The sequence below is a fragment of the Neltuma alba genome, unplaced genomic scaffold (assembly GCF_004799145.2).
Source record: "Neltuma alba isolate B1F8T4 unplaced genomic scaffold, ASM479914v2 tig00000307_pilon, whole genome shotgun sequence".
NCBI lineage: Eukaryota > Viridiplantae > Streptophyta > Magnoliopsida > Fabales > Fabaceae > Neltuma > Neltuma alba.
Genome location: NW_021632001.1, coordinates 98,015 through 170,103, shown reverse-complemented (window position 1 = coordinate 170,103; position 72,089 = coordinate 98,015). Strand labels below are relative to the sequence as shown.

At 32.9% G+C, this 72,089-nt stretch overlaps 5 protein-coding genes across 5 annotated transcripts; 3 read left to right on the top strand and 2 right to left on the bottom strand.

Moving 5' to 3' along the window:
• Positions 1 to 31,244: 31,244 nt before the first annotated feature.
• LOC114719955 (uncharacterized) lies at positions 31,245 to 31,841 on the top strand. Its single transcript, XM_028905568.1, has one exon. It carries the CDS (start codon positions 31,245 to 31,247, stop codon positions 31,839 to 31,841), a length of 597 nt encoding a protein of 198 aa, XP_028761401.1.
• Positions 31,842 to 35,298: 3,457 nt separating this feature from the next.
• Positions 35,299 to 35,758, top strand: LOC114719867 (protein NDR1-like). The gene is made up of 2 exons (XM_028905466.1): positions 35,299 to 35,365; positions 35,394 to 35,758. Exons 1-2 carry the CDS (start codon positions 35,299 to 35,301, stop codon positions 35,756 to 35,758), a joined length of 432 nt encoding a protein of 143 aa, XP_028761299.1.
• A 1,326-nt stretch (positions 35,759 to 37,084) lies between these two features.
• On the bottom strand, positions 37,085 to 40,190 carry LOC114719788 (UPF0481 protein At3g47200-like). Its single transcript, XM_028905353.1, has 3 exons — positions 39,976 to 40,190; positions 38,147 to 38,279; positions 37,085 to 38,026 (listed from the first exon to the last, which is right to left on the bottom strand). The coding sequence occupies exons 1-3, from the start codon at positions 40,188 to 40,190 to the stop codon at positions 37,085 to 37,087; spliced, it is 1,290 nt and encodes a 429-aa protein (XP_028761186.1).
• A 7,525-nt stretch (positions 40,191 to 47,715) lies between these two features.
• On the bottom strand, positions 47,716 to 49,026 carry LOC114719703 (UPF0481 protein At3g47200-like). The gene has a single exon (XM_028905249.1). The coding sequence runs from the start codon at positions 49,024 to 49,026 to the stop codon at positions 47,716 to 47,718; it is 1,311 nt and encodes a 436-aa protein (XP_028761082.1).
• Positions 49,027 to 55,262: 6,236 nt separating this feature from the next.
• On the top strand, positions 55,263 to 57,102 carry LOC114719607 (UPF0481 protein At3g47200-like). Its single transcript, XM_028905152.1, has 2 exons — positions 55,263 to 55,424; positions 55,849 to 57,102. Exons 1-2 carry the CDS (start codon positions 55,263 to 55,265, stop codon positions 57,100 to 57,102), a joined length of 1,416 nt encoding a protein of 471 aa, XP_028760985.1.
• Positions 57,103 to 72,089: the final 14,987 nt, after the last annotated feature.

The window sequence follows — 72,089 nt, the reverse complement described above, 5'->3', positions numbered from 1 at the left end:
TATGTTAATAGCTTTATCATTTAATATCACTAGCCTCTTGTCTTCTTCATTGAACTCCCTCAGACTCTTACGAACTTGTTCACCATCTTAGGTTTTTATTGGAACGTAGTTGCTGTGTTTGATCACATCCCATAAACCATACTCGTTAGCTTTGATGAAAATCTTCATCCTCATCTTCCAGAAGGTGTAGTTTTCTCCATTGAAACTAGGAGGCTTTGATATTGAACATCCTTCGGGTAGTATACTGTCTTCGAAACCTGCCATGGATCTCTCTTCAGACTGTTAAGTCTTTTTCGAAGAGACTTGCTTTGATACCAAATATTAGTGGCAGTCTCACCCAAGAGGGGGTGAATTGGGTGAGTTATAAAAATTTTAACCAAATTGAAACAATGAAATTAATTAAAACAAAGAGCTTAGATTTAGAAAGATTTCATTGCAAATCAAAGACACCGGATTTATATTGGTTCGGTCTTAACCACTTGACCTACGTCTAGTCCTCAGAACACCTTTGAGATTTTCACTATAGTCCAAGATTAACCAGGCTCTTGGTGCCTTAGTATAGGAATTGATTTTCTCAATCACTCCCCCTTACTACCCCTAAAGTTACAATCCTACTTAAGAGTCCATACTCTTGAGTTACACTCAGAAAGTGATTAAAGATGATGTATCAGTCTCTCTTATAGAGTAAATGAATGTGAAACACTGAAGCTCAGTAAAGAGAAAAATAGAGTATTGAATGTAATAGTATGAGTTTTTGCATAAGGTAGTTCACGTATTCAATTCTGCATTCAATGCTTCTTCATGCCTTTTATAGTTGGAGAAGTTTAATAACCGTTAGACGGAAGAGCTTTTAGCTGTTGAGAGTTTGGTTGCGTGTTTTCCCAACTGCAACAGTATTCGCCATTAATGCTTCTGACATGGTAGGTTACTGGCTGCTTAAATAACTGTTGAGCTTGCTTCGTATTCTGTATCAATACTTCAATCTAATAAGTTTTTCATTCAGAATGAAACTCAGGAAGATAACTGATCAAATGATAATAATATTCATATGGTAGATGAGAAGGGAATTAATCAAACATCAGATCCAATAACTATGAACTGAACATCCTTGATCGAAGTCATGATCGATAACTGGTTTATTGATTGCGTTCTCGATTAATTAAGATGAAAGATTTTGGAACAGATAACTATGTTTATCGATCAAGTTATGGATTAACTCATGATCGATCAAGTAATCGATAAATGAAAAGAGTGACATGAGAAAGATCATCTAGAGAAAAGGCTTAAGGTCACTTATTATTTTGAATCCCTTAAAATAGACAATTAAGATAAATAGTAGGGTTGAGAAAAGCTCAAAGAGAAATATTTAGAAGATTTTTGAATTTCATCGTAGCTTCTTGTTATTGAAAGAACTGGATCATTGATTGAATAAGTGATCGAAAAATGTTTGATCGATCAGGTTATCGACAAAGATAAGCAAGAGAGAATTTGATTTTCAAGATACATTGATCAAATACTTTATTGATAAATGGATGATAGAAAATTTGATCAATAAAAGGAGGTTTAACAAAGATTTTCACAAAGAGCATAAGTCCTATGATGATTGAGTAAGTGATCGATTAAAGATTGATCAATTAAGTAATCGATAAAAATATAGTTGAGAAACTTAGTTTTGAAATGCTAGGAAAATGTTTGATCGATCACGTTATGTGAAAAAGAACATTTAGAAGAATGGATAATCTATCATTTTATCGATAAATTAATGATCGATCAAGTGATCGAAGAAGTGCTTAACACAGTTTAAACCAGTAAAAGGGTAATGGCCGATCATTTGATTGTTAAATCGTTGATTGATCAAGTGATCGATAAAGTATTTTTCAAAACACTTAAACAGAAGAAAAATATCGATAAACAAGTAAGTTATTATGCAATGACAGAACAAGTTATCGATAAAGCTGTGATCGATAAATGGTGATTGAGACAAAGTATAACGAGAGTAGGAAGCTTTACCATTTTTCTATCTTCTCATTGATGACTTATTTATCAATCATGTGATCAATAAATACTTACCAAAAATTGTATCCCATTATCTGTCAGTTGTTTGATTATTGGATTATCGATCAATTGATCGATAATTTTCTATAGACTTCTATACAAAACAGTGTTAACAATGATCGATCAATTGATCAATCAACACGTACAAATTGATTTATCTATCAAGTTATCAATTAACAATTCTGCTAAGTTATTTGTTTACACAGGAACTTTATCTGTCATATGATCGATAATCCTTGATCGATCAGGTGATCGATCAGCTGACTAAGACACAAATTTCTTAATTTTTTATCATCAACACCTTAAATCTAACAGTTGCCACCAAATATTCTGCAAGAAATTTCTTCCACCGAAATTGCCTAGACCCCTTGTGCCCCTTCTTGTTATTAGAACCTCACACCAACTAGAGATTTCACAACAAAATCAGCCTATCAAGCCGTCGAGTGTCTTAATTGGAATGTTGCTGACATAAACTGGACTCACATATGGAAGCTCCCCATGGCGCAAAAAATATGGACCTTTACTTGGCTGCTCATTAAAAGAAAGCTGCTCACTAATTCTGAACACCATAGAAGAGGAATGAGTATGGAAAGCCACTACACCCTTTGTAATGCAAATGCAGAAGATATTAATCATGTCTTTAAGAATTGCCCGTTAGCATCCTCAGTTTGAAAGAAAGTTCTCCCACAAGACATGTGCATCGACTTTTCTCAGGAATGATGTGGTGCCTTGGCTCAACAAAAAATTAGGTGACTCAAGCCTGGATATTTCTTGGAAGATTGGGTTTTGTATAACTTACTGGAAATTATGGGAAGTCAGGAACCATCACATTTTTTGCTCTGAGACTTACATGACAGAAACTATACTTGCTGACATTAGAATTAAAGTTGACCACACTGTAAAGAATTTTCTTGTAAAATCTTTCTCTTGTGCAGTGTTTTTTGAAGAATTGAAATCTTCTCTTTTTATTCCCAAAAAAAAAAAAGAAGAAGCATTCGTCAAACCTTATCTATGTATTGGGCTCTTAAGTGTAGTTTTGACGTCCTTCATTCCCTTTAGTGCTGCAAATTGTGTTTCTTTAACTTCAATCATTTTCTCCAAGGTTACAAGCCGATTTGAAATTGTATTACTTGGTATTGTCGAAGGACAATAATAACTCTATATTATATTACCTTTATTTCTATATTGTATTGCCTTTGTAGCATGGAAAGATGTACCAATTATTAGAATGTTAAAGAGCTTACAAATGTGGCAATTTTGAAGAAACTATCTTCAGCTCTGAGTTATCAAACTCTCAAGTTTAATGTCAACTCAAACTGTAAACTTGTATGGGCTTATTGATTTATCTTTATCAATAAATAGTTAATAAAAGCATAAGATTAAGTGATTAAAATGTGAAAAGTGAAATAATTTTATTTAAATACATTTCAAATTCAAATCATTTGAATTTTTTTAACAAAAAAAAATATTACGAAGTAAAAGCTAAAATCCTCAAAATGCAAATTTAAAATTAAAATAAAAATATCATGAACAGATATTAAATCATTAGAATTAGAGCCAGCCATCAATATTCATAATTATTACGTTCAACATAGAAATTTCTATGAAGTTTCTGCCTTTTGGTTTTTATTTTTATTTGGACATCCTCCTAAATATATGTAAGCCGAGTTATATCAAATATATGTTTGACTTGCTGAACTTGGTAAAATGGTAAGTGAACTCATGAGTTCAACCAAGTTTACTATTAGTATGAGTTTCAAAACAAGTTAATATGATTTTGTAAGCTAAAAACATAAAAATAGTAAACTCGAAAAATTAGCTTGTGGTTTGGACAACAGTACTTCAAGTTGTTGAATAAGTAACTAAAATCAAAATTTGAAATCATGGAGGGATTTAATGCTTTCAAATTACGAAAGCACTTAATGTTTTAAAATGAAATTTCAGATGTAAGGATTTATCTCTTTTTTAGCGTATTTATCTAAGATTTTTAAAAAAATAAGTGTTTAATTACGTTTATTTTTTTAATATAGAATATTTCTTAAATTTTTTAAAAACTCATATCATAAGTACATAAATATTTAGATATCTGAATTTGTCTAGGGGCAAAGGTTCATCTAGCAAACTAATCTTATTTTTCAGGTACATCCAATACTATGATCTTATTTATAGTGCCTCACGCATCATGATTTTATTTTCTGAATGTATTTAGCACCTTATTGTTTTTTTTTTTTTTAGTTACATCCAATGCTCTAAAGATTATAATGTTGCATGAACTATAAATCAAATCAGAGTGCTGGATGCACCAAAAAAAAGATCAAAATGCTAGATGTACCATAAATAATATCATAGTGTTAGATGCATTTGAGAAATAAAATCAGAATACTAGATACACTTTTACCATTTTTTTTTTAAAAAACATATTGTATAAATATTTTATCATCATCTCGTTTAATTGAAAAAATTGTTTAAATTTTATACCTAATATATTTTTAAAGTCTTTTTTATAACATTTTATAGAAGTCACTTGTTTGGGTTTCTAGTAATTTTCAGTTAGCAAATGATAATTCTCTTTCTGGGTGATGGCTAATCCTCTTACCGTACAAAGTAAAACACCGATTTTGTTTAAAAAAATACACACACCCTATCAATGCTAAAATCTATTTTTGAGGCAAAACCGTGGTGTCTGTGATGAATTGCAAAAAGTTTAACAGATTGGTAACAGATTTTTCAACAGAAAATTATCCGCAGTAGAGAGAGAGAATAGGAGGATGCATACTTCTTGTTCCAAAGGATTGAATGAAGAAATCTCAATCTAATTAAGTCAAGAAAATGTCCGATCAATCTCAGTAAGATGAGTTCTTGCCAAAACTGTTTGTTGTTCTGAACATGAAAAAGGGAAAAGAATGAGAAAAGGAATAAAGAAGAAGAATGTGTGTTTGCACCAATTATAGTATTAACAGAAGGGAAATGGTTGATATGAAAGCAAAAATAAATAAGATCGTAGATGATTCATTAATACCTTATTCTTCCAAATGATGGAATACAGTTTTTTTTTTTTTTTGAATTGAAACTGGATACTATAAAAAATCATAAATACAAAACGGGGTCAAAAGACCCAAAAAAGAAAAAGCAAAAAGGCCTAACTAAAATCTCTCATCAACGACCGCCTGTTGCACAAAAGGTGGTGGCTGATCAAAGATACAAAAATTTCCTTGTAAGGTCTAAGCTGCACTAGCTAACTGGTCTGCGACAAAGTTGTCTTCCCTTCTAATGTGGTGGAAATCAACTTGCCAATCCCTAAGAATTAGCATTCTAGCACCGTCAATGATGTCTTTAAAGGGATGATCATAACCACATCCATGAATTAGCAAGCTAATTGGTATTACACTGTCCGTGAACACTGCTACCTTCCTAAAGCCTGTCTCCCAACAGATATGTATGCCATTAATAATTCCCAAGATCTCTACAATGACTGGCGGGACTGAGATGAGCCTTCCAATGAAACCACAGATCCATCGATGAGAACTATCTATGATTGTACCACCGCACCCGCTGCTTCCATCCTCACGAACCGATCCGTTTGTTGCTACTCTCACTGTCTCCCTATCCAGATGCTCCTTTAAGTCACCGAATCTCTGTTCCCAGATGGAATACAGTTTGAATCTATAAAATGAGGACTTACGAGAGGTTATATATATATATATATATATATATATATATATTGCGTCTTGTGTTTCTATATATGGCATGAAAAATTCAAGCCCACCATACAAGCTGAAAGCGCTTTATGCTCTCTCTCTCTTTTTGGACAAAAAAGTTGTTATCGCGTTGGAAGGAAGAAGAAATATTATTCTTGACAAAGAATATTTTCAGGGTATTTTGAAAAGTTTAGTGGCATAAAATCTTTTGAATTTGAGTGAAAAAGTCTAATAATTAAATTGTATATAATTGTAGTTTCTTCTTGCGCTCGACAAAACAGAAATACTAAGTATCACGGTGCCTTAGTCAAAAGCCCCGTTTTGAGAAGGTTCCCCCCCCCCCCCCCAAATCTCCGCCCAAAAGTGAGTTAAATTAGGCAGTCGTCTGAAAGTGCTCACTGTGCTTCATAGCCCATATACTTAACACAGGGAATCCGGCTGCGTTATTGGGGGAAGAATCGAATTTACGCATCCCCCCTAATTAAGGAGTATGGTAAGTGCCCCGACAGGGTCAATGCCATGCAGCCTAAACTCGTAAAACTTTAACACCATTTATTTTTGTAATTCTAATTATTGTCTTTAAATATGTAAAACAGCATCGTCATCAAACGTCAATTTCAACTTCTAAGGGGGGCAGGCTACCATGACAGCCATAGCAAAAAGCTTTATCCAACAGCTCTTCAATAACAAAGAAAGGAAGTTGGTTTTCAAGTAAAATTAAATCTTGAAGTATAGACATATGTAAAAGCAACTAGGAACTACGTACACAAGCAATATAAGTATATATGTGTACAAGAGTTCCCCTATTCTCCGAAAGGAAAAAGTCAGAAGAAACAAAGAAAATGGTTTTAAAAAAAATGTTAAAATGGGATATTATTAAAAACGAGCAATCTAACAAAGGTGAGAGCAAATTAAATGGAATGCAACAAAATTAAGATAAGCCATAACGAGTAGACCAAAATAAAAAAGATAAGCCGCGCATACTTGCAATCTGACAAGTGTCTTTGAAAGTGAAACAAAATAAGTGAGGAATGAAACAGAAGCAACCTTAAAAACTGTAATGAAGAAAGAAAGTAAAGAAAATAAGGAAAGCCTTCACAATTGAAGAAATAGTAGTAAAGGATGATGCATACGTATGTGGTCGTTAAGCACTCTCGTCAGAAGCCAACTCTGTTGATTCGAGTTATCATTAGGCACTAAAGATTGAAGAAGGCTTATAATTCGTACACCCATTGAAAATTAAAAAAGAAAGCCCCGAAAAACAAAAAATAAAGGGAATCTTCTATAGTCCCACTTGTTATCTGTGTTACACTATTCCACTTCTTTGGAAAGTACCAAAGAGGAAAGAATCCTGCCATCTATTATTTGGAATTTTAAAATGATAAGCATGGTATTCAATGGATTGACATTTTTGTGATTTGTCTATTTAATCATATGTTCCTAAACACGCATTGGTTGTTAAGAAGAAGCCTAGAAGATACAGTATATATAATAGCTTACCTATACATAGTTTGCAAAATATTTATGAATTTGGATTGACATTAAATAAATAAAAAATGTATCGTTTTCATGACTGCAAGATATTACTTTCAGTTCCCAATATAAGACTCAGTCAATTAATTTGAAGAGATTCAAAAAATTACTAAATTATTTAAAGTATTTATATTTATCATTTTTTCCTTCAAACCAATTTGCTTACTTATAAGTTGTCATATAATCTAATGATATATATATATATGTATAAGTATTTTAGAGGGATTATATAATATATATTACAACTAAGTAATTTAATAATTTTTTTAATATTTCCAAATTAGTCAACTGGTGACCGGAGGTAATATTGGAGATAAGTCTTGCATCCTTTTCACTATTGCATGGACAACCACTTATACAAGATTCGCTGACCAGAAAGACACATAACATACAGGTCGAACCTAACTGCAAATCTCAAGGACCCAAGTTCAAGTTGAGAATTTTAATTTATTGAGAAAATGAGTTTTAGATACAAATAATTCATAGTACTAACAGATAAAATTCTCAGAACTTAATATTTCAAATTATAAAATTAGTTTTTGATCATTATTGACTTTTTAAGATACAACTATATCACTAATTTATTCACGTGGCCTTCATTTGTTCCGATTCCTTCTATGGGGAATAAAATAATCCAAGTTACCCAAACGGTGTCCTCCAAACATTATCAAATTGAGCTTTCCCATGAGCCATCTAAATCATTATCAATATTTTTTTGAACATAACTTTACAAAAAACAATCTTGGTTCTTAAATACACACGCGCACACACACGTAGACACACACAGGCGACACACACATAATAAGAAAAAGAAACAGCAAAAAACTGTTTTGATTTATAAGTAATTATGTGCCAACATCATATAAGAGGCTTCGTTTCTGAAAATCCAAGTAGAAAATACAAAAAAATGAATATTACTTCCTTCCAACGTAAAAAGTAAAATATAAAATTATTTGAATTTTGTGGCCTAAAAAATTCTTTCAATTTGAGTGAAAAGCTCTAATAAATTATATGTAACTGAAATTTCACTCCGTGATTCCTGCGTTGTAACATTTAACGAAATTTATTTTTTCTTAATTCTGTTTGTTGGACTCGGGTGATCCACCCTTCGACTATTAGACCCTATATTGCGTGTCCTAGAACGGGACCGCATCCGTGCTCAGCACTCAAAACGCCAGCATTTTGAGTGCTGAGCAGTGTGGGATTTTTTTTTTTGCTTTTTTTTCCTTCCTTGTTCATCACCCAAAAAAAAAAACTATTTTCGGTTCTTAATATAAAAATTTCTTTACTTTTAATTTGATCATGAATATAAGATCTTAATTCATTTTATTTCTTATATTTATCTATTTTTTCTCAAAGTATTTATTGTAATAATAGTAGTTTTAGCTAATACATTTTATTAGTACAGATACAACACCTATTTATTACAAATAACTAATTTAACTAGTTTTTTTAATTTACTCAAATTAGCCAACTAACCCTTATATTAAGGGCTGGAGGTGGTATATATTAAAATTATTTTTGAATTAAGTTTCATCTAATACTCTTAAAATATTTTTTTCATGTGTATTTAGTAAATATACTGGATGTATCTGAAAAATATTTAAAAGCGTTGGATGAATCGCAAAATATTTTAGGATACTAGATACATTTTGACAAAATATTTCAGAGTGATGGATGAATCAAAAAATACATCTGGGATGCTGAACTTGTGTGAAAAATAATTTAGAGAGTTGGATAATTGCATCAGAAAATACTTTAAGATGTAGGACACATCTAAAAAAAATATTTCAGCATGCTTGATGGAACACAATATTTGAGAATAACAAATATACCTGAAAAAAAATTTAGAGTGCTAGATGAAACTTAAACCAAAAATAATTTTCATGCATATATTTTTCTAATGAGAACGGTTAAAAAGGGGAAAAAGCCCAAAAAAAAAATCTAAGGTCTCACACTGCTCAGCAGTCAGCACTCAACGTGCTCTAAGTGTAGAGCACGCCGCGCTCATTAGCCTCATGAGCACGGAACGCGGACGCCTAGTATAACTTCCTTGGGCTCTGCTCTCTGCTCTCTGCTCTTTGTTGGATTTTGTATTTTCTTGGGTCTTACGCTTTATTACGCACAGGGATTACATTGGAATAACCAAAGGATTTCTTTGAGTGTGCAGTGTGTAATTATTTTCACTAATATTTTATTTTTTTAAGGAAATATGACTTATGACTTCTACTGTCCGATACAACAGAAGCCCAAGCCCTAATTCATGACTTATGGTGTTTATTGCTTTATAACAGATGTCGTAAGTACTAGTTTCCGCTTATGTTCATTCTACTACAATTAATATACATTATCAAAAATTCATTTTTTTAACAAACCGTCAAAAGTAGTATTTTGCACTAATGCCAAGTCCATTATTCATTGGGGGTGCCAATGGAAATAGCACAACAAAATATGGGGCTAGAGATTGTGACTTTGTTGAAACTGCATTATTGGAAGTTGATTCTCAACTAAAATCAAATCTCTAAACATAGAAGCCTGTAACCATGGCTACGACAATTTAGCATCTTCCCATAACTCACTTCTTTCGTAGAGCATGATGAAGAGTTGAATTATGAAGCGATCTATTAATGTTAGTTTCTCAAGCTCTCGCTTAGTCGGGTTAATGGTCTCTAAACAAGAAGCATGGATTCTTGTGGCTCTATATTTTTCACAAAGTCAGCCAAATCGTCTAAGCTCGACATAGCTCTTTGAGTAAATTTTTTGAACAATATTTGCTTATGTCTTTTCATGTCTCGTAGCCTCTTATTACCGCTATGAAAGGGGCCACTTGAAACAACTTGTGGAGTGTAAGCCTTTTCTTTTTCTTTATGATGACAGAGTATAATGGGCACCCTGTAGATACAACAATCTGGTAACAAAATACCATCTCCACAATTTTGAATCCTTTTTTGGATGTTTATAGTGATCGCATATTCCACCTATCTATGTTTGATTTAGATTGCAACCAAGGATTACACAAGCAGAAAATAGGTGCGTGTGCGTGGGTTGCCTATTCCAAGGGGGAAAAAAAGAAAGAAAAATACTATTATAAAAATGGAATTTTTTTTTTACACTTAAAAGTTGATATTTGAAGAGAAAAGCACAATAAAAATTTGAGGCAGTGTTTGGGAGAGTACTTAATTGACCCTTATTAATTTGATTGTCAAATTTGTTCACAAAATATTTGAAATTTAAATAAATAATTTTCAAATAGGTTTAATTTTTTTTGCTTATGAATAACCGTCAAACCTTAACTATTTGATATATTTTTTTATATTTAACCAACAATTACACGCATTTAAAATCTATAGTTTCAGAACTCATTTTCATTTCTGAACTTTGCCTCCAATTCGCAAATTCGCTGTTTTATCTATTGGACATAATGACCCATGACATTATATTTGTTATAGGTTTTAATAATAAAAAATGTTCGCTAGAGAAGTTAATTATAAAACTAAGCTTTGCTGTTTTCATATATATATATATATATATATATATTAATAGTTAACTAAAACTATGGAACAAATGTTTTAAAGTGATACTCATCCTGTTCAATGTTATAAAAATATAAGCGTGTCCTAAAGTATTGCTTTTTATTAATATCCTCCCTTCCTCTCTTACATATTACATTTAAGAACAAGATCAGCTTCACAATTAGATTCTGCAACAAGGGCGGAGGAGTATCATAAAAATATTACACGACCTTCAAATCTAGCGCAATGCTTGAAGGATAGAGAATATGGTCTGAACAAGAGTGAGAATGTTGTTGAGTAGAAATCCAGTGATAGAAACAAGAAGTTGGCGTTTCAAATCTCACTTCGCCTGGCGCAAGGGATCACTACCAATGGAATTTAACTGTCGGCAAATCCCAGAGTATTGATAGTTGAAACTCCGTAGAGCAACATTAGTCGATAGAGCATCAAATGTTCTAACAACATTAAGCGAATCACCCAGAGAATTGTGGATAGTACCATTACTAATAAGGACATTCACATCTTCCTGTGAGCCGATCAGGCAATCCAATAAAAGCGCATACTCGCCAAGGTAATGATCGTAAGGATAATGACACTACTCAAAAGCTATCATATTGTGAAAATTTGCAGCAGTGTCATTGCCTACCAAAATCCTTGGAACCTCAAGAATATTTTTGTGTGAAAATTTGAGTTCCAGTGGGCAATCTGACAAGGTTGGCATGAACCTTAAGCCAACTTCTGCTAACTGTTTCGCACTATATAAAAGAACGTTATTAAGCCCTCCCAATGATAATTTTCTTCTTCGAGGTAACGATGCTGGTAAGTGAAACAATCTAAGAAGATCCGTGAAGTGCATAATAGTAGAATTAGGCTTCAAGTTTTGGGTGTTTAAAGAGTCATAGAATCTATATGAGAGCCCAATAAAGGAGGGCCGTGATCTCGACTAGTAGGAAATGCTGTTTTGTATAAATCTTCGAGGAAAAAAGAACGGAAGTTAATTTTCAAGTAAAAGCAAATCCTTCGATATAGCATTTACTTGAGGGCTATCGTCAATAATCCAATTATAAACTCTCAGGAAGAGTTCAATGATGAAAGCACCATCCAGTAGCACAAGTTTTTGAAATTCATTTCCGTTTAAGTTGATGTCGTCTGAGTAAGAAGCAGGGACCTTTGGTTCTGAGCGCCTTACAAAGCTGATCAAATCGTCCAAGCTTGTCATGGCCCTTTGTATGAATCTCTTGAACATTATCACTTTATACATTTCCATGTTTTCAACCTCCCATCATTGTAGTGAAAGGGGCCAATCGAAATAGTTGTTGGAGCGTACAAGTGTTCATTTTTCTCGCGGATTGAACGGGGCGCCTTGTAGATACAACACGGACGTGACAAGGGATCATCTTCCGCGTTTTGGATCAGTGCTTTAATGTCAATCATCAGCTGATCAACTTCCATCTATCAATTCACAGAGCAACCAGCAATTACATGAGCTCCTGAAATCTATATTCTTTTTTTCCCATCAGGAAATTAAAACAAAAAAAAGCTGATATATATATATATATATATATATCAATGGGCTTGTGATAGAGGGGACAGAGGGATAGAACATGAGGATGCATATATACTTCTTGTTCCAAAGGATTGGATGAAGAAATCTCAATCTGATTTAATTCATCAGCCATCGTCCAATGGTTCTCAGTACAAGAAAGGAATTAAAAAAAAAACAGAGAGAATAATAATGAGAAGGAAAAAAAAGAAGAAGAATTTGTTTGCACCAATTATGGTGTTAGCAAAAGGAGAAAGGTCGATTGAAAGTAAAAAATAAATTAAATGGTAGTTGATAGATGATTCAATACCTAATTCTTGCAAATGAGAATAGCTTGAATCTATAAAATGAGGACTTGCGAGAGGTTATATACGTTGGATCTATTGTTTCTCTCTCTATACTTGAAAAACAACTTCACAAAAGCAACACTAACTATTTCTGATTGTTCTATTACTGAGCTGATCTACTTATATAATAATATGGCATGAAAAGTTCATCCCATACAAAATAGAAGCGCTTTACTTTTTAATTTCCTCTTCTTTTAGGGAGCTTCGTATAGGCTTTAAAAATAGAAGTTATATACCCCTTTGGTCCTACTTATAGGGTAGAGGGAGAAAATTTTACTATGAACACAGAATTTTACTTTTTACTTAATATTGTGTTGACTCCACTCTAATAGAGTACTCCCTCTATCCCTTATTATAATATCTAATTTTTTTGAATAGATTTGTCCCTTTTTATAAGATTCTTTTTGAGTCTGTCTAAATATTTAATGTATTATTACCTATTTTACCCCCAGTTTAATGGATTCAATGCATTCTTTTTCTTTATTTATCTCACTATTAATCTCTCACATTTACCCATTTATATATAGGGGTATATTTGGAAGAAAATTACATTGCTACATATTAATTACTTTTAACTAATTTTAACTCTTTTCTTAAACTGCGCAATTTAGTTAAAAAGATCCTATAATAAATGACAGAGTAGTATAATGTATATTAAATAGAAATAAAGTTAAAAAGTTATTAAATTCTAAATGAAAGTTAATAAAGTTTTTTTTTTGTTTATGTGAAACATGTTAGAAATGATTAGAGTATAATTAAAGTAACATAGACAGTAATCAATGTACTCCCTCTATCCCTTCTTATAAGATTCAATTTTTTGAATAGGTTTGTCCGTTTTTATAAGATCCCTTTTGAGTGTGTCTGAACATTTAATATATTCTTACCTATTTGCCCCTAGTTTAATGTATTTAATGCATTCTTGTTCTTTATTTACCTCACTATTACTTTCTCACATCTACCCATTCATATATAGGGGTATATTTAGAAAAAAATTTGTATTTGCTACATATTAATTGCTTTTAACTAATTTTAACTGTTTTCTTAAACCATGCAATTTAGTTAAAAAGATTTTATAATAAGACACAGAATAGTAATTTTTTCCTCGAACACACACACATATATATGTTAAAAAATGAGGTTGAATGCGCGGTTACCATGTCCGACATTTTATAAAATTGCTCACCAACTCACAGCAACTCATTTAATATCTCCTCATCTTCATTGATTTACTATGGTTTTTGTAATATGGTCCTCACATATCTGCATCATCTTCTCATTCTTGTTGTCCTTTTTCTTTCTCATCCCATTTTTATCGTTGAATGAATTGACAAAAAAAAAAGAATAGTTAAGATCTAATATCTTATAAAATTATGATTATAATTATATATGAAAATAAATGAATGAATTCAAAATACTGAAATTTATTCTAGACAATTTACAGCTGTAGACGACCTAAAACAACAATGATTTTATAAAATATTAAATCTCAATTATTCAATTTGTTTTTTATCAAATGGTGATATGAAATGAGAAGAATAAAATGATGATAAAAAGGATTCATATATATATATATATATATATATCCGTATCTCACTGGCGGCTTGCCATTAAATGGGGATCAAAGTCTTTGTGTGCATCCGGAACTACAACCTGTGTCAAAATAAATAGAGAATGGATCAGAAACGTACCAGGTCGGATCTCGGGTCGGGTCGGTTGGATCTTCTTAGCTCGCACTTAAGCTAGACTATAAAAGGCTAAGCTTTTGAGTGCACAGCAGAGCATCTCTTTACAAGAAATAAATAAGAGAGAGAGAGAGAGAGATAGTAGGAAAGCTCAACTACTAGAGTGATTTGAACTGATGGGGGTAGCCTCTATTTATAGCTTTTGTCAGGGGTATTTTGGGTAGCCAAAAGTATCCACTAAGCCCATCAGATAAAATCTGAGATAGGATATATAAATATATCTTTATTTCATAATATTATGATATTTGAATTTAATATCCAGAATTAATCACAATTAATTCTAAATATATATACTTAATATATATTTAATCTATACAATATAAATTAATTAATTTATTATAAACTAATCAGATTTATATCGTAACCAATTGGATATGATTCAGGGTGTTTGACCAAGTCAAACATATCATAATATTACTTAGATATTTGACTGGTATATTCTCTTTATACCCAGTCAAATAATCCGGCCCATCAAGGGTTGATCCAAGCCTAAAATCTAACATCTCCCACTCGCACTTGATGGGCTGTCCATCGTGTGATAGCTAAATCTTTCATTGCTTCATACTAGGTGTCTTCCGTGACTGCATGGGCATGACGTTATCGATTCGGGTGCTTGTGCACTAGGAATCCTTTATATAGGACCAGCACACAAGAACACCTTTAATGTACCTGCAAATTGTATGCTTGTTGCCTCGAATGCCCTAGTTTTATCCATACACTTTACTTATGGCATATCTAATCCCTCTCGAGTTATTTTGTTTACTCAGATTACCTTCCTATATGTATGGTATCCACACTTGCTTAGCTGTTCTATTCAACCTGCAAGGAACATGTCACAGACACCAACGTAGATGTGTACTTCAGGATAAATCTTCCTTCTGACTATTCATCATTTAGATTAGCATAGTTGCTTTCCCAGTCTTGACCTGTTAGATTGCATCATTCTTGACCATGGGGTTTAGGATAGAGTAGCTATCACTAAACGAAACCCTTGTGATGCTGTCTAAGTCTTAAGGGCATTATAAAAGGATTATTTCCTTTCTGGGACTCACACTGTAATGGATCAGGGATCTTCCATCTACGCCCCATGTTACGGATTTGAGTGAGCTCATGTAGTATGAATTGCATGCTACGGTGCTCGATCCACTAAGTGGAGTATGTTGCTTTTGGTTTTAGTAGCACTGTACAGACTTAAGTTCCAAATGCACTCCAACTTTTGAACCAGGAGCTCTTTCATCACAACTATATATGATGTCTTACAAGTGAAGAGTTCCTTGTCTGGCTACAGGTCTCATGGATTACACATTATCCATGATTCGGCCTAGACTCTTATAGGTCTCATCTCAGTCTAGCTGAGGTGACATTTGTGCAGTGATTCTTTTCTACCATCTCATGGTGATCATCTGCTATCAAGCCTTCTATGTCCCATGAGAACACAGCGAGGCGATTGCTCATGTGAGTGAACCAACCTTGTGACTATTAGTGTTGCATACCTCGTGCCTATGCATGTATAAATACACAAATGTATATACAAGAAAATTTCCTTGAACTAGATAAAATGCATTAAATTACTAAGTAAGAGGAAACGAACAAGTTCAGTACAACATGCCTTGTGCCTGCGTAATTGAACAAGAAAAAGGATTAAAAAGAAAAAGAAATTCAATACATCATGCTCTACGCATGCCCAAGGCCTTTACATACTTGACCAAAGGATCTCTAGCTATAGTCTTGGTTAGGGGATCTGCCAACATCTTATGAGTGGACAAGTATTGAACTGTCACTTATTTCTTGACAATCATATCCCTTACAAAGTGATATTTTATGTCTATATGCTTAGTACAATTGTGGTACTTAAAGTCCTTTGCATAGGCTATTGCTGCTTGATTATCGCAGTGAATTAGAGTTGGTTCCTCACTACCACTATGGATTCCCAATCATACTAAGAATCTTTTGAGCCATACAGCTTCTTGGACAGCTGCAGAACATGCTATGTATTCTGCTTCCATGGATGAAAGAGACATACACCTTTGTTTCTTGTTGCTCCAAGAGATTGCTCCGTTATTCAGTAGGAAAGCATAGCCTGATGTCCAGTGTCACTTTTCCAGGTCTCTTGCCCAATCAGCATCGGAATAACCCTCCGCACGAAGGCTATTTCCTTGATAGCACAACTCATAGTACATGGTTCCTTTTAGATATCTCATAATCGTCTTTATACCTTCCCAGTGTTTTACTGCTGGATTGGATTGGAATCAGCTCACAAGTCCAATTGCGAAGCATATGTCCGGCCTGGTACACAACATGACGTACATTAGGCTGCCAATGGCACTTGAGTATGAGACTCTCTTCATGTGTTCTATATCTTATTGTTTCATAGGGCGTATTTCCTTGCTTAGGTTATGTCCCTTAACCATAGGGATATCTATAGGCTTACAGTCTCTCATATTGAAACGCTCAAGAATCTTTGTTATGTATGCCTTTTGTGACAAGGACAGCAATTTTCTAGAATGATCTCTTCTTATCTTAGCGCCTAAGATATATTCTGCTTTGCCCATGTCTTTCATCTTGAAGTTCAAGGATAAACACTCTTTGGTCATCTTTATTAGTTTAAGATTGGTACTAGCTAGGAGTATGTCATCGACATAGAGGGATAGAATGACAACGTTGTCTCCAAACCGCTTGATATAAATGCAGTGATCTTCCTAGATCATTTCGAAGTCACAGGAGCTTATAGCTTTGTGGAACCTTAAGTACCACACCTAGATGATTGCTTAAGTCCATAAATGGATCTCAAGAGTTTACAAACCTTTTGTTCGTTCCCTTTCTATATAAAGCCCTCAAGTTGTTTCATACAGATTTTTTTCATCTAGTTCTCTATTTAGGATAGCAGTTTTACATCCATCTGATGTAACTCTAAGTCTAAACTTGCTACTAGAGCCAGTACCAGTTGTATCCAGTTGAAACGTACAACAGGTGAGAAGGTGTCTTCGTTATCCACTCCTTCTCGTTGTGTATACCCTTTGGCAACTAACCTTGCTTTGAGTTTATCAATTGATCCATCAGCCTTACGTTTGTACTTGAGAACCAACTTGCTCCCAATTGCCTTTCGGCCAGGTGGTAGATTAACTAATTCCCATACTTAGTTGGACTCAATGGAATCCATTTCCTCTTGTAAGGCCTTTTTCCATTTTTCCTTAGCGGGCCCTGATAGTGCTTCTTCAATACTTACGGGGTCTTCTTCATCATTTTCTAGACTAACGATGAAGGTTGCTCCTTCAATTGAGAAGCATCTCCTAGGAGTTTTGTCTCTGTTACTTCTCGTAAGTGGAGTTGCTGCAGGACTTTCTTCCTGTGGCTAAGTTAGACCTTGTTGTGAAAATGGTTCAACCCTCCCACTCAAATCAGTAGACTAAGGAACACTTTATTGTACCTCATTGCTATCAGCGTCATAAAGACAGCTTGTTTGATTAGTACTCCCTTTGCTAGGAAACTCGGTTTCTATGAATATTGAGTCCCTTGACTCTATCTCAGTCACTGAGCCGTCATCATTTTCACCAATAAAGACATACCCCTTAGAGTTCTCAGAGTATATTATGAAGATACACTTTTTGCCTCTCGGTTCTAGCTTGTCATACTTATGGGAAGAATCACAAATAAAGGCTGCTGACCCCCATAGTCTTGGAATGCCTAGATCCGGTTTGCGGTTTGTCCATGATTCACAAGGGGTTATGGTGACTGATTTAGAAGGCACTCGGTTAAGTATGAATGTGGCAGTTAAAAGAGCATCTCCCCCATATGAGGTTGGAAGCTCAGCTCGTGCCATCATTGATCTAACCATATCGAGGAGAGTTATGTTTCTCATATTAGCAACTCCGTTTTGTTGAGGAGTACCAGGGATTGTTAGTTGCCTAACAATACCCCTTTCTTCAGAAAGCTCCTTCAACTAATCAAAGAGGTATTCTCGACCTGGGTCAGTTCTTAAGGCTTTGATTCTTGAACCTAGCTGATTTTCCACTAGATTGAGATATTTTTTAAAGCACTCTAATGCCTCAGATTTGTGGGAAATCAAGCAAGTATAGCCATATCGAGAAGAATCATTGATGAAGGTAATAAAATACCATACTCCGTGACATGCCCTAACATTCATTGGTCCACAAATATTAGAGTGTACCAGTTCAAGAGGGTGGTTAGCCCTAGTTGCCTTTCTGAAAGGTTTCCTTATTCTCTTGCCAGCGAGGCAATATTCACACATAGGCATTTTCTTTTTGGACATGTTTCCTAGCAAACCCTCTTTTGCCGGTTTGGTCATGTGTTCTTGACCAATATGTCCTAATCTAGCGTGCCATATATCGTAATTGACATCGAAAGAAAGTGCATAGCAAGAACAAGAAAAATTGTCATTGAAATTCTCTAAAACAAAGAAACCATAAAAAACATAACTACAAACTGAAAAATTGGTCCAATACGAAATGTCTACTATGAAATCATGAAAAAAGACATTGAAATGAAATTTAACTAAGGAAATAACAGACACAAGATTTTGTTAGATTTTTGGAGCGTAGAGGACATTTTGTAGGACTAGGGTTTTTCCTCCATGCAGGGTCAGCTCATAAGTACAGATCCCTTTGACTTCTACTCTCACATTGTTCCCAACATAAAGCCATCTGCTTCTTGCTGGTAACCGATAAAATTCTATGAAGTTGCCACGATCCTTGCTCACGTGGTCTGTGGCCCCTAAGTTTATAACCCAAACAGGATTAGTTTCAGCAATAAACGCAGTGCTACAAACATAAGAGAAATGTATCGAATCTAAATCTAATACCTTTTTCTGCTCAGGGTAGTCCTTGGCATAATGCCCCTTCTGTTGGCAAGCATAGCATTTCATGGTTGCTATGTTCTACTTCTTTGCAGGTTTCTTGCCTTTCTTGAAGGAATTCTTTCCCTTCTTCACTTTAGGGCTGCCTTTCTTATTTTGAGAGCCTTTGCTTCTCTTGGACTGGTTTTGGGAGGTTTCCCCTCCCTTTCCTTCAGTTAAATATGCCTTGCTGACAGGTTTCACAGTTTCCATTTGGTCATCCTCTAGTTGGAGGTGGCGAGTTATATCAGCAAAGGTTTTTATACTCTTGTTATGAGTAATAGTATGCTTCATGGTGTCCCAACTTGCTGGGAGAGATCTCATGATAGCTTGAATCTGTTGCTCATCAGATAAGGCACCTCCGGCTTCCTTAAGCTCCCTGATCAAGTTTTGCATTGCCCTTAGGTGATGCCTTATGGGAGTATTAAGACCCAACTTGAAATTATCAAGTTTGACGGTGAGTCTCCTAAGCCTTGCAGCAGAGGTACCATCAAATTCGGATTTTAGCACTGCCCACATGGCAGAGGCGGAAGGGTATGTTTCAAATTGCACCAACACATCATCAGTTATGGCACTTAGCATAGTAATTCTAGTGATAGTATCCCTTCTTTTCCAGGCCGTATAGCCGTCCTAGTCCCTTCGTAATGCATTCGCCTCAGGCTCTGGAAGAAAAGTTGTCAACACATTAGTGACTTCTTGTTCTTCGAGGACATATGATGTCTTACGATGCCACATGCTGTAACTGTCTTTATTCAGCTTGTCACCTCCTACGAGGTCAGCTATGATAGACTTGATTTCTCTTTGAGACATTGTGCTATCACATAGACAACAATGCATTTTAGTATAGTATGTAACATACACGTTATTCAAGTAAGTCATAGATTGTCTGGGTAAGAGTCTTGCCATTTTCATGATTAGGAGACAACTAGGTTGGCTCCCATCCCATTACTCCTGGTTAGCCTCTTACCTTTCTTATCTTTGACTTTCCTTGAACATATCCCCAATTTGAGTTTTTCTCATGAAACTACCACTCAAATAAAGCATTTATAATAATAATAAAAACTTTATTAACAAAGCATAAATGTTTACAAAGATTTGGATAGTCCAAAAATGAAGTCTCAAAGAGTAAACATAAAACGAAAAGGGAAAAATAAACACGAACAAAAACTCATTCATTCATGATGTATTTTATCATGGGTTTTCTCAAACTCTCTTTAACGTCTTTCCAGCATCTACAAAGACTTTGTTTAAAAAATCCTTCACTAAATATGTGTCCCCTTCTTGCCAGTTCCTATCTGCATTGGATTACAATGTTTGAGAAAAAGAGTACGTCTTGCTCATTGATAATTTGTTTAGCATAATAGCTCAATTTTGAAAATAGACATTTTTTATGCTTGTATTCATTAGCATGCTTTTCTGCTATTTGTTCAATTAAATTTATGTCCTTAGGTCTGCAAACTTCTTCTTCTTGTTGGTCAGGAACATATTTCCTTTTACCACTGCTCCTCTCAGGTACATTAGAGCTCACTCGTGATGCGTTTTTCTTTTATTTGTACTTTCTTCAATATAATTATTTGAAGACTTTGGAGCATCAGAAAGAGGAGAATAACTTGGATATATTTCAAAAGAGTGGTTAGAATTTGCAATTGCCATTTCCTAAACCAAAAAAAAAAAGTTTAAGTTAAGAAAAATATAAAAATAAATATTTAAAACATTTATTTGCTATTTTTCCTACCCAAAAAGTCATAAAAAATAAGCACATAATATATCAATTTGTAGCTCATGATTTTAGAAATATTTCAGGTCAAACGGGGTCCAAAAATAAGCCCTCACGTGCCCCTAGAAGCATTCCCCAAAAGAAATTTAAAAAACAAATGAAGGGGGAAGGGTCGCCCACTCTCGGGATCAACACGTGTCATACACGTGCTGCCTTTCTGGCCTCTCGCCATAACCGAACCCATTCCATTTGATTCCTCACGTCTTAAGAAGTCTATATATGTGCTTTTTATGACCAAAGAGACCCTGGGTGGACCCCATGTGCCCCCTTGGTGCGTCGGTGAAATTTTTTTAAAAAATTTATTATTATTATTTTTTTTTTGGGTCGAGTTGGTCCACCAACTCGACTCCATGGTGGATCCGAGTCCAGTAGATTCGAAATGCTGCATTTCGTTTAAAGTGAAGCGCAGCGTTTGACCGCAGCCCAAAACGACGTCGTTTTGGGCGGGTTAGTCATCCCTGACCTCCAACCGGGTCGATCTGAAGCCGGCTGGAGCTTTGGTGGGTCCATCACGACCTGCCAGCTTCGAACCTCCATATCTTTCACCTCTGAGCTCTGTTTTACGCATTTTAGGTGTCTATAAACTCGTATTTTCGTGTTCTACAACTCTATAGGTTCATTTTCTTTAAAAAACATCATTTTTAAAGACCCAAAAACTGGTTTGTATGGCTGATGTTAGAGCTTTTGAAAAATGGATTTCGATCACATTTTTGAATCTCACGGCATTACAGGTAATGTTTTCAAGTTTCAATGATATAGGCAGAGTGTGTATTCAAGTTTAAATCACAAGCATTTCAAATTCGAATGATATACAAGCATATCAACAGCAGCGGAAAAAAATGAATAATATATGCATGCATATATATTGAAAGCCTTAAGATCATCGTGGCTCTGATACCAATGTTAGAATAAATAGAGGATGGATCAGAAACGTACCGGGTCGGATCTCGAGTCGGGTCGGTCGGATCCTCTTAGCTCTCGCTTAAGCTAGATTATAAAAGTCTAAGCTTTTGAGTGCACAGCAAAGCACCTCTTTGCAAGAAAGAAATAAGAGAGAAAGAGAGATAGTAGGAAAGCTCAAACTACTGGAGTGATTTGAACTGATGAGGGGAAGCCTCTATTTATAACTTTTGTCAGGGGTATTTTGGGTAGCCAAAAATATCATTGAGCCCATCAAATAAAATCTAAGATAGGATATATAAATATATCTTTATCTCATAATATCATGATATTTGAATTTAATATCCAGAATTAATCACAATTAATTCTAAATATATATACTTAATATATATTTAATCTATACAATATAAATTAATTAATTTATTATAAACTAATTAGATTTATATCGTAACCGATTGGATATGATTTAGGGTGTTTGACCAAGTCAAACATATCGCAATATCGCTTGTATATTTGACAGGTATATTCTCTTTATACCCGGTCAAATAATCCGACCCATCGAAAGCGGATCCAAGCCCAAAATCCAACAACCCGTATTCACAATTTTAAAGTCGTGATGAGGGCCATGATTATTTAGGTTGGCATCCCTATTTACTATGAATAATAATGTAATTTTTTTATAGATTTAATGTGATATACTGTATACATGTTTATGTAGAATGAATATACAAACAGTTAACAATTCGCGTTGGTTTTGGTTGTTTAACTGCGAGATGTTGAGTTTGAGTTTATGTGTGGATGCAAAAATACTACTTTCAGAAAAGTTACTTTCAATTTATCACAGCAATACTCAAGTCCAACCCCTCAAATGGTCATTAAAAAAAATAGATATACACACATTTACATGAATAAGTAGGAGACTACCAATATAGGTGTCTCCATTTCATTGGCTAATGTGTTTTACGTCATCTTATGGCAACATCATCTCTTCCGTCAACAATTTTTTTGTTAGCTTTGTGGTTATTTCTTTTTTCCTGCTAAAGCATAGGTATCCTCCTAGTAGAAGCAATCCCATTCGAAGTACTGTCAGGCACTAAATGTGGGCATCTCTCCCAACAGAGATTCGAACCTTGGTTATTGAATGCGTAGGAACCACCTGCAACTTGGTTACGGATATCTAACATAATACCCCTCGTCCTCTGAGAAGTCCTTATTTTATTTTGATTTTCTATATCTTATTTGAGGATTTTATCATATTTATTGAGCTTAATTGCATTTATTATGATTAATTTGAATTAAATGTAATTTGATGAAAATACTGCTAAAAAGAGCAAAAATATCATATTTTTATGATTTATTTTAACTGATTGATTTTTAAGAATATTTGATATTATATTATCTTGGATTTTATTGTAGAATGAGAAGCTGAAAGTGGAGAGAAAAAAAAAAACAAGAAAGGACCAAACGAAGTTCACCGTTTTGGGGGAGAAACCTAGGGCATCTAATTGAATCTTCATCCTCCGTGAGTGGGGAGCTGGAAACAAGATGGCGTCAAGAGCATCTTTTATTATATATGACCATAGAGATGCGACCAGATATCACGCACTCATGGACCATCCTTCATCATCTTCCTCACTCACCGCACAACTCATCTTCACACCCAACCACCATCTAGCATTCCCATCAATCACCTTCATCATCAGCGCCAACTTCCTTCCATCCATGGCTGCCGTGAGAGTAAAACCTGTGTTAGCGGTCTTCAAACTCATGTGTAGCTAATCTAACCGCGCTTCTTGGGATGGAGATAATGGTTTGAGTTCCAGAGCTACTATAGGGGAGTTAATTTTATTCCATTCATTTTCTCTTATCTATATTTTGATTCTCTGGTTGTAGAATGGTGCTTTGTAATATTAGAGACTGAGATTTTGAGTTGATTATCTCTGTTGAATTGGACAAATGCAACCGTGATTGGATTTAATAGTTTGAAAGTTATGTATTCCTATATTTACTTTTGTGAGTTTATTGATATTGTATTGTTTGGCATGGTAGTGTGGATACTACAGTTGAGCGCTTTATTAGTGTCTCGATTGAGCGCTCTATTAATGTCTCGGTTGAGCATTAATCTTTAAGAGGAACGAACCGTTTGATTTAATCACAGTTGCACACTAAGTGGTTTTAAATAGCAATTTAAGAGGTGCTTATTAACTATGGTAGTAGGAATAATCACTACTCCTCTGGTTCTAAATATAAAACCCAATTATTAAGTTGGTTTTAGTCTTAAATATAAGACCTATTTCTCATTTTTATCAATTTTCTCTAAATTATCCCTATGGATACTCCTTTAACCATAATCAAGTAGAAGAAAGAGAAGGGTATTAAGAAAGATGTTTATGGTGTTTTAGGAAAAATATGTCACATTTTTATAATTAACTAACTTACCTAACTTCCTTAATCTAATCAAATTAATTAAATAGGTATTATATTAAGGACCAGAGGAGTAATTAGGATTGCTAGACCCAAACGGTGTTTTGGGGTTTTCCATTTCCAAAATATTTTGAACATGGAAGGTCATTAATCCATTTCCAAGGAGCATTCATCTCATACATTTTATCATATCCATTCCCATTCACTTTTATAAAAGAAAATATAAAAAAATAGTACTTTAGATTTATTCCACTGCATCTTTAATAGTTAGTAAAGTAAAATTAATTTTCAAAACCTAAACCCCTTTGGCCTTGTCAATTTATTATTTTTGATACTTAGTTTGCTTATGATTTCAAATAAAAGCTCCTCAAAGTGAAATGGGCCGAGTTTTGCACTATATTGCTTTGTTTGGATTTATTTTTAATTGGGAACCCTAAAGCGAATGACAAAGGCTCTCATCATCCTAATTATAAAAATTTATTTATCTATAAATAATGTCTTATAATTAGGATCAAAAGTAGTATGAACCTATTTTAAATATGGAGGCAAACATAGGGTCTATTTAAAATTTAAAATAAATCAACATATCATATTGTTTTTTTTTAAGATCAAATAATATTAATAAAAATGAGTCATATTATAAGTACATTGCAGAGAGTACAAAAGTAGAAAGAAATTTAGAAAATACTGAATGAAAAGCAGGAATTATTACTATATCTCTAAACAAGAAAAAAATTGGCAAAGGGAGAGGATGTCCTTCAAGATAACATGATTCGTTCCTTGGCTAGACCTGGCAACCTTTCTAGTAGACACTTGAAGTGATTGAGTAGAGGAAGAAAAGACGGGAAAATTAGAGATCCAACAGAGAGATGATCACAAATATTTGTAGCTAAAACTTTGATCCCCATGAAATCTCTTGAGCCACTAAAAATACAGTAAAAGTTGAGCCTAAAAAGCAATCCATGAAAGGCAGATTGAAGACTTATTTCTTGCTTCGACTCTTCACTACCCAATCAGCATTGTTGAGAGAAAAATGGAGCCAAGCAAGACCATTAGATTCCAAAAACAAGCAATTTGACCGTTGAGAAAAAGCAAGATCAGAAAAACTGGTAGCATTTTCTAATCTCAACCCAATTTGAGTGTTGACACAACAACAGTGGAAAGAGCTTTTGTAATATTTTGAAGATCATATTATTCTCTGTTGAGCTTAACCGTAAGCGCACAGGTTGCAAGTGGTATAAAAAGTATTGCTCTTTCAAAGACTAAGACTAGACAAGTTAAAAATCGCAATTGTGTTCATGATTAGGTTAAGTAAAATTAATCTGTAAATGAACTTATTTAAGAAAGGTATTTTGAAAACAAAGGTTAAATTCAAAGTTAAAAACTTGACTTTGAGACAAATAAGGACCTAGAATTAGTTCTCACTATTGTACTTCACATAACTTGATTAGAAACATCTTATTTAGTGTTTCTATGATAAGATACGTCAGTTTAAGGTTCACAAATATTGATTAAGCTTTCTCAAGTCCAAACCAAGCTTTGTAATCTTAATAAACCTTTACAATCTCTTGATCTTGTTGACAAGAGTACACTTTGAAAACCAAAGCCTTTTTTAGACAATGCTAGGTCAATAGGTACATCTCTATTCTATCAACAAACCATCTATTTAATAGAATAAACTTTCGGTATAGCATGATTTTACCCAAATTCATAGATAATATATATATTTATATATATAAATATATTACTTTATTACTGAGCTGATCTACTTATATAATAATATGGCATGAAAAGTTCATCCCATACAAACTAGAAGCGCCTTACTTTTTAATTTCTTTTCCTTTTAGGGAGCTTCGTATAGGTTTTTAAAATAGAAGATATATATATAATTAAAGTAATATAGAGAGTAGTCAATGTATTTTTTCACTCAAATATATGTGTTAAAAAATGAGATTCAATGCGCGGTAACCACGTCCGACATTTTATAAAATTGCTCACCAACTCACTGCAACTTATTTAATATCTCCTCATTATCATTGATACTGTGAGCGACTATTTTGCAATAGTTGTTGTAATATCTTCCTCACGTATTTGTATCATCTTCTCATTCTTGTTGTCGTTTTCTTTTTTCGTCTCATCCCATTTTTATCGTTGAATGAATTGACAAAAAAAATGAATGGTTAAGATTTAGTATCTTATAAAATTATGATTATAATTATATATGAAAATAAATGAATGAATTTAAAATATTAAAATTTGTTCTAGAAAATTTACAACTGCAGAAATCCAAATTATTCAAATTTTTTTAATCAAATAGTGATATGAAATGAGAAGAAGAAAATATGATGAAAAGATTCTTATCCGTATCTCACAGTGGCTTTCCACTAAATGGGGATCAAAGTCCGTCATCACAAGCCGGCTGCATCCAGAACTACAACCTATTTTCACAACTTTAAAGGGGGGGGGGCATGATTATTAAGATTGGTATCCCTGTTTATTATGAATAATAATGCAATTTTTTTTATAAATTTAATGTGATGTTGTCGCACCCGAATCCCGTTCATCCCATAAAAGAAAAGAAAGAGAAGTTGCCACCAAAATTTTAAAAGGTTAATTTTAGAAACTTTAAAAGTGTGGTCTACGAAAACCGAATAAGGTTCGGGAGTTGATTGCGTGTAGGAAAAGTGTTAGGCACCCCACTACACCTGTTCAAGAGAACGGTTGCCCTAAGTTAACTACTCAAAATTAATATAGCCCTTTTAATTATATTTTAATTACCCTAAAAAAAGAAAGAAACAAAGAAAAAAAATTTTACGTACAGAAACAAAAACAAAAATATTTATAAAATTGGATTTGACCTAAGATAAAAATTTGGAGCCTACGTATCCTTTAGAGGGATCAAAACTCACATAAGTTGGGGGTAGAAATGCATGTCATTTAATTGATATCTTTTTAAAAATATTTGTTTGATTATTTAAAAAGGATTTTTTGTGGGTTGTCGTTTTTTAATTCAAGAAAACAATTTTTTATCTTTATTTGAAAATATTTATTATTTTTTTAAAGAAAAATCTTGGGTTACACTTCCTGCGGGGATTCCCATAATTTTACACAAAAGAATAATCATTCCAACCTGTGAAGATTTTAAAAACCTCACACGGCTCTAGAAAACATTTTATTTTAAAATATTTTATTTTTAAGAAAAAAGCTTAGGGTTGCACTTTCTGCGGAAACTCCTATAATCTCACACGAAAGAGCAATCGTGTGAGCCTGCGGGGGTTCTAAAAATCTCATACGGCTCTAGAAAATATTTTTATTTATTAATTTTGATGAACATATTTTTCTTAGTTCAATTAGTAAAACAATGTTTACATCAAAATTTAAGAAAAATGAGTGAAAGCAAGAAATGATCAACACACATTGCCCATAAACTGAGAGCCTCTATATTCACAATAAAACAAGAAAGAGATAGCAAGAAGTATACATGCGTGAAAATAATGCGCATAGTGAGGCAGTACGTACATTTAAAACTTAAAGGGAAAATCAAACAATTAAAACAAGATAAATCACTTGTCATTAGAAAAAAATGAGAATAGGTGGAAGCATGTACCCTTAAGGCTTGCTGCATGAAAAGAATAAAGAACAAGACTTTTTTCTCTTGCCTCTCTTCTACTCTAGAATTGTGCTCTCCTTTCCTCCAACCCTCACTCTCCTATTTATAGGCTCCAATTAGGGTTTTCCAATTTTTCTTTAATTTTTGTTTTTTAATTTTCCTTCATTATGATTCACAATATAACTTCCTATTTAAGAACCAAATCATCATCAAACTGTGGTTTTTTATTTTAATTTTTGTTTTCTTATTTTTCTACTATTATGACTCCAAAATATGTTTCTATTGAGGAGCCAATCAACTTAAATGAGAAATTTTTATTTTTATTTTCTGATTTTTCTTATTTCCCTATTTAATGTGTTTACCTCATATTTTCTAAATTAGAGACCAATCAGCATTTAATTTTATCTTTTGCTTTATTACCATTTATTGTGAGAAAAATATTCTTATTTAATTTTCCTTTTTTCATTTACCACATGGTGGACTTTTCAAATTTAGCCTCCAAGAAAGAATCAAAAAGGATATTAATCTTTTATTAATCATTTTTTTTCCTTTGCTTTAATTTCATTTACATTTAATATTTTTGTGGGGCCCGAACAAAATTAGTTTTTCACAGATATATACCTGTTTATTTAGAATGGATATACAAATATTTAACGATTCACGTTGGCTTTGGTTGTTTAACTGCGAGATGTTGAGTTTGAGTTTTATGTGTGGATGTGTAACATCCATATTTTTATATATAGAATTTAATTAAATTTATAAATAAATTTATTTTAGTATTACGTTAATAAAAATTGAGATATAGGCAAATTATTATTATTATTATTTTATTATTTTTAATCATGTTATTTTGTGTGTGTGTGTGTGTGAATGTGTGTGTGTGAGTGATATTCTAGAAGATTATAGCATGATATAGAAGTCCCACATCGAATAATGACCAGAGTAAAGGAGCTTGAAGAGGCTATATATAGGAGGTAGTGGACGGAGTTTAGAGGGAGTAAACAATTTTCGTACATATCTGAGATAGTCTTAAAAAAGTACTAGTTTTGAGTTTATCAATCGTTGGATCGGCCTAAAATTTGGTCAGCCCATTTGGGACATCCAAGTCGTTAATTTCAACTGGTGGATTGTCATTTTGATCTCCGAGTTACAAGTTATTAGATATAAACTCTATTGTGGTATTTTTGAGGTCAGACTTTGGTTGTATTTGACTGCTAGCTAGGAGACGAGGTAACTAAATTTCTATCTGTTGCATGCTCTAGTATGAAGTTGGTGAGTGGTTTTATAACTAATTCTATAAAAGTATATTTTGTTTTGTATGAAATGTCTTTGTGGGATGCTATTTTAAAAAGGATTAATATCGTTTGTATTGTGAGAAATTAGTACTCATGATTATGATGTGTTATTATGAAATTCGATTGATTATGCATATAAATGTGTCATTCTGAATCCTATGTATCTCGTTGGGTGGGGGCAAGGAGATAATTGGAGTTATTAAGATTTATACACTTGTCACGTGGTATGGGCTTCCATATAGAGCTCTATGGTTGGCCGCTATTATTGTCCCACTAGTTCTTTGAGGGACTGCGACACCACACTAGTTCTTCAAGGGGGACCCATGATCCACCAAGTGCTCTGTGTTCTTTGGCCAATCCACATTACTCGTGTGGTGAGCTTGTCAGAGTTACCAGTCAAATGGGAAGAACTTAGCCAATAGGTCCAATCGGCAGAAATAAGGAGGATATAAGGGTGGATTTGGGTTCAGGAATTACATATGACATGGGATATTCATTAATATTTATAGCTTTTAAATAAATAAAAAGTATGTTATCTCTTTTGAAATGTATAAACTATATGAGATTGGTGGAAATATTTGTTTTATATGATTATTGTGAGTTTAAATGTTAAATGAATGTCTATCAACTATTATTAACTCTTTGTATCCCACCTGACACCTCGCTAGCCCATGCTAGGGTGTGTGACAGGTAGGGTTTAGTTACGGAGATGTTGTCTCACTCCCATTATTTTACCATTTTCAGGAAACCATACGTTAGCGGGACCTTTAGGGAGGACTCCTGAGGCTCAATAGCTGCAGCTAACAGTGTAGAGCTTCTGGACCTTATTTTATGTAATATTTTCATATATTGCCACACATCAGGATTGCATTCATTTGGGACTTATTTTGCCTTCTGATATTTGTATGTCGTTTATTTTAATGAACATATTATACCTTCTATCTTTGTTTTATTTTTCTAGACACTAGATTGGAGTGATAGTAGTGGGCCTGAGGGCCTTAGGTTGCATGTGATTGAATTATTATGGATCCATGATGTGATTATGGCAATTTCTACAAGTTTAGTTATTGTTAGTATTGACAGAAATGGTCAAATCTGAACGGCTATTATAATTTATCATTTGAGGATGTGTTGTTTTATAACTATATTAGCTATGACTAATTCCTCCTAACAATGTTTGCATTTAAATGTGCTATATGATAGTGTATGTTGATTACATATACATGTTATTTCTTTTCTGACCATGATAGCCTTAATTGAGGCTAAATGCCTTTCTATTATGGTTAGCCCCTTAGTGATGTGATTGTTTCTAAATAACCATGATAGGGTATGTTTACTAGTTTTAGTCCTTTCTATCATGGTTAGTTCTAGTTAGTAAGTTGTGAGTTTACATTTTTGTAGTCAGAGCTAGGGGCTTTTCCTTTTTTTGATTTTGAATTGCTTCCTGCATGCATATAGTGGCAATATACGTGATTGCATAAACTTTCCTAAAATGTCCTTACTTTTCTCGTGTTTTCTTTCGTTTGGTTGTATTCATGGGTTCCATCCTTAGGTGGGGAGAATGGCAAGACCATGAAGAACTGAACCCATAGTGGAGGAGGCTTCTTCTTCTCTAGAGCAACCTCTTAATCAACCTAATGATCAACTACCTGAGTAACCTCAACAGCAGAATAACGAGGTTTTACTAACACAGTTACGACAAGTAGTGGCTGAAGTCGTAGAAGAAAGGCTTAGAAAGCTGGAGGAGGAGATTATTGGAAAAAGGAATTTTGAGATCAAAGCAGAGAGAAACCTACTGGAGAGTAAGAGTGTAGGTGACTTGCAGTCTAGAGAGAGAGGTGCTCCAAGTGCTGAGGGCGGGAAAAAAACTGTCCAACGAACTCCTCTAGTGGATCTTTCAATGAAAACAGTATGGAAAGATGTGAGCCATCGTAATCCCCCGAGATTTAAGGGTGAATGAATCCAATTGAGGCTGAAGGTTGGATTGATAAACTGGAGACCATCTTCAGAGCTGCCCTTTGCACTACTCAAAATAAGGTGCAAGTAGCTATTATGCTGTTAGAGGGACAAGCTAAGCGCTGGTGGGAAAGTGTGAGCCCAGCTGATAACTCACAAATTACTTGGGATGAATTCAAAAGGATGTTCTTTGATCACTACTTCCCGTCTGCCCTACGTCAAGACAAGGAATCAGAGTTCTTTGCCTTGCAACAAGACAATATTCATGAAGATGACTTCATCGCTAAGTTTATAGACCTATCCAAATATGTGACATTGTTGTGGAGGGATGAGCACTTAGGTTGGATGGCTAGGCAATTACAAGAAAGGGCTAGACCAAACTTGAAGCAACAACTAGCCCTAGTTCCAATGACCGATTTTGGAGACATATGTATCAACCTTCGAGTTACAGCTAGGCGAACTGGTGAGGCTGATGAAGCTCGTAGAAGGGATTCTCAAGGGCGATTTTCCTTATACCCTGGACCAACTGGAGGGGTTAGTAAGAGAAATATTATGGGCACAGGAAGTGTAGGTCCATATGGAAGAATCAAAACTTAAGCCATAAAAAACCTGTACAGAAGAGCTCAGCCCAGAAGAGCATAATCTCAAGATCTCAATCTAATAGAAACCTGATCACTTATCATGAATCAGTGATGTCAACCCCTACTATCTATGGACCTTGCTTATAGTGTGGAAGGAACCATCCTGGAAAATATTAGGAATACTACAAGTGTCACAAGATGGGGCACATTGCTTGTTATTGTTCTGAGAATTAGCATAACACTCAAAACTCCCAGGATACTCGATCACTAATGTCAGGCGGTGTCTTTGCTATCACTTAGGAAGAAGTAGGTGCTGCCCCTAATGCCATCAAAGGTATGATATCCCTCGAGGGACATAACGTCAAAGCACTATTCGATTCTAGTGCTACCCATTCCTTTGTTTCTTATAAATATGTCTTGCATTATAATTTGCATATCTCTAATATGCCTGCTATTTTTAGTGTATCAACTCCTACGGGTTTTTCTGTTAGAACTACTCAAGCTTGTTTAAACCTTATGTTAGATTTTAAAGTCTGTAGAATAACAATAGATCTAATTTGTTTGCCATTACAAGGGATGGATGTAATTATTGGGATGGATTAGTTATCACGTAATAATGCTGTGTTAGATTGTAGAAAAAGAGTAGTTGTCTTCCCTGGAGATGTGATGCCTGCAGGACCATTTAGTGGGTCAGTATTCTTGTCTGCTGCTCAAGTAGATGAATGCATACGAAAAGGATGTCAAGCCTATGTAGTGGTCTTCTTAATATGTAGTGCTCTCTCTGTTTTTTTTTTTATTTGCCGCTGCTCACTCCTCCTGTCGTGCTCCCTCCTTTTCACGAAGATGATGATTATAAATATTAGATATTAGGTTGGGGGCAAAATGTTGCGTTTTGCTCCCCTTTTTATTATTATATATATTATTTATTTATTATTTATTATATTTTTTCCTTTTTTTTAATTTTCATTTTTATTTTTTAATCTTCCAAAAACCTGCAACCAAAATTCAACAATAAGGTAGTATTAATTGTCCTTAAAAATCAATCAATCACAATTATGACAATTTTACCCCTATTATGCACTAATTCAAGTTAAAGCACTCTAATATAAATTATACTCAAATAATACAATTAAGGACTAATAATAATGACAAAAACCCACCAAAAATATATAAAAATGCATGTAAAAACATAAGTTTGTCAGGTTAGCTAATTTTCAATGTTGTATTACACAGTAACATAAGCATTTCTTTTGGTTTTTTTTTTTTTTTTTGCCAACATAACATGCATTTCAAACTGAGTGAGACGGAAAGTGTAATTTTAAATTACAAATTTATAATTAAAACATATTAAATATGTTGGTTTTTCTTAAAATTAGGGCTAGTAGAAAGGGCTAGCTTGCAATGGCTGTGTGAACTAAATGTTGTGCAGGCTGAAATAACTTGCAAATTGGTAGTCGTCTTTTAGTTATTTAAAACTTGCACATGGTATTTTAAACCATGGTTTGGGAAAAAATTATCCAAACACCCATCAATTTTTTGAAATCATGGTTTTATGATAAAATTATGGTTTGCCCATCAAAACCATGGTTTGTAATAAGCAAAAAAATTTTGCTTTTTGAGCAGTTCTCCCCCCACCCCCTATAGTAATTTTTTTTTTGTTGAAAACAATTATTTATTTTTCTAAAAACATAATCTTATATTTTATAATTATATATACACATATTAAGAATTACCACTTATTTTTTTAATCTGCTCAAATTAGTCAACTAGTTCTTATATTTAGAACTGGATGTAGTAATTAATATATGTTTTCATACATTGTTTATTATGTTGGCAAAAAAAAATTAACAAATTTATTATTCCAATATTTAATATAGGACCTAATTGGAGAGTTAATATTGGTCTTAAATGTAAGGTTATTATTTCGGTTCTTAATGTAAAACCTAATTAGAGAGTTAATATGTAGACAAGGTCTTAAACTTTTATTGAAGGAAAGCTTTGACCATACTAGTAATATGTAGTTAAAACAAAAACTTATTACAAAAGCTCCATATCGATGCAACATCTTAATTATTACGGCACTTTTTTTTAATCATTTTTCTATAAACATATTTAATCTTTTTTTTATAAATATATATACACATATTAATTATTTAGTAATTATAGTTTCTTATATATTATCAATTACGTTGGTAAAAATATATATATTATTAACAATTTTTTCTTCATATTAAAATATATTATAAAATCTATCTTTTATGTAATTATTATATTTGTATGCCCTTTTTAGTAATTTGTACATATGAAAAGTGTTTCTGACAACAATTATCCAAATATTCTCAATTTATCAGAATCACTTTTTCAGAAAATCTATTCTCCCCAAAATCTATTCTCTATAAGCTATTCTCTAAATCATGGTTTGGTTTTATCCAAACGCTCCCTAAAAGTCAAATATATGACTCCAATTTGAGGTTCATATCCTTTGGCACACCAGCTTCACTTGACTATAATTCGTAGAGAAAGTAGCCGACGTTTAATATTGTTATGTTTAATTAATTTCTTTTTTGGGAAAAAAAAATCAAATGACAATATGTATGTAGCCTAGCGACGAAATGCCAAATGCTAGGGAAAAACTGGAGATAACATGTGAGCATGTTGCTCCTGACCAGGTACACATATTACATGTGTGCGCGTGTGTCTATATCTATATATATATATATATATATATATATATGTATGTATATTAGTCTACAATAGAAAGAGATTTTATTAAACTAAAAGGTCTACAGTACAAAACGAAAATCTAGATAAAAACAAACAAAATGAAAGAAACATCAAAATAAACAATGGCAAAACAAAATTAAATAAACTGTCTCGTGTCAATCTCTAGTCTATCAGCATTTGAAGATGCATTTTCGAAGAAACTTCTTCAGACACAATTTTCTGAACATTGCCATCAATACTGACCAGTTAAAAACCGCTATCATTCAATAAAATAAAAATAATGGTGATGGTCTGTGCATCTCCATAATTTTTTTAATTAATCAAATCTGAATTACAAGCAAAAGTAGCCTAACCAAATATTCACTTGTAGAAAGCAATCTAATTATAAACTAATCACAGCTTTCATTCCCTCGTTAACAATACTCTTCACATTCCTTTGCATTCATTGCGTAGTTGTGCAATAATTACACTGCCTCTCACCACTCACTTAGCTTTTTGCTTCAGGTACCATTTAAGACGCCGGTCAGAAAATGGCAATGACGAGGGGCGGGACACCACGAACGGCGGCGGGATCTGGTGGAGGAGATCTATGTAAATGTTGTTTCGGCTCATTAATCAGTTTGGGTTTCTTTGTCTTGTTCCTATGGTTAGGTCTGCGACCCAACGAACCTAAATGCTCTATCGCAGCCTTCATCGCTTCTGAACTGAACAAAACCTCGAATGCAACTACCAAGTCCGCCATAGTCTTCATGGTCGAGTCCGATAACAGAAACAAGGAATCTGAGATTCGATACGACGATGTCAACTTCACCGTCGGTGTTTTTCTTGATCGGAATATTACCAGCCCGATTGGGAGCTCCATCATTGCCGGGTTCTATCAGGGGCACAAGAAGAATGCGAAGTCCGTTGAATTCCAGCACACTTAACCGGACGGCGAAGGTGGACGGGAAAACGTACTTTCGGATGAATTTTACGATGTTGGTGAAGTACAGGATCATGTTCTTTTACACCGCGCAACACAGATTATGGGGAGGAGCTAATGTCACCGTTAATGATGCCGGCTTGAAAGATGAGAAAGATGATATCAGACTCGGACACTCTCTTCCAGTGATCGAGTCTGGCGCAACCCCGCTCACTACCGGATGCCATCGTATGCTTCTGCTTCTGGGTCTTCTTGTCCATTTTGCACTTTTAGGTTTGTCTCTCTAAGCGGTGGTGGTTTTTTGTTTTTTTGTTTTTGTATGTTTTGTGCATGAACATTTCAGGCTAATTATCATGCGTGCTAGGACATCCCACGTAGGGTTGGATTTGGATTCTGAGTCAACATCTTAAGATGCTCTTTTAAAGCGTAATTCTTGTTTGAACCTCTTCAAACTAATGGGCCAACATCCGGATAGTCCAGGTTTATTTATTTTTTGTTTTTTTAAATGATTATTTTAATTTATTAATAATCTAAAATAAAGTTGAAGATAGGGAAGGACAGGGATATTGAGAATAATTGTAACCATAACGATATGCATTCCAATCCATAATTTTTTAAACCAAAAAATGAGAATTAATCAAAGTAATCCTAAACATAAAGATAGGGGACCAGAAGAAATGGGAATATAAACTAAAAAGATGCAAGAAATATTGAAGCAATCAAAATCTGAAAAATTAGGGGAACAATTGAAAACCACAAAAATAGAAGAAAATGGAGGAATTTGCCAATTGCCCAATTTCATACTCAACATCATACCGATAGCCATTAATTTTGTTCTACACACATCATACCTATAGCCTTGGGAGTCGGGAAACACTGTCACAGCGAACAAATAAAGCCCACTGAAGAACTCAGTAATCAAAAGATTTAAAGCACAAGAAAAACAAAAATAAATAACAACACAGAGGGAATAAAACAATAACTTTTAATCGTAATGTTTACTGCAGAAATTGAAAGAATATGAACTCTATAACCTAAATTTAAAAGAATTTTATTGGAAATACATAAGGTTCACACTCTCATAACTTTGTTTTAATGAAAACAACAAATGAACAAGGATTACAAAAGTCATGGACATCATCAAGAAACCAACTTATGGGTATAGACGGTGAACACACCTTTCGAGCACAGAACAATCTCTCTCTTTTCCCTCTCTCTCTCTCTACTTCATCCAGTCAAATTCGGAGGACAGCCAATATGGTTTGAGTAAGGGTGAGAAGTATGACCACAATAGCAGCAGCAGAAGCCATAGTATGCCAAGCCGTCTTGCAATAATCATGTCTCAAATTTGCCATCCTCTTGTTCCAAGTACGTTTACAGTATTTATTCAACTCTTTGCAAATACCATGGTAATGAGTACTTATTATATACTCCCCCTTGATATTTTTACGGACAGGATTAAATAAATTGGCAACATCATTGGCATTGCCTAGAAAGTTGTGGATGATTTTCTTATGAGTGAGTAGATCTTGATGCTCATTGATTAGGCAATCCAATACAAAAAGCATACTCAGTAATGTAAGATTTGAACTGATAATGACATTGCTCTCAAGCTACCATATTACGAAAAAAATCTCAGTTCTGTCTTCCAAGAAAATCTCTGGGATCTCAAAATAAGGCGGGCTTGAAAAGTTCAAGTCAAGTAAGCTCTTGCCTTTTTTTGCGCTTGCCTTCAACGTTACTCCTGCTTCTTGCAACTCGGTGGCACTGTATAAAAGAAGATCACGTGGATCCTCTATGAATTCTGGTTCCCCAATATGACCACTGGTTCTTGTTCCTGATAAGAAAAACGACCTACGTAGATCGGTGAAGTGCTTTATCTCGCCAAATTCAGTTCCGTGTGAAACTTTTTTGTAAGACCGAAAGAAGGTAAATGTGATCTCACGAAACGAAGGGGTCTTATTATTGCTATTTTTTTCTGACAGGCCAGAGGGAAAAGCTTCCTTGTATAGGCGTTCAATAACAAAGAATGGAACTTGATTCTCAAGTAAAATCAAATCCTTAATAGCAGCTTCTAGCCACCAATGTTCCAACAACTCTAGTTCTTTTCTTATATCATCGTTGCGAGCCTTCTTAACTGTGATAGCATACACAATCGTGAAGAGTTCAATGATGAAAGCAGCATCCAACAATATCAACCTCACAAATTCCTTCTTATTCAGTTTGATCTCATCAGAGTAAGACGCCCGAACCAGTGGCTCACAACGCATCACAAACCTGACTAAATCATCCAAGCCTGTCTCAGTTTTTACCAACAACCTGTTGAAAAACATTTGTTTGTGCCTTTCCATGCCTTTTAGTTTCCCGTTATCGTAATGAAAGGGACCAATGGAAACAACTTTTGAGGTATAATAATAGGCATCTTCATTATTTGGGTCACGCATGGTATGGGGCACCCTGTAGATGCAACATTTTCGTGATGATGATCGGATCTCATCTTCATTACTATCTTGTTTCATTGCTTTAACATAGTTTATCACCTCAGCTTCCATCATCTGCCAGGTTTGATTTAGAAAGCAATCAGCTAGAAATTACATGGGCAATATATTTGTTTAAAATAGTAATTAAACAAAAGGAAATAATCAAGGAAAGAAAGAAAGAAATTAGGATCGTACAGGATGTATGACTGCTGTTGATTTTTCCACCCTTTCTTGAGAGGGCTCAGAGACCCACATGTCTATCTTTATGCTGGCCATCTTCGACAGAACTCTATGTGCTCTTCCTGGATACTGTACAAGCGCGAATTTGCTGTAAAGTTGTTTAGGCCAATTAAAACTAATTAGTCAAATACTGTTCAATTTCAAATCGTTGAAATTTATTTTTGAATAAAAAGCAATTGTATTATAAAATAAAATATAAAATATTCAAAATATAAGTTCAGTAAGAGTCTCATGAAGAGAAACTCCTTAAATATAAAGAAATATAATGAGAAAGCATTAAGTCATTGAAATCAAATCCATCAATATTAATAATTAATCATACTAAACATAAATATTTATGAAATTCAAAACTTGTATTAATATTAGTTTCTCCTTTATGCTCTTCTATTTTTCTTTGGATTGGGCTTCCTGCACGTTTTATAAATTGAGTACTGCCCAATATATATTTGAGTCTGTTAACTCAATAAAAATGATAAACTCATAAAGTAGTTAACTCATGAGTTTATCTGAATTTACAGTTGGTATGAGTTGAAATCAGAATTAAAATGATTTTGTAAGCTAGAAATATAAAAATGATGAATTCAGATTGTGCGAGTTTGATAATAGTGGTTAGAAACAAAGAGCTAGAGAATAAACAGGTTTTTTTATCCATGGAAAAATAATTAAATAAATTAACAATAACGGATATACGTACTTGAAACTTAAAAAAGTTAAGCTGTAATTAATTTCTTTTTAAGGGCTGATTTTTAATTTCATAAAAGTTCTATGAGTAGAATTTAAAAATGGTTGAAAGGCTAATAATTGACGAATTAATTAAACTTGCATTTGAAATCTGAGAAGCTGTAAGCAAAAGGAAAGTGAACAAAATAAGGAAAATAATTCACTACTGAATGAGAATACCTTGTGATCTTCCAAAAGAATAGGATGAGTTTTGATGAGAGGTTATGTAGCGATTGTGTTTCTGATGTTCAATTGTTGAGGTTCCACTTACTATATATAGTTTTTACTTTTGATGTATCCCTCTACAAGCTACAGGTGCTCTTTCTTTTTTGCTTTTGGGAAAATAAATGTTTTTTCTACGTTGCAAGGAATGAATTTTCTGAACAAAGGCATTTGAAAGTCATTTTTAGTTTATGGTTCTTACAATGTTTATTACATGGCTTTGAAGTAATAGAATCTGTGATTGCTTAAATAATGGCCCTATCAAATTCCAGTTCTATTATATCTGAAATAAATAATTTATTACTTGTTGTATCATACAAGGGATAAAAAACATTTAGAATAAATAAGAACAGTCTTATACACCCATTTCACCAATCATATATCTGTCGTTCCTTTTCCTACTACACTTTTGTTCACTATACAGTGAGAGATTTCAACAACAATAACAAGTCTTATTTCATAAGCACGGTTGACTATATAGATTGCATAATACTATTATACTCTATCAACAACCAAAATTTTAGCTAAATTGTTAACCAGAAGATCCAACTCAGTAACTTTATTAAGTGTAATTTCTTTGGTATTTTTCCACCTATTTGCAGAAGAATTGATATTGCCTGTTCCGTCCCTCCTCGCCAGCCCTTTCAGTTACCCTTTTTTTGGGTATATATCCTAACCACATCAAAATATGATCTAATTATAAACTAATCACAACTTTCATTCCCTCATTAACAATACTCTTCGCTTTCCTTTACATTCATTGCGTAGTTGTGCAATAATTACACTTCCTCTCACTACTCACTTAGCTTGTTGCTTCAGGTACCATTTAAGACGCCGGTCACAAAATGGGGATGACAAGAGGCAGGACACCACGAACGGCGGCGGGATCTGGTGGAGGAGATTTGTGTAAATGTTGTTTCAGCTCGTTAATCAATCTGGGTTTCTTTGCCTTGTTCCTATGGTTAGGTCTGCGACCCGATGAACCTAAATGCTCTATCGCAGCCTTCATCGCTCCTGAATTGAACAAAACCTCGAATGCAACTACCAACTCCGCCATAGTCTTCATGGTCGAGTTTGATAACGAAAACAAGGAATCTGGGATTTGATACCACAACATCAACTTCACCGTTGGTGTTTTTCTTGATCGGAATATTACCAGCCCGATTGGTAGCTCCATCATTGCCAGGTTCTATCAGGGGCGCAAGAAGAATGTGAAGAAATGGAGCTCTGTTGAAACACATGCCGGACACTTAACCGAACAGCGAAGGTGGATGGGAAGACGTACTTTCGGGTGAATTTTACGACGTCGGTGAAGTACAAGATCATGTTCTTTTACACCACACGACACAGATTATGGGGAGGAGCTAGTGTCACCGTTAATGATGCCGGCTTGAAAGATGAGAAAGATAATATCAGACTCGGACACTCCCTTCCAGAGATCGAGTCTCGCCCAGCCCCGGTCACTACCGGATGTTATCATATGCTTCTGGTTTTGGGTCTTGTCCATTTTGTACCTTTAGATTTGTCTCTATAAGCATTGGTGGTTTTTTATTTTTTTATTTTTGGTATGAACATTTCAAGCTAATAATCATGTGTGCTAGGATATCTCGCCTAGGTTTGGATTTGGATTCTGAGTCAGTATCTGAAGATGCTCTTTTAAAGCTTAATTCTTCCTTTTTTTAAAATAAAAAACTTTTAAAGCGTAATTCTTGTTTGAACCTCTTCAAACTATTTTAATGGGTCAAGCTCAGGTTTGTCCAGGTTTATTTACTTTTTATTTTTTTAAATGGTTATTTTAAGTGATTAATAATCTAAAATAAAGATGAAATATGGAAGGACAGGGATATTGAGAATAATTGTAACCATAATGATATGCATTCCAATCCATAATTTTTTTAACAAAATTAAAGAATTAATCAAAGTAATCCTAAAAATAAAGATAGGGGACCAAAAGAAACGGGAATATAAACTAAAAAGATGCAAGAAATATTGAAGCAATAAAAATCTGAAAAATTAGGGAAAAAATTCAAAACCACAAAAATAAAAGAAAATGGAGAAATTTGCCAATTGCCCAATTTCATACTCAACATCATATCTATAGCGATTAATTTTGTTCAACACACCTCAAAACCTTAGGAAATACTGTATCACGGGGAACAAATAAAGCAAGCGAAAATACGGTATCTCATAAGCACAATTATTAGATTGTTAACAGAAATAACAAAATTCTAATGCTTAAACACTAACCAAACAAACTCAAAGCCCACTAAGGAACTCAGTAATCAAAAGAGTTAAAGCACAAGAAAAACAAAAATAAATAACAACATAGAGTAATAAAAACGTAAGTTTTTATCGTAATGTTCACTGCAGAAATTGAAAGAATATGAACTCTATAACCTAAATTTAAAAGAATTTTATTTGAAATACATAAGGTTCAAGCTCATCATAACTTTGTTTAATGAAAACAACAAATGAACAAGGATTACAACAGTCATGGACATCATCAAGAAACCAACTTATGGGTGTAGATGGTTGACAACCTCAATTATTTTTATATATTTTGATATCTTTTATATGGGTTTTGTCAACTTAATTAGTCCTTTTGGCCTTAATTGATTGTTAATTGATTCAAAATGTTTTATTTTGAATTATTATTTTATGGGGACAAAATTGTCATATTTTGATTTAATTGTGACTACTTATCCTTGAATTTTGCTTGCAAGTTTTTGGAAGATTTAAAAATTAAAATTAAAATTAAAATTAAAAAAGAAAAAATACAATAAAAATAATTAAAAAGGGGAGCTAAACGTTGCGTTTTGCTCCTTCACCCCCCCCCCCCAAAAAAAGCTATTATTCAAATCATCCTCATTTGGAACGAGGAGGCACAAGCTGGCTGCGAAAGAGAAAAGAGAAAGCGAGCAGGGCGTGAACGAAGAACAGAAGGAGGCTCCACGGCGAGGGGGAGAGTCTTCCATCACCATCATCACCTTCATCTTCTTATTCTTCTCCGCGTGGCAAAGTGATCATCGACGAAGCAATGGCGCCATGAAGCTGCAATCAGATCCAATAACTCATTCTCACTTATATATTTTCCTCTTCAGCATTCCTCCATGGTAGCTTGTAGCAGAATGTTGATTGTGGCATTCACTATGACAAACCGTGGCTGACTTTCATGATTCTCTAGCACAATGTTTATGACTTGAACTTGGAGCTTCAAAGGGGAGTTTCAACTCTTCCAATCTTCTTTTTTTTTTATTTTAATTGTAATTTCTAGGTCTTCTTTTTAATGATTTATATTTGTATTGAGATTGGTTGTAGTTGTTGGAATCTTTGATTAGCATTTAACATTATACTATGATTAGCTTTAATTTCTTTACATTGTACTAGGTCAGGTTATGTTTTAAAATTATTGTGAACATTTAGTGGTAATTCAAGGGGCTTGGTTATCGGACTAAAAATGTTAATTGATTTTCTTTGATTCTCTTTGACTAATTGTGCTGAAACAGTTTAATTGTGAATAATTAATATGTAAAGTGGCTTGGTGTTGATTATTCTAATTAAACCGAGTCTAAGGGATGGCTCTTAGAGTCTTTTGAATTTAGCTAACTCCCAAATTAATTGAAGTAATGATAGTCTTAATCATTGTGCTGGAGGATTGCTTTTCCATTTGCTACCACTTGTTAATTCTCTTTGTTTATTTCATGCATATCCATTTTATAAACTAAAAATTGAAAAATTATTTACTCATTTTACATTCTTTTAAATTTTGCCAATTAGTTAGTTAAAAAGAAAATCAATCCCTTTCCAAATCAATTCTTTACTTTTAATACTTAGTTTGCTTAGGATTTCAAATAAAGGCTCCTTAAAGTGAAATGACCCGAGTTTTGCACTATATTGCATTACTTGGATTTATTTTTGATTGGGAATCCCAAGATGAATGACAAAGGCTCTCATCAAATGGCGCCGTTGTTGGAGAGCCAAGAACTTGGTTTCCTAGTAACCGAGTGTCAAATTTTGGTTCACTTGGTCCTTGAGTCTTTAGATTTTGCATTTAGTTAGTTTTTGCATTTTTAAATAGTTTGCATTTGTTTTTTGTTTTTCATAGCATTTCTTTTATTTGCATAGAAATTTTTTCCAAAATACAACTAAACATCTTGATTTTTCATTCATTTGCATTTTTGTTAGTAGTGCATAGTTTGAGCATCTAGCATCATATAATTGCATTGGAAACTCCAAAAAAGAAGCACATAGGTTCTTCATTCATTGTATTTTTATTGTCATTTTCATTTTACCTTTTGCATTTTCTTGGTGATTCTTGATTATCTTTGAAATTTTGAAAGTGATTTTGCTGTCGGCATTTGGTTGATTTCTTCATCCTTGCATGCTTGAGCTTATCATTTTTGTGAATTTATTGCTATCACAAGGTTGATTTTGCTTTCCAAAAAAAAAAAGTTTTATTTTCAAAATTATAGTCAAATTTTTAAATTTTTTGCCTAGAAAATTTTGAGCTTCGGTTTCCTAAAGTTTTTGGCCATTCTACGCAAGACCAATAGCTATGCTATTGGGTGTGGCAAATTTTGGCCAAATTCCTTCATTTTGGGCATTTTTTCAATTTTTCTCTATTTTCTAGAGTTCTTCCATATTTTTTTTCCCTGTTTGTGTGTTTTCCTGTTAGTTTTCTGGTTGTTCTAGCTTTTTTTTTTTAGGATTGTTTTGAATTTCTTTAGGTTGTTTTTTGTTGGGAATTGATTGTGTGACTCATGGCTTGGTTTAATAGCAACCATGATCTACCCTCACATTCTCACTTTTATGCAGGAAATAGCATGTGGAATGAAGCACCTTTTAATTCAACATATTCTCAAGAGATTGAAGAGTTGTTACAACAGTTGGACTCTTTCCAAACTCAGCCAGAGTCTCAAATGCCTAATCACCTCTCTACCCATGACCCTTCTTGGATGAACCATCCTCCACATCAATCACCTAACCCATCACTCCAACCTCACCAACCATACTTTAAACATATATCTCTACCATATACATACCACCAAGAACCACCTCCTTTTCCATATGAATAGTACCACCAACCCTCGTCCCAATCCAAGTACCATTCTCTCTCTCCCAATCTCATAAACATCAATTCAATGAACCTGACCCATTTCTTTCCTAAGAAGGACCATATATGATTTTTAAGAGAAGCTTATGACCACTTAAATTCATACTACCATGGATTACTTGAAAAAGCACGAATATCTAGAATCTTAAAGGAATCAGAGGAAGAGTTAGGAGAATGTAAGAGTGTATTGGAGAAGATCTTGAGTGATATAGCTCAAACTGAATCTGAAAATGGGAAGGATGAACCAAAATGCCCAGATTTACTCATACGAGAAGCCGAGATGAAGTAAGAGCATCTACAAACTTATAAGAACTTATGCCCTACATCAGGCCATATTGATCCTCTTCTTGAGGAGATTGATCCTTATGCTATAACTCCTATTCCTGTTGAAGTTATTTATGATGTGAGTGATGATGAGGTGGATGAGGAAATCATAGTTGAATCCCCTCAAATGTTTAAAAATGAAAATTCTCACTTGAACACTTCTAATAGTAGTTGTTTAGTTGATGATGTTACTTCCATTGTCATTTCTTCGTTGTGTGAAGAATATGTTTCTCTTTCTAGTGCTAGATTGGATGGTGCAGTTGATTCTGATTTGAACAAACCTTAATCTTGTTCTTACAATGCCCACACTATGCATGGATTGCATAGATAACAAGTATGATATACTTGTTAGGTGGCAAAAGTAGAACTTTGGTAAAGTGTGTGCATTGCCTTCTAGTACTAAAAGTGCTGACAATATAAAGTATGATATTGATATGAATCGCTTGGATGTTGATCCTGTGGAGAAATGTGAATTTAAACATAGCCTTGAAAATTATCTTTCTAAAAATCCCATTGAGTTGCATGCTTCTAATGTGTTAGTAGGGAAAGATTCAAAAATTTTGAAAGACAAAATTGTAAATAAAAATGAATATTTTCATCTACTTCTTTCTTGTAACTTGCCTCTTGATTTAAGTAGCTATGTAAATAATAATATTGCATTGCATGATCATATTCTGCATAACTCTTCTTCTGCTTCCACTCTTTTACCTGTTATCTCTTGTGAATGTGACAGTAATGTGTTGTACTCTAATAACCGTAAGTTGGATTCCTCAGTTTCCACGTCACATAAACCTGAGTGTTTTAAAATTTTAAATGATTATTTGACTCCTACTGATGGGAGTATCATTGACTTTCTTGGATGTGATAGCTACTTGAAGAGCCTAGATCATAAAATGTCTTTACTTTATTTGAAATCTCTCGATGTCTCTATTATTAGATTTCGTACTGCTGTCAGCTTGTTTTCTGTGCAGACGCATAGCTGGATGGGACCTTCTCGGCACCAAACTCCTCCAAAAGCTCTTGGACCTCTTCCAATTGACATTGAGCAACCACCAAGAAAGTGCAATCATCAAGAACAATCCTTTTTGCTAAGCTTCATGTTTCTCATTATTGATGAGAATTTCTCTTTTAAGAGTCTAAGGTGCTTTAAGTGCAAGGTTGTCTCTTTCCTCACTTATTTTCTCTTAGCTTTGCATTGATTAAGTATGGGGGAGCTAGTCTAGTAGAAAAGGTAGCCTTGTTTTTGTTTGGTCCCCTATTGAGCCTTTTTTCTTCCTCTTGTCATTACCTTGGCCTTGGGTTTTGCATTGAGGACAATGCAAAATTTAAGTGTGGGGGAGTAGGGATTGTTGTTTAGTTATTGAGCTGATTAAAAAAAAAAACTTTGCCTTTGGATTTGTTCCAATTTCCTAAGTATTGTTGCTATAATTGCTCTCTTCTTTACCTTATTGGTTGATTTCTGAATAGCATCGCATGATTTGAGAGTAATTCTTGCTTAGGAATTTTGCTGCTGGTTTCTATGTCTTCCTGTTTTCATTCACCTTAGTGTTCTGCACTGCTGTATGGGCAAATTGTTGTTTTCTCTGTTGCTGACTTGACTTTTGTAATCTCTGGGCATCTTTGTTAAAATCCTTTTGCATAATGCTTGTGAAGGTTGCATGGCTGAGTCTGAGTGCATTTGATTTGAGTGATTTCTGTTCTTAGTTGGTTAGCATAGTAGAATGCCTTTGGTGCATTGTTATTAATCTTGTTTCATAGTTTGATCCTTAAGGAGGAAACATCTTGGAGAAAGCCTTGATGAAAGGATTTTTGAGCCATGTATTATTTCTCATCTTGTGTGATTTTCACCTAGTTATGGTTAACCTTTAGAACTTGTCTAGATTCTTTTTCAAAGTTGCATTAATACCTAGATTTGTGAAGATGATAGGAGAATTCATTTCTAAACCCTTTACCTAAACACAAGCTACTTCATTTAACCTTTGTTCACCCCTTTGAGCCTTCACTTTCATTTCACTAATTGCTTTTTAGCAAATGTTTTGCATGAGTTACATTTGGTTTTTCATTTTGAAAAGTACATCATTAAAGTCTATATCTTTGCCTTCTTGGGTTTGGATACCCAAGAAAAAAAAAAGTAAAAAACAAAAAAAAAAAAGAAGAAAAAGAAATAGAAAAAGGCAATAAAAAATAAATAGAAAAAGCAAAAAAAAGAAAGAAAGTTATAGGAAAAAAATAAGTTGCAACAAAAGAATAAAATTTGAAATGAGGCATTCCATGGTGGTTTGAAGAGCAAAGATTTCTGTTTCAAAAGTCTAAAACCTGCACGTTGGTGATTCTTTTATGATTATACTTTAGCTCACTTTGAGTTTATACTTTACGACTCATGCATCTCACTTGTAGTTTATTTCATTCATTTAACCTTGCTTTCTGACATTACAGCCCTTCAAGTCCTTTTGCTCATGAGTCTAAGGTATGTTAGTGGTGGAGAGATTAGAATCTCTACAAGCTTATGGTAGGTGCTAATCTAGGTGGATTGAGTGAAATTTTTCCCGTTTGAGAGATGAGTGAAACACTCGTATCTTATGTGAGCTCTATTAAATTTCTCTTCCTTTATCCTACTATGTTTCTTATGTTAATTTCTTTGCATTGAAGTATTCCATGATTGCTTATTGATTAGGAATAAAGGTTGATTGAGTTAATTGCACATTCATGCTTAGTTGATTTTATGTTTGCTTGCATTGAGTGTCTCTATTAGACTCTTCTTCACAGATATTTTGCCCAAGAGTGTAAAAGGCTAAGCGCGGGGAGTTGACAAATTCAATTATTTTTATATATCTTGATATCTTTTATCGTAATGTTCACTACAGAAATTGAAAGAATATGATTGAAAGAATATGAACTCTATAACCTAAATTTAAAAGAATTTTATTGGAAATACGTAAGGTTCAAGCTCATCATAACTTTGTTGTTTTTTGTTTAATGAAAACAACAAATGAACAAGGATTACAACAGTCATGGACATCATCAAGAAACCAACTTATGGGTGTAGATTGTGAACACAATTTTCAAGGACAGAACTCTCTCTCTCTCTCTCTCTCTCTCTCTCTCTCTCTCTCTCTCTCTCTCTCTCTCTGTGTGTTTCATCCAGTCAAATTTGGAGGAAAGCCAAAATGGTTTGAATAAGGGTGAGAAGTATGACCACAATAGCAGCAGTAGAAGCCATAGTACGCCAAGCAGACTTGCAATAATCACGTCTCAAATTTGCCATCCTCTTGTTCCAAGGACGCGTACAGTATTGATTCAGCTCTTTGAAAATCTGATGGTAAGGAGTACTTATTTTATACTCCCCCATGATATTTTTACGGAGACCATTAAATAAATCAGCAACACCATTGGCATTGCCGAGAAAGTTGTGGATGATTTTCTTATGAGTGAGTAGATCCACATCTTGATGCTCATTTATTAGGCAATCCATTACAAAAGCATACTCAGTAATGTAAGAATTGAACTGATAATGGCATTGCTCTAAAGCTATCATATTACGAAACAAAATCTCTGTTCTGTCTTCCAAGAAAATCTCTAGGATCTCAAAATAAGGAGGGCTTGAAAAGTTCAAGTCCACTAAGCTCTTGCCTGGTTTTGTGCTTGCCTTCAACTTTACCCCAGCCTCTTGCAACTCGGTCGCACTGTATAAAAGAAGATCATGTGGATCCTCTATGAATTCTGGTTTCCAAATATCATATGATAAAAAGAACGACCTAAGTAGATCTGTGAAGTGTTTTATCTCACCAAATTCAGTTTGAGGTGGATTTTTATTGTAAGACCGAAAGAAGGTAAATGTGAGGTGAAGAAATGAAGGGATCTTATTGTTGCTATTTCTTTCTGATGGGGCGGAGGGAAAAGCTTCCTTGTATAGCCGTTCAATAATAAAGAATGGAAGTTGATTCTCAAGTAAAATCAAATCCTTAGTAGCAGCTTCCTGCCACCAATGCTCCAACAACGCTAGTTCTTTGCTTATATCATGCTTGCGAGCCTTGTTATCTCTGATAACATGCACTATCATGAAGAGTTCAATGATGAAAGCAGCATCCACTAATATCAACTTCACAAATTCCTTCTCGTCCAGTCTGATCTCATCATAGTAAGACGCCCGAACCAGTGACTCCCAACGCGTCACAAACCTGACTAAATCTTCCAAGTCTGTCTCAGATTTTTTCACGAACCTTTTAAAAAACATTCGTTTGTGCTTCTCCATGACTCTTAGTTTCTCGTTGCCGTAATGAAAGGGACCAATGGAAACAACTTTTGGGTTATAGTAATAAGCATCTTCATTATTTGGGTCACGCATGGTATGGGGCACCCTGTAGCTACAACATTTTGTTGATGATGATAGGATCTCATCTTCATTAGTATCTTGCATCATTGCTTTAACATCATTTATCACCTTAGCTTCTATCATCTGTCCGGTTCGATTTAAAAAGCAATCAACTAGAAATTACATGGGCAATATATATATGTTTAAAATAGTAATTAAACCAAATCATTAAGGAAAGAAAGAAATTAGAATCGTACAGGATGTATGAATACTGCTGATTGTTCCAACGTTTCTTGAGAAATATCAGAGATCATCATGTCTATCTCTATGTTGGCCATCTTCCACAGAACTTTGTGTGCTTCTCCTGCAGGATGGTACACGTGGTAATTTGGGTAAATGTTATTTAGGCCAATTAAAACTAATTATTAATCAAATACTATTATATCGATTGTGATAGGGATAAGAAACTCTATGAGATGAAGCACTAACATTACTAGCAATATTTCAAGTTAGAAGGAAGGGTGTCAAAATCATGAGTTTATGCAAACGTGTGATAAAGACGGAAACTCGAATCAAAAACTCGAATAATAAATTCGTAACTAATTTACTTTTGTCAATAAATAGTTATTGAAAGCATATAATTAAATGATTAGAATACAAAAAATGACAAGTAATTTGTTTAAATATATTTCAATTTCAAATTATTGATTTTTTGAATAAAAAGCAATTGTATTATAAAATAATATATTAAATATTCAAAATATAAGTTCAATATAGGAGTCTCATGGAGAGAAACTCCTTAAAGATAAAGAATATAATGAAAAAGTATTAAGTCATTGAAATCAAATCCATCATAATTTATCATACTCGACATAAATATTTATGAAATTCAAAACTTGTTTTAATATTAGTTTCTCCTTTATGGTTTCTTATTCTCTTTGGATTGGGTTTTCTACATATTTTGTAAATTGAGTGCTATTCAATACATGTTTGATTCTCTTAACTCAATGAATACGATAAACTCATAAAGCGGTTAACTCATGAGTTTAACTGAATTTATAGCTAGAATGGGTTGCAATATGAATTAACATAATTTTGTAAGCTATAAATATAAAATGATGAATTTTGCAAGTCAACTCCCAAGTTTGATGATAGTGGTTAGAAGCAAAGAGCTAGAGAATAAACAGGTTTTTTTTACCACGGAAAAGTAATTAAACAAATCAGTAATAAAAGATATGCCTACTTGAAACTTAAAAGTTAAGCTGTAATAAATTTCTTTTTAAGGACTGTTTTTTAATTTCAGAAAAGTTCTATAAGTAGAATTTAAAAATGGTTGAAAGGCTAATAATCGACGAATTGATTAATCTTGTATTTGAAATCTGACAAGCCATGAGCAAAGTTAAAGGAAAGTGAACAAAATGAGGAAAATAATTCACTACTGAATGAGAATACCTTGTGATATTCAAAGCGAATAGAATGAGTTTTGATGAGAGGTTATGCAACGACTGTGTTTCTGATGTTCAATTGTTGAGGTTCCACTTACTGTGTATAGTCTTTACTTTCGATATGTCCCTCTACAAGCTACAAGTGCTCTTTCTCGTTTTTTTTTTTTTTGGAAAATAAATATTTTCATTACGTTGCAAGGAAAAAGATACTTGAAATATTTTTGTGGGTACTTTGAAAAGCCACTTGTAGTTTATGGTTCATGAGTAATTTTTTGATGTCGTTTATTTGGACTGGTTTTGTGTATTTTTTTTATTTCATATTTTACAATTGTTTTATTTCATTATATTATATTGTATTTTTTGCATCTTTTATGCTCTCCTTTTTCTAGGAAATATTGAACCAAATCACATGGATAAGAAATTAGTTAAAATTGGTTAAAGACTATATGCATGTAAAAAATTATAAGCTTAAGGAAAAGAATAAGGAAATTACTAAAATAAAAAGAATGATGTTCTGTGAAATGAGATGATAAACATGTATATTGAGTATTAAAATAAATAATTAACGAGGACAAAATAGGAAACTAACCAAAAAAAATTGAGATATCTGACAAACGTTTTTTTTTTTTAATAAATAGGGATAAGATAGAAACTGTAGTTATTTTTCTTTTTATAAAAAAGGATTAATTGGAGTGTTTTATATTGGTTGTAATAATGTTTTCTTCAACAAATTGTGGAATGTGGTACAATGGTGATTTCTCTTTTTCGCTTCTCCCCTTGATGATACTTGATCTATAATTATGCCATCCTCAATATGCGTAAGATATGTTTCTTTCAAATACTCATTATATTCTTGATTTTTTAATTACGTACGATGCAAGGAAAAGTAATTCTCTTGAGAAAGATTTATGAGGGTAGTTTGAAAAGTAAAAATTGATAGCACAACAAGCTAAACTTTCAGGGTATTTTGGTTTAGTGTACAAATTTCTTGTGTGAGTGAAATAATCAGGTAAATTATAATTGAAGTTTGATTCCGTGATAGATCTGTTGTAATATCTTAATTTAATTTTGTACTTCTATGTGTTTATCTTACACATGTAAAAACGGAATCTGATAAAACATTAATTCTAGCTTATAAAGTATTTATTCTTTTCATTTATATATTACTATAATTTGTGATTTCTTAAATAATGGCCCTATCAAATTCTAGTTCCATTATCTCTAAAATAAATAATTTATTAGTTATAGTATTATACAAAAGATAAAAACATTTACAATAAATAAAAACAGCCTTATGCACTGATTTCACCAATTATTTTCCCCTCTTTTTCCTAGTATGCACTTTGTTTACTATATAGTGAGAGGATTTAACAACAATAACAAGTCTTATTTCATAAGTAGGCTTGGTTATTACAGATTTCATGATGCTATTATGCTCTATTAGCAACGAAATTAGTAGCCAAATTGTTAGCCAAAAGACTTGATATTTTTTTATCTATCCTCTTCCCCAGCTCTACCAGTGACTCTTTGTGCATGTCCAAACCACGTCAAGCAATTTTCTAAACCATAGTCTTCGTCCATCCAACGCTGCTCTTTGACCAGTTTGAAGAGGTGGGGCCGTGATTATTAGGCTGGTGTCCCGCTCTACTATGAATAATAAACTAATGTAATTTTTTTTTCATAATTTTTGTATGTGATATGTACGTTGATTTTAAAAGCTAAATAATGGACCCAATGCTTGGTCTACAAATCATAATCAATTCACGAATTATCTTATGTTGAACAATTTATGGATAAGAGAATATGTCACTTCACCTTTTACGCAAAGGTTTTTGGAACTTTCGGAACTTCATTTATAGCCTTCCCTGATTTAGTTCATCAGGAAAGGAAGAAGAGAGCAACCGGTATCATGGGTTCATCGGAAAATTTGATTTAGGTTCAAGGGCATTCTAATGATTAAAAAAATAGTTCCCACGTGTAGAATGAGGAGTACTAAAGCCTATTGAATGCTCGAAGGAGGATGATTCTGTGGATCGGGCTGGTTCGTATTGAAGATGACTCTGATGCATATTGAAAGCCAGAAAGTAAGGAACATATAATAAATGCGGCTGTGCTCCTTTGTTTATTTTGAATGCACGGTTCACTGCAAGCCTATAATTATATGTGGTTATTTAGGCTTGGTATTTTTTTATAATCAATCCCACCATACTTATTACTCCTCTGGTCTTATTTATAAGGTACTTCCATCATGTTTTACACAGACTAAGAAAAACTTTAAACTATATTAACTCTTCATTAAAATATACCAACTTTCTAATTTTACCTCTACTTAATATATACACCTTTCAAAACAAATAACTATATCTACACTATAATAAATAAAAGACAATATCGTACAATCATAGTAAAAATTTAATGAAGTGACTTATAAATAGGAGAAAAAAAATCTTTTCTCTCTGCCCTGTAAATAGGACCAGAGCAGTATTTTTCTTATGAATAAAGCTTTATGTGAGTTGGTTCCTAAGAATTTATTAAGGCCAGGGCATGCCTCCACATTCAGATAGTGGTTATAGAGGTACTCAAAGATCATCTATCAACAAGGTTCTCACAAGGCACTAGGATTGTTTTTATGTTATAAAATATTTTTGTTTTAATATGTCCATCTGGGGTCAAGCCATCGAGTAAATGTTTAAAATTACTACGTATACAAATTGTTGATTGAGTCTGTATAGTTTGGGATGGAATATCCCTAAGCCGTCGCATAGTAGTTAATTATGAGATTCTTAAGCTTTTGAGACTAGGTTAAAAGAGATAGTCATCAGTTTGCAGTGGATAAAATCAAAATGAGACTAAGCCGTTGGAATGCTAATGTAGTCTCTCTAGCTATTGTTTAAGCCATCCCTCTCTCCTCTACGCATTGTGTATTACCTATGTCAAAATTGGTAGGAAAAATTCAGGTTTACCTACCCTATGGGCAGTAGCTGTGGCATCTCAAGGCTAATGCTATATATCACCAATACTTACTCTTCAGTTAATAAATCTTAGTTGGAAATTGCAAACTTATCAAAGGCCAAAATGTAGTAGAGAGAGAAAGGAAGGAGAGAGAGTGAGAATGGAAGGGAAGCGAGCAAGAAGGCGAGTGGGGGTTTGGTTCAGCAAGGCAAGCGAGAAGAGGGCGATGATGGAGAGGGAATAACAGCGTTTGCATAAAAGGAGACTCGATTTTTTTGGGGGCGAGGAAGATGAGGAAGAAGATGTGTGCCACGCCAGCATAAACTACATTCATAAAAGCTAAGCATACAATAAGGACTCAATAAAAGCAAAAAGAAAAAAAAACTATAAGAACCTGAAGTAAAATTGAGTAAAACAATAAGCACTAACAAATTAGTTTTTCCTTATTGTTATTCTTCAGTAAATATATATTTTAGCAACTTAGGTGCCAAAAACATCATTTTTAATGTTTACGCATAATGTTCGAGTCTTGAGAAATAATAAATTGTAATAATTTAGTTAAGGATTAATATAAGTTTAGGTTCCCGAAATTTAGGTCTATTTTAGTTTGGTCTCTCAAATTTTAAACATGTGGTTTTAGTTCCTGAAATTTAGTTAATTTTAAAATGTTAGTCCCTAGAGCTGTAACACTGTTAAAAACAGCTGTAGAAGTATCACAAACTTTTTAAAAGGGTAATTAACTTGTAATGGGAAAAATATAGTTTAATTGCCTAAAGTAGACTCAAGGTAGAAACACAAGAAAGTAAAGCTTAAACATAAGAAGAACGAAGAAGCATTATTAAGCAGCAAATTAAACTAAAGGTCTGATAAAAAAGAAGCAGACTTAAAGTGCATATCGTCCTAGTGGAAACCTATTGCAGCTTATTGATCAAACAATCTAAACACAATATCCTTTTCTTTTTTGCCAATGCAGATTTGGATTCTATGAAGATTAAAGAAGAGCACGCAGGTCATCAAAGTATCAAAGCAATTCCTTGGCAAAGGCTCTTTAATTTGCTCAAGTAATTAATTTTTTACTATTGATAGAGATATTGCCTTTACAAAAGCACTCAATTAGAATCATTGAAATTAAAACATAAAGCTCCAGACGTCCTATAGACGTGGTTTTCCATCGAATCCAATCCATGTTCTTGCAACTTTCACACATTGAAGCCACTTGTTGCAGCTTCTGCAACACCAAAACTTCCTCCATTTGTCCCGCACTTGCGCGCGCGCACACATTTATTTATATACTTGAAGTGTGCCGTGGGTAGTTTCTACTGCAATTAACTCATATTTCTACAAACTCTTTTGGAGTCTTTTGTTTTGGGCTTGAAGGAAAATAAAATTTTAATGTGACCCTAAACACCAACCAACGCAATTGACTTAGCACATTATTATACTCCCTCCGTCCCATGTTATGAGCAATCTTGTACTAAATTACGTAAATCAAAGTAATAGTTAAAATTAGTTAAAGATAACAAATGTGTAAAAATTAGATTTTTTTCTCTCCAAAATACCCTTATTTATGATAGGAGAATAAGAAAGAGAAAGAATATATAAAGAAAAGAGATTATATTAAAATAAGTATTTATTAGGGGCAAAACAGGAAATTTGTTATAAAAATGTAAAACAACTGTTAAAAGTTGCTCGTATTCATATTGAGGGACAAGATAAAGATAGTAGTTGTTGCTTATAATATGGGACGGAAGGAGTATTAACTAATTGTACAAGCAAGAAATCAATAATAAACGCCACTGCCAAATCAAACAGGAAAAAATTTGACTTGACCCGCTTCAACTGAGACACGGCGTCTATTTATTCTTTTGTATTTTTTGAGGCTAACGTTGTGGGTTGCGGAGCATAGCAGATCGACTTTCTTATCCTCCTTCACATCTGCTCATCATTATCGCTTGGATCTGTTGTTTTGTTGACTAAGTTTAGATGGCAGAAGCAATCCATACTGAGAGTCACTGGGAGATGCCTCATGGAATGAACCAAACAGAGATGGCCTCTGAGAATGCTCAACAAATGGTGGAGCTGAAGAGGCCACTTCTCTCACCTCACCCTACAGATTTATCCTCCAATCACTTGCAACAACAACAAGTATGCATTATCCTTTGCCAACACTTTTTGATTCCGAATCCTTTTCTTGTTTTCTCAAGTTTCTTTGTGCTTACTACTTTTAAGGTTGCTTCTGTTTATATAATTCCTCAGCTATTAGAGTTCTTTAGCCACATTTTTGTTTTTCCATTCAAAGATATACACTTGTCAGATTCCAAATATATGCATCTAATGCTTTTCATTCGTGATGGCTTCTCTTAATTTTGTTACACTGCGTTTAATTTGGTCGCGCCTTGTAAGGTTCATTGGAGCCTTTTTTTGTCCTTTTCTTACCAAACGGTGATGAGATTACATTTAAGTTATTGAGAAAAGAAAAACATTTATATTTCCTAAGCTTTAAGGTCACCTTCATTGCTTTGCTAATATATAATTTGAGGTTTCCTTCTGAATCTAAATTGATGTATAGACGGAAGAAGAGGCGATCAGCATAGACATAAAAGCAATGACAGAGATTAGCGAAGATGGTCTCTTCTCGCCTTTGTGTTGTATCTACAAGGTGCCCACAAAGATCCGTCTTCAAAACGAGGAAGCTTACACTCCTAAGGTGGTTTCCATTGGTCCTTTCCATCATGGTGATGAGAGGCTCCAAGAAATGGAGAGGCACAAAGAAATAATGTTTAAGAGATTTGCACAAAATGCTATGACAGACTTGGACAGTTTGGTTAAGTCAGCGAAACAATCTGAGCCAAAGGTCCGTGCTTCTTATTTTGAGAGCATCAACTATGACAAGCAGGATCTTGTGAAACTGATATTAGTGGATTCTGCTTTCATCATTCAACTCTTTATTATGGATTATGAGGACTATGAAGATCAGCTGACACACGATGCTAAACTATCACAATCACTGTTGATAGAGGATATATGTGATGATTTGCTTTTACTTGAGAATCAACTTCCATTCTTTTTCCTTGAAGAGCTATACAATATAGCCTTTCCTCGTAATCATAGAGGTGATCTCCCTTCATTTCTTGAGCTTACATATTCCAACTTTGACTGGCTTAACAAGCAAAAGTTAGAGCCTGATCATAAGATAGAGCATTTCACAGATCTTCTTAGATTATTTTATTTACGGATAATTAAACCAGGAAGGGATTTCTTCGAAACGGGTGGATCCGATATGCTTAGGTATAGTGCCAATGAGCTACAAGAGGCAGGAGTGAAGTTTGGGGTAAGCACAAGCAAGTGCTTACTAGACTTGGAATTTTCAGGATCTGTTCTACAGATTCCTCAAATTAAAGTCACAGATAAGACTGAATTTTTGTTCCGAAATGTGATGGCTTTAGAACAGTGTCATTATCTGTCTGAAACATATTTTTGTGACTATACGCTTGTATTGGGCAACCTAGTTAACACAAATAAAGATGTGGAGGTTCTTGCTCATAAGAAGATTATCAGCAACTGGCTAGGTGATGCGAAAGAGGTTGCCACATTAATTAACGGTCTTGGGAAAAATATATCTCACTGCAATTTCAATACAGAACACCTTGACATTTCCAAAAGGTTGAATGAGTTTTATGAAGATCCTTGGCACAAGAAAAAGGCAGCTTTGAGGAGAGATTACTGCAACACACCTTGGCAAACTGTGGCTTCTATTGCTGCAATCATACTTCTCATTCTCACCATCACTCAAACTGTATGTTCCATCCTCCAAGTTGTATAAAACCAGCAACCTTCATTTGAAGCTTGGTAGTATATTTTTAATTTTCTGTCCTTGAAAATTTATGTTCTCCTGCTGATTTTATTCAGCCTTTACTGTTGCACCATCTGTAAAATGATAATAATGATGATGATGATTGTGATCCCTTATTCTTCGTTTTCTTTATCACAAACAACACAATATAGAGCCGATTCTGATTAGGTATAAAATATCAACTCTTTTCCATCCAATAATTTACAAAATCACTTACCAAAATATTTATGTATAAAAATGGGAAACCATTATTGCAATAGGTACTGAAAATCAGACAGATCATTAAATTGTTGGAGGAAATGGTTCAAGGATAAGTTGGTTCAAGCCAAGATCAACCCAATGTCTAATCTATCATGTTTAAAATAATATAATTTGATTAAGATATATAAAAATTCATATCTAATCCTGAAAAAAGTAATATTTAGATTAAAAGACATTAATTCACAAGTATATATAAATCACACATAATCCAACAAAATGGATTTACTAAAACACATATATGACTGAAGAGAGACAAAAATATAAAATTTAACTTGATTAGCCTGTCCAAAACTCTTAATCAGATCAGTCATGAGATTCATTTATCGATTAAATTGGTTGACCCGCATTGAGTTTTCATACCAATTTGCATGACACATTGTATTATAAATTTTTAAGAATTCAAAGATAATTATAATTAAGAATGGAGGGATCGATTTCAAAAAATATGAAATCTAAATAATTAAATTTGATATGATCGGCTATTATAAACTGGCAGTGAACTCTCCATTCAATATAAAGGAAGTAGCACTGCCGCGGTTAATATGAAGAAGCTCTATATATCCATAGAATCATGAGAACTAATTTTTTATGACTAGAGTGCCCTTATTTTGCACCTAGATCAAATTTTCAAATGAGCCCATCCTTTCAGCGTGTATTACAATTGTCCTTGTTTTGGAATAATTGTACAATGAGTTAATTTTCAATGTTATTGAAAGTATATCTTTCAATTATTGAATGTATATCTTTCAACATAAGTTACTGGACAATCTTCATAATTTTTTTTATTTAAAAAAAGCGCTTTCTCCTGCTGTTGTGTCGACAAGCACAACCATTGTTGACTTCAGAAATAGAGAAGCCCATAGATATATAAACATGTGTTCCAATTCAATTTCAACTAGATATATAAAAATTCAATTTTTATAAAAATGATGAATTTTGCGAGTCAACTCCGAAGTTTGATGATAGTGGTTAGAAGCAAAGAGCTAGAGAATAAACAGGTTTTTTTTCCCACGGAAAAGTAATTAAACAAATTAGTAATAAAGGATATGCCTACTTGAAACTTAAAAGTTAAGCTGTAATAAATTTCTTTTTAAGGACTAATTTTTAATTTCAGAAAAGTTCTATAAGTAGAATTTAAAAATGTTTGAAAGGCTAATAATTGACGAATTGATTAATCTTGCATTTGAAATCTGACAAGCCATGAGCAAAGTTAAAGGAAAGTGAACAAAATGAGGAAAATAATTCACTACTGAATGAGAATACCTTGTGATCTTCAAAGCGAATAGAATGAGTTTTGATGAGAGGTTATGCAACGACTGTGTTTCTGATGTTCAATTGTTGAGGTTCCACTTACTGTGTATAGTCTTTACTTTTGATATGTCCCTCTACAAGCTACAAGTACTCTTTCTCTCTGTTTTTTTTTTTTGGAAAATAAATATTTTCATTACGTTGCAAGGAAAAAGATATTTGAAATATTTTTGTGGGTACTTTGAAAAGCCACTGTTAGTTTATGGTTCATGAGTAATTTTTTGATGTCGTTTATTTGGACTGGTTTTGTGTATTTTTTTATTTCATATTTTACAATTGTTTTATTTCATTATATTATATTGTATTTTTTGCATCTTTTATGCTCTCCTTTTTCTAGGAAATATTGAACCAAATCACATGGATAAGAAATTAGTTAAAATTGGTTAAAGACTATATGCATGTAAAAAATTATAAGCTTAAGGAAAAGAATAAGGAAATTACTAAAATAAAAAGAATGATGTTCTGTGAAATGAGATGATAAACATGTATATTGAGTATTAAAATAAATCATTAAAAAAGTAATTAATGAGGACAAAATAGGAAACTAACCCAAAAAAATTGAGATATCTGACAAATGTTTGTTTTTTTTAATAAATAGGGATAAGATAGAAACTGTAGTTATTTTTCTTTTTATAAAAAAAATATTAATTGGAGTATTTTATATTGGTTGTAATAATGTTTTCTTCAACAAAATGTGGAATGTGGTACAATGGTGATTTCTATTTTTCGCTTCTCCGCATGATGATACTTGATCTATAATTATGCCATCCTCAATATGCGTAAGGTATGTTTCTTTCAAATACTCATTATATTCCTGATTTTTTAATTACGTACGATGCAAGGAAAAGTAATTCTCTTGAGAAAGATTTATGGGGGTATTTGGAAAGTAAAAATTGATAGCACAACAAGCTAAACTTTGAGGGTATTTTGGTTTAGTGTACAAATTTCTTGTATGAGTGAAATAATCAGGTAAATTATAATTGAAGTTTGATACCGTGATAGATCTGTTGTACTCCTCCGGTCCTAATTATAAGACCCAATTGACTTATTTGAGGAGATTAAGGAAGTAAGTTAAGTTGGTTATTTATAATAAATAAGTGTTGTTATTCCTAAAATATCCTTGCTAATTAAGTATATTGGCTAAAACTATCATTATTAGAAGGATTATCTTGGAAAAAAATACATAAATATAAGAGAGAAAATGGATTGGGTCTTATAATTAGGACCAAATAAAAAGTCAAATTGGGTCTTATAATAAGGACCGGAGGAGTAATATTTTAATTTAATTTTGTACTTCTCCGTGTTTATCTTTACACATGTAAAAACGGAATCTGATAAAACATTAATTCTAACTTATAAAGTATTGGGAAAATTCTAATTAAATCCATTTGAAATAGCAAAATTCTAATTTAAGCCTACACTTTTAACAAATTCTTAATTAGGCCAGGAGGCCTAATTAGGGATTTCTAAATGTTGTTAAAAGACCAAAATGCCCTTCATAATTAAAAAGCCTAATTTTAGTTTTAATTCTTTTAATTGAATTTAACTAACATGTTTTTTCTTTAAACATTATCACATGAAAATTTGGCCAAAAACATTATCATATAAAAAACAAAAACAAAATCACGATTATGGTCAATAAAAAATAATTAAAAATTCAAGATAAAAAATATATATAATTTCTATATATCTATAGAATTGCAAAAATATGGGAACTAATAAAAATTTTACGATTTCAAATGTAAAAGATTAACAACATCAAAGATTTTTTTTTGTGCGAGAAAAAAATCAAATCAAAGATTCATGGAATTCTTAAATATCTTTCAAAATTAATTTTACTATTTCACGACTTACATTGAGACTCATCAATTCATCTTCAATTTTCCGGTCTCCAAGATTTATTCAATATCAAATTTTACTAGAGTTGACATAACATTCACAATTACAAAATACACATTTGACATAAAATCTAAGAAAGACCACGTCCTCATTAGTAAATCTACTAGAATAATTAAAACTAAAATCAGATTTACACCTACATTCAATTTTCCATTTTGATTACAAAGAGGCATTCTAGTCTTTCAGCAACATTTGAAAATCCCTAATTAGGCCTCTTAGCCTAATTAGGAATTCATTAAAAGTATAAGCCTTAATTGGAATTTCATTATTTTAGATGGATTTAATTGGGATTTTCCCTAAAGTATTTATTGTTTTCATTTATATATTACTATAATTTGTGATTTCTTAAATAATGGCCCTATCAAATTCTAGTTCCATTATCTCTAAAATGAATAATTTATTACTTATAGTATTATACAAAAGATAAAAACATTTACAATAAATAAAAACAGTCTTATACACTAATTTCACCAATTATTTTCCCCTCTTTTTCCTAGTATACACTTTGTTTATAGTGAGAGGATTTAACAACAATAACAAGTCTTATTTCATAAGTAGGCTTGGTTATTACAGATTGCATGATGCTATTATGCTCTATTAGCAATGAAATTAGTAGCTAAATTGTTAACCAAAAGACTTGATATTTCCTGATCTATCCTCTTTCCCAGCTCTATCAGTGACTTTTTTCATGCATGTCCAAACCACATCAAGCAATTTTCTAAACAGCCCTTGTATTGGTGATGAAAATAAAATCTTAAAAATAGAAGAAAAAATTGTGTTTTGTGACTATCGATTCTAGAGATGTTCATATACTCCTCTGGTCCTATTTATAGGACAGAGAGAGAAGATTTTTTGGGTCCTATTTATAAGTTACTTCATTAAATTTTTATCATGAATATACTATATTGTCCTTCATTTCTTTTAGTGCAAATAGTTTTTTTTTTGGTTGAAAGATGTATATATTAAATAGGGGTAAAGTTGAAAAGTTGCTATATTTTAATGAATAGTTAATATAGTTTAAAGTTTTTCTTGGTCTGTGTGAAACATGTTAAAAGTGTCTTATAAATAGGACTAGAAGAGTAGGTTTTAGAGGCAGAAGAGATGTAGCTAACTGTAATTAAAATGATACAGGGAGTAGTTTATGTATTTTATTCAGAAGTATTCTATATTAAGCCGCAGAGATAGTATTAAAAAATGAGACTGAATGCACGGAGCCACGTACGACATGTTATAGGATTGCCTACCAAATCACTGCAACTTATTTAATATGTCCTCATTGATACTGTCAGTGACCATTTTACTACGGTTGTTTGTGAGGGGAAATGCAAGTTTAAAAATGATTATAAATACGTTTTGTTATGAAAAATGAGAAAAGTACAAAGATTGAGATGAGGGAGATGGAGAAATTAAGAGGAAATTGGAGGAGAAATTAAGGGGGAGTTCTCATTCACTTCATTGTCTCAAATGTGTGTACATCATCTCCTATTTATAGGACCCCAATATTAAAGACTAACCTAAAGAGTTACAAGTACATAAAGAAAGGAATTAAGCAACATAATTGTACAATTGGAGGTTATAGGAAATCAATACTTGAAACCCTTCAACTTGGGAGTTATGAGGTATAATGCCATTAACCATGAGAAGGAATCCCAAGGGGCTAAGGAGTTATGAACATCCACACAACATAATATTTACAACACTCCCCCTTGGATGTTCATAAACAAATATTGTGCCTCATTAAAACCTTACTAGGAAAAACCCAGTGGGACAAAATCTTAGTGAAGGAAAAAGAATACACAATATACATTGAAGCTGCTTCATTAAAAAAAACCTTAACAGAAAAACCCTGTGGGACAAAATCTTGGCTAAGGAAAAGAATACAACATGATATTTACTCCCCCTAATGACAACATCACTTTTACTCCCCCTGTCAACAGCATCACTCTCTATCATTTTATCATAATAGAGTATACTAATTTCTCAAGTTATCCAATGCCTTTTCAAGCATATCTTCTTTTTAGCTGAACTATACATAGTACGTCATCATCAAATTATATTGAAATGTATTCCTCTAATATATCTTCTAGATATGTGGAATTATCAATATATTCTTTACTTGCACGGAGAAAACTGCAAAGAAAGTTTATTCTGAAAAATACTATAATATATCTTGTATCGACATAATTAATTTAATTTTAATAAAATGATATCATGTAATAGTTTCATAGAACTGCATATCCAATCTCAGTTTCGTTATTCACATGCATACCTGCAGAAACTTATCTTTACCATAATATTGACAATATATGTAAATATTATTATAGAATAAATATATGGGACTTCTAATCTATTTAGTTGAATATATTTTGCAAACAAAATTATCATAACAAAATTAATCATTGTGCAATCATTGATGCATTTAATAACTTGATCTTCGGGTCAAGTAAAATACAAAATTATTTATTTTCTAATACATTTTTCTAAGCCAAATATGTATACTCAGATTATCTTATTCAACATAATATTTTAAGCATTGGATGATTTTCTTCTATACAAATGCTTCTGACATTTTAAATCCCTCAAGAATTCTCATGTAAACTTTATTATTTAGTGAGCCAGATGTATAAGCTATAACGATATCTGACAGATGCATATTTTATTTTTCATATACTGCCAAACTAGTAATATATGCAAAAATTATTGCATCCATCACAAAATATTATGCCTAATCATAATCACTGGACCTTTGTGAAATTCTTTATTTTCACAAAAATATTCATATGTCACATAATAACTTTGTATTTGATGTGTTTGGACTGCAGGTCCATAATTTTCACATATTAAAATAATAATTATATTTCCATTGCATCTTTTCTCCTTTCCTTTTGCTTTTGGCCAAATTTCTACTTTCATATAAGATCCTCTTTAAAATCACGCGATATTATTATCAAAAACGTTGTTGACAACTTTATCTTTTTGGTTTCATTTTTCCTCTTGTGACATAACTTATTGAGATCTCTTCATTACTTTTCAAGTACCTGAACCTCTTCTGGGGCTCTCTTTTTTTTTCAACTAGTTATGTCTCATTACTCTTCTAGGGCTCTCTTTTTTTTCAACTAGTTATGTCTCAATACTCTTATAGAGCACATGCCTCCTTAATATAACTTTTAAATTTCATGCTCCTTTTTGTTCAATATAATTATATTGGAACCGATTAATCTCTCATACTTCAGGCATGTCTCACTTTTATTTATACTAATTGGAGTATTTTCAACTGGAATATGAGATTTAGTAATACTCATTTAGGTTAGTAATAGCATCTGGCACATATTTTGTAATATCTCATGGATGCATTCTTTGATGAATTTCTGGTTCATACTATCATATATCTGAGGATCTATACTTGATAATAATAATGCATTATATATGTTATCTTTTCCAGCTACTCAATTTCTCCCCCCTCATGGTGGGAAAATTTTGTCGAATGACAATCAATTAATCATGCAGTATGAGTCTCCTCAATTCATCTGCTTCTTTTAGAAACATCCCTTTTGTTTCTTTTAAATACAAACAAGAAGAAGGAGGTTCTTACCCAACATTCATTCCAATTTTTTATATCCATCTATATGTATATTGTGGTGGATCAATAGACATAAGCATTGCACTTTCAAACTTTTAAGATGGAAAGTATTTGGCTCCTGACCAAAAGCCAATTTCATTGAGAGAATTTTATTGGCTTGATTTGCATAAATGTTGCAACATATCAAACTAAACAAGCCAACCCTGAGATGAAGATCTTGTTCTCAAAAGTATTGATCTAGCCATTCATGGAGGCTAATAATTCTGCCAGATCGTTCTGTTAAGTAGACTTTTCAATTATTTTTCTAACAAATGCATGTTGATCACTGAAATTCTGGGATATAAATTCACAATCTTTTTCAATAGAAATTTTTTGGATCTCATAGTCTGGAACTTGTGCACTCAACGTAATGATTACTCAAATAATTTTGCAAACTTCAGGTTGTAAATTAATAATAATACATGTCACCATCTTATAGATGCATCTATCAAATTTATTAAATACTTGTATGGTTTGCATGCTATTGATATGGGCTCATATATCTGAATTTGATATATTTCCAGAAATGTAGAGATTCATTTTATATCATAACTAGTGATATCAATGTAATCAATTTTTCATTGAAAATAAGCAGCATATGAATTCTTGGATCATATAATATGTTGGCTATTCATGAAGAATCTTCTGGTTCTTCAATGAATGTCGATATATAATCATCAATAATTTGTTACATCATATATATTATTTATGATAATCAGACAAGCCACCCCAACTATACATTAATTAGGCGAGTAAACTTCTGGTTTATTGTAACAAGTTTCAAGTAAAACTCTATCCAACATCAACTCACACTTGTATTTCAACAGTCTCCCCCTCAAGTGTGAGTCATAAAAACATGTTTTCCTTATTCATGTATTTCAAAAACAGTGACTAGCATATAATAGGCTAATTACCTCTATCACTTGGAAGTCCAAGTACTTCCTAATTCATATATAATTATGGATTTTAATTCGATCAGGCTATTACTTTTCAGACTCTTTCGAAACCGAAGTTCTAATGTAGATCAATGGGTCTTTTTTTTTTACCATTAATTCTTTATCTGCCCATAAAGGAAAATATGTATTAGTTCTTCAGGAACTATATTAATATTTTTACACATAATTCTTCAAGAACTAAGTAATCTGAGAAGAATAAGGAGGCAAATTCATCTTAATAATATCGTAATACATAATAATAAATAGTTATAAGTATCATAAGTTTAACTTGTAATATATATAGAATTTACACATACTGCAAAGATGATTTTGTCCAACCAATCGAAATTAATATCAACTATAAATTTTCTCATAAAGTTAAATAAATTTCCATTTTCTCAATTCAAATGTGACATAAATATATGATTTTTTCTCTCAAATGTCACAGCAAAAACTAATTTAATTGTAGATATACAATTTTCTTTTATACTTTTTCAAAATGTATGAACTTAAAGAATTAAATAATGTTTGAATTAATCCAATAATCATAATTTTTTAAACTATAATTATCATTTGCACATGCTTAATTTATTCTCATAAACAAACTCATATAATTAAAAAGAACACAAATATAGAATATCTTTTAAAATAAACTTTTTGAGAATAAAGTGTAAAATTGAACTTATTGTCAAAACTTCTTAACATTAAAATATATTATTTATTTAATTTGTAATATTCAAAATATATCTTTTGAAAAATTACTTACACATTGTATGAATACTTAACTTTTCTTTCTCAACTAATTTCTTGTTTAGTTAAACTCAAAAAAATTTCAAATGCTCACAATAAAATTTATTGTCAATAAATCACAATAAATCATTCAAACTAAGATTATACAAATAGCATATAAATAAACAAAATATGAACAATATATCATCTCTTTAATTTGCGCACAAATAGCACAATAAAGTACCAATATCATAATATGACCTTTTTTTTTTGGCTATTCTATTGATATGAAAATAAATTATATTCACAATTCATATTCATAAATATGCAAGTAAATTGGCACAATAAATTAACATTTCAAAGTGACCAATAATTACTTTTAATGTTTATCAATATCTTAATATCAAATACTTATAATAATATATTTCTACCAATCAATCACAAGAAATTTAAAATAATATTATATAACCTTCTGGATATAGCCTTCTGGGCTAATGATTATATTTTTCAACTTTGACTAATTTGACCATATTTCTCTATAAGACATTACCTTGGGCATTATAACTACATTTTCATACCTTTCATAATATCTCTTGATCTTTTGATTTCATAACCAATTTTAACATTTACTTTCAATAGATTGGTACATATATTTGTCTATATGACTTTTGGTCATATTATGATATTTACTCATAATTGTTTTTTACTATAGAGGTATCAATATCTCCTCAATGATGGTTTAATAGCTAAAACCAAATATTATTGCCCTTTAATTATTAATTCCAACGGTATAATGTGGGCATGCTCTTTATATCTTTTATAGACATGTTCCTTACTTTCAGTAGCACATAATCAATTTATTCAAATATTAGTCTTCAAGACTATAGTAAAATCCTTTCAAATAAAGCTCTTTTATGCCATTTGATGTTTGAACTATTAGCCTTCAGAGCTTTAATACTTGTCACCATGTAGCTTTCAGGGCTTTAATATTTTTCACTATCAAATCATCAAAGTGCCATAAATTTTTCTTGTCATTCCATTTAAAAGCATCTATAGTGTTCTTTCACAAAAGAACAATTGCAAAAGTGATATGACTTTTGGTCATTTGATCACATATGGCTTCTAGCCATTTAATAAAATGAAATTAAATGATATTGTAATGAAATAAATTAAATAAATTAAAATTCATAATCAAATATAAATAACATTGTATAATCATATATATATATAAAATACTGCGATAGATATAAAATGACATAATATAAACCAAACAGATATATGTAAACAAACAATAGAACAAGAAGTATGGAAAAATAAATAAAATAAATAACACAATATCACAATAGAGAGATAATAAAGTTAAAATGTATAAAAAGAATAAATTAATAAATAACATAAAAGAACAACATAATATATAGCAAATATATAGAAAATTAAAATTAGACGTGATAATAAGATAAAAAGAATAATTGGGTAAGGAGAAGTTAGTAGAAAGTATTATCATATACTATAAGAATATATTAATTTACAAAGGGCTCATACCTCAAATCTTCAGAGCAAACTCGTGCTGATAACGTGTTATGAAAAATGAGAAAAGTACAAAGATTGAGATGAGGGAGATGGAGAAATTAAGAGGAAATTGGAGGAGAAATTAAGGGGGAGTTCTCATTCACTTCATTGTCTCAAATGTGTGTACATCATCTCCTATTTATAGGACCCCAATATTAAAGACTAACCTAAAGAGTTACAAGTACATAAAGAAAGGAATTAAGCAACATAATTGTACAATTGGAGGTTATAGGAAATCAATACTTGAAACCCTTCAACTTGGGAGTTATGAGGTATAATGCCATTAACCATGAGAAGGGGAGTGTTGTAAATATCATGTTATGTGGATGTTCATAACTCCTTAGCCCCTTGGGATTCCTTCTCATGGTTAATGGCATTATACCTCATAACTCCCAAGTTGAAGGGTTTCAAGTATTGATTTCCTATAACCTCCAATTGTACAACTATGTTGCTTAATTCCTTTCTTTATGTACTTATAACTCTTTAGGTTAGTCTTTAATATTGGGGTCCTATAAATAGGAGATGATGTACACACATTTGAGACAATGAAGTGAATGAGAACTCCCCCTTAATTTCTCCTCCAATTTCCTCTTAATTTCTCCATCTCCCTCATCTCAATCTTTGTACTTTTCTTATTTTTCATAACACGTTTCATGTAAATTAAAATAAAATTTTTCTTATATACTTATTTCTTATTCTGTAAATCATGATTAAAAAACTACTTATAAGCTATTCCAAACAGTCCAACATATTTCTCACATATTTGTATCATCTTCTCATCCTTTTTGTCTCAATTTTTTTTTTGATCCCGTTTTCATCGTTGAATTAAAAAACAGTAGTTGAGATTTAATATCTAGTAAAATTAAGATTATAGTAATGAATTTAAGATATTAAAATTTGTTCTAGACAATTCACAACCGCAAACTACCTAAAAAATACAAAAAAATAATAATAATTTTATAAAACATTGAATTTCAACTATTCATTTTATTTCGATCATGAGAAGAAAATGATTTTCCTAAAAAGAAAAAAATGAGCTGGTGGCATTGCATAGTCTTCGTCCATCCAAGGCTCCTTGACCACTTTGAAGAGGTGGGGGCCGTGATTATTAGGCTGGTGTCCCGATCTACTATGACTAATAAAATAATGTAATTTTTTTTCATAATTTTTGCATGTAATATGTACGTTGATTTTAAAAGTTAAATAATGGACCCAATGCTTGGTCTACAAATCATAATCAATTCACGAATTATCTTACGTTGAACAATTTACGGATAAGAGAATATGTCACTTCACCTTTTACGCAAAGGTTTTCGGAACTTTCGGAACTTCATTTATAGCCTTCCCTGATTTAGTTCATCAGGAAAGGAAGAAGAGAGCAACCGGTATCATGGGTTCATCGGAAAATTTGATTTAGGTTCAAGGGCATTCTAGTGATTAAAAAAATAGTTCCCACGTGTAGAATGAGGAGTACTAAAGCCTATTGAATGCTCGGAGGAGGATGATTCTGTGGATCGGGCTGGCTCGTATTGAAGATGACTCTGATGCAATTGAAAGCCAGAAAGTAAGGAACATATAATAAATGCGGCTGTGCTCCTTTGTTTATTTTGAATGCACGGTTCACTGCAAGCCTATAATTATATGTGGTTATTTAGGTTCGGTATTTTTTATAATCAATCCCACCATACTTATTACTCTTCTGGTCCTATTTATAAGGCACTTCTATTATGTTTTATACAGACCAAAAAAAAGTTTAAACTGTATTAACTCTTCATTAAAATATACCAACTTTCTTACTTTACCCCTACTTAATATATACACCTTTCAAAACAAATAATTTTCTATACTATAATAAATAAAGGACAATATAGTAAATTCATAATAAAAATTTGATGAAATGACTTATAAATAGAAGAAAAAAATCTTCTCTCTCTGCCCTCTAAATAGGACCAGAAGAGTATTTTCCTTATGAATAAAGCTTTATGAGAGTTGGGTCCTAAGAATTTATTAAGGCCAGGGCATGCTTTCATGTTCAGATAGTGGTTATAGAGTTACTCAAAGATCTTCTATCAACAAGGTTCTCACAAGGCACTAGAATTGTTTTTATGTTATAAAATATTTTTGTTTTAATATGTCCATATGGGGTCAAGCCATCGAGTAAATATTTAAAATTACTAGGTATATAAATTGTGATTGAGTCTGTATAGTTTGGGATGAAATATCCCTAAGCCGTAGCATACTAGTTAATTATGAGATTCTTAAGCTTTTGAGACTAGGTTAAAAGAGATAGTCATCAGTTTGCGGTGGATAAAATCAAAATGAGACTAAGCAGTTGGAATGCTAATGTAGTCTCCCTAGCTATTGTTTAAGCCATCCCTCTCTCCTCTACGCATTGTGTATTACCTATGTCAAAATTGGTAGGAAAAATTCAGGTTTACCTACCCTATTGGCAGTAGCTGTGGCATCTCAAGGCTAATGCTATATCTCACCAATACTTACTCTTCAGTTAATAAATCTTAGTTGGAAATTGCAAACTTATCAAAGGCCAAAATGTAGTAGAGAGAGAAAGGAAGGAGAGAGAGTGAGAATGGAAGGGAAGCGAGCAAGAAGGAGAATGGGGGTTTGGTTCAGAAAGGCAAGCAAGAAGAGGGCGATGGTGGAGAGGGAATAACAGCGTTTGCATAAAAGGATACTCGACTTTTTTGGGGGCGAGGAAGATGAGCAAGAAGATGTGTGCCACGCCAGCATAAACTACATTCATAAAAGCTAAGCATACAATAAGGACTCAATAAAAGCAAAAAGAAAAAAAAAACTATAAGAACCTGAAGTAAAATTGAGTAAAACAATAAGCACTAACAAATTAGTTTTTCCTTATTGTTATTCTTCAGTAAATATATATTTTAGCAACTTAGGTGCCAAAAACATCATTTTTAATGTTTATGCATAATGTTCGAGTCTCGAGAAATAATAAATTGTAATAATTTACTTAAGGATTAATATAATTTTTAGTTTCTGAAATTTAGGTCTATTTCAGTTTGGTCTCACAAATTTTAAACATGCGGTTTTAGTTCCTGAAATTTAGTTAATTTTAAAATGTTAGTCCCTAGAGCTGTAACACTGTTAAAAACAGCTGTAGAAGTATCACAAACTTGTAATGGGAAAAATATAGTTTAATTGCCTAAAGTAGACTCAAGGTAGAAACACAAGAAAGTAAAGCTTAAACATAAGAAGAACGAAGAAGCATTATTAAGCAGCAAATTAAACTAAAGGTCTGATAAAAAAGAAGCAGACTTAAAGTGCATATCGTCCTAGCGGAAACCTATTGCAGCTTATTGGTCAAACAATCTAAACACAATATCCTTTTCTTTTTTGCCAATGCAGAATTGGATTCTATGAAGATTAAAGAAGAGCACGCAGGTCATCAAAGTATCAAAGCAATTCCTTGGCAAAGGCTCTTTAATTTGCTCAAGTAATTAATTTTTTACTATTGATAGAGATATTGCCTTTACAAAAGCACTCAATTAGAATCATTGAAATTAAAACATAAAGCTCCAGACGTCCTATAGACGTGGTTTTCCATCGAATCCAATCCATGTTCTTGCAACTTTCACACATTGAAGCCACTTGTTGCAGCTTCTGCAACACCAAAACTTCCTCCATTTGTCCCGCACACGCGCGCGCGCGCGCACATATTTATTTATATACCTGTAAGTGTGCCGTGGGTAGTTTCTACTGCAATTAACTCTCATATTTCTACAAGCTCTTTTGGAGTCTTTTGTTTTGGGCTTGAGGCAAAATAAAATTTTAATGTGACCCTAGACACCAACCAACGCAATTGACTTAGCACATTATTATACCCCCTCCGTCCCATGTTATGAGCAATCTTGTACTAAATTACATAAATCAAAGTAATAGTTAAAATTAGTTAAATACAATAAATGCATAAAAATTAGATTTTTTTCTCTCCAAAATACCTTTATTTACGATAGGAGAATTATGAAAGAGAAAGAATATATAAAGAAAAGAGATTATATTAAAATAAGTATTTATTAGGGGCAAAACAGGAAATTTGTTATAAAAATGTAAAACAACTGTTAAAAGTTGCTCGTATTCATATTCAGGGACAAGGTAAAGATAGTAGTTGTTGCTTATAATATGGGACGGAAGGAGTATTAACTAATCATACAAGCAAGAAATCAATAATAAACGCCACTGCCAAATCAAACAGGAAAAAAGTTGACTTGACCCGCTTCAACCGAGACACGGCGTCTGTTTATTCTTTTGTATTTTTTGAGACTAACGTTGTGGGTTGCTGAGTATGGCAGATCGACTTTCTTATCCTCCTTCACATCTGCTCATCATTATCGCTTGGATCTGTTGTTTTGTTGACAACGTTTGGATGGCAGAAGCAATCCATACTGAGAGTCACTGGGAGATGCCTCATGGAATGAATCAAACCGAGATGGCCTCTGAGAATTCTCAACAAATGGTGGAGCTGAAGAGACCACTTCTCTCACCTCACCCTGCAGATTTATCCTCCAATCACTTGCAACAACAACACGTATGCATTATCCTTTGCTAACTCTTTTTGATTCCGAATCCTTTTCTTGTTTTCTCAAGTTTCTTTGTGCTTACTA

Bases quoted from the DNA above. Each gene is read 5' to 3' on its own strand.
- LOC114719955 (XM_028905568.1), top strand. From the start codon at position 31,245: ATGAATCCAATTGAGGCTGAAGGTTGGATTGATAAACTGGAGACCATC.
- LOC114719867 (XM_028905466.1), top strand. From the start codon at position 35,299: ATGGTCGAGTCCGATAACAGAAACAAGGAATCTGAGATTCGATACGAC. The intron at 35,366-35,393 runs GTGTTTTTCTTG...GAATATTACCAG, and splicing joins CGATGTCAACTTCACCGTCG to CCCGATTGGGAGCTCCATCA.
- LOC114719788 (XM_028905353.1), bottom strand. From the start codon at position 40,190: ATGGCGGAGTTGGTAGTTGCATTCGAGGTTTTGTTCAATTCAGGAGCG. The intron at 38,280-39,975 runs GTGACCGGCGTC...ACAACTTTACAG, and splicing joins CCTCTTGTCATCCCCATTTT to CAAATTCGCGCTTGTACAGT. The intron at 38,027-38,146 runs GTACGATCCTAA...CAAACCTGGCAG, and splicing joins CAACAGCAGTCATACATCCT to ATGATGGAAGCTGAGGTGAT.
- LOC114719703 (XM_028905249.1), bottom strand. From the start codon at position 49,026: ATGATAGAAGCTAAGGTGATAAATGATGTTAAAGCAATGATGCAAGAT.
- LOC114719607 (XM_028905152.1), top strand. From the start codon at position 55,263: ATGGCAGAAGCAATCCATACTGAGAGTCACTGGGAGATGCCTCATGGA. The intron at 55,425-55,848 runs GTATGCATTATC...ATTGATGTATAG, and splicing joins ATCACTTGCAACAACAACAA to ACGGAAGAAGAGGCGATCAG.